Source organism: Phyllostomus hastatus, unplaced genomic scaffold (genome assembly GCF_019186645.2).
Source record: "Phyllostomus hastatus isolate PE091 unplaced genomic scaffold, TTU_PhHast_1.1 phas_scaffold_177, whole genome shotgun sequence".
Taxonomy (NCBI): domain Eukaryota; kingdom Metazoa; phylum Chordata; class Mammalia; order Chiroptera; family Phyllostomidae; genus Phyllostomus; species Phyllostomus hastatus.
The window spans coordinates 427,267-482,570 of NW_025334012.1; the positions used below are offsets into that span (position 1 = coordinate 427,267).

General features: G+C 36.1%; 6 protein-coding genes across 6 annotated transcripts in view; all 6 read right to left on the bottom strand.

Moving 5' to 3' along the window:
- Nucleotides 1–1,783: 1,783 nt before the first annotated feature.
- Nucleotides 1,784–16,516, bottom strand: LOC123831430. The gene is given in 5 exon segments (XM_045858309.1): nt 1,784–2,194; nt 2,197–2,411; nt 2,414–2,759; nt 9,001–9,231; nt 15,596–16,516. Coding segments are annotated over 5 exon segments (2,124 nt in total).
- An 8,572-nt stretch (nt 16,517–25,088) lies between these two features.
- Nucleotides 25,089–26,024, bottom strand: LOC123831461 (olfactory receptor 5M8). Its single transcript, XM_045858339.1, has one exon. The coding sequence runs from the start codon at nt 26,022–26,024 to the stop codon at nt 25,089–25,091; it is 936 nt and encodes a 311-aa protein (XP_045714295.1).
- Nucleotides 26,025–34,281: 8,257 nt separating this feature from the next.
- On the bottom strand, nt 34,282–35,223 carry LOC123831463 (olfactory receptor 5M8-like). The gene has a single exon (XM_045858342.1). It carries the CDS (start codon nt 35,218–35,220, stop codon nt 34,282–34,284), a length of 939 nt encoding a protein of 312 aa, XP_045714298.1. The 5' UTR covers nt 35,221–35,223.
- A 10,047-nt stretch (nt 35,224–45,270) lies between these two features.
- On the bottom strand, nt 45,271–46,248 carry LOC123831431 (olfactory receptor 1030). Its single transcript, XM_045858311.1, has one exon. It carries the CDS (start codon nt 46,237–46,239, stop codon nt 45,271–45,273), a length of 969 nt encoding a protein of 322 aa, XP_045714267.1. The 5' UTR covers nt 46,240–46,248.
- A 4,039-nt stretch (nt 46,249–50,287) lies between these two features.
- LOC123831450 (olfactory receptor 5M11-like) lies at nt 50,288–51,256 on the bottom strand. Its single transcript, XM_045858327.1, has one exon. It carries the CDS (start codon nt 51,254–51,256, stop codon nt 50,288–50,290), a length of 969 nt encoding a protein of 322 aa, XP_045714283.1.
- Nucleotides 51,257–55,255: 3,999 nt separating this feature from the next.
- The window catches only part of LOC123831451 (olfactory receptor 1030-like), a 1,039-nt gene continuing 990 nt past the window's right edge, over nt 55,256–55,304 (bottom strand). Inside the window, exon 2 of the mRNA XM_045858328.1 lies at nt 55,256–55,304. Coding sequence (XP_045714284.1) covers nt 55,256–55,304 — 49 coding nt within the window.

Sequence of the window (55,304 nt, forward strand, 5' to 3'; positions counted from 1 at the left end):
GTGGGTAAAGGCAGTGCCAGCTTCCCTGGGTGGGGTGTGACTACCCAAAAGTAGGTATGTATGGGGGTCTGATAGCCCGAATTCTTATCTTGCTCCAGACTACATTTATTCATCTTGTAAAACAGACATGTGACAGGAGACAGTGTTATTTCTCTCACCCCACAGTAATTCAGCTTGTGAGCCCAAAGAGCTATGTTTGTGAATTCTGTATTTAGAGGTTCAGAGAATGGGCTTCTCAGACCAGCAAGTCATCTAATTCTAGCTGCTTCTTGAATCTTGAGTTTGAATTCATTGACACTAGATAGTTTCACACAGTATGAAAATCTTGTCATGACAATTGTCCATGAAGACCACAAGTCCTCTCCTCTGACACCGATGATAATTGCATCCTTTCCTTTGTTGCTAAGACATTTTGAGGGATAATGGAAAATGACAGAGAAATTAAGTAAGCAAATTATAGCATAGCATACCCTTGTTCTTCAATGATCAAGTATTAGCAATTTTGATCATTCTTGGGCAATCTCAAAGCATTAAAGTATATTGTAATTTGGCTGAAGGCATATTAGAACCACATGTGCTGGGATGGTGAGAATAAAGGAGTGGAAGGTAGGAAGAGGACTAAGTCTCTTATTTGCCTGTGAGTCAGCCATGCTGCCCATATGGACATCTAAGCACAAGTAAAACAAACATTATGATTCATAAAAATAACTTCAGTTAAATAGCTGTTAATAAAGGCTTGTTTGTGGTTTTTAAAAATGTCCCTGAGCACATAAAAAATTAGGAAGTTTAGAAATTAGATATTGTGTGCCATCAACCTGCATTAAGGAAACAAAATCTTTTATGACATCTTGATTTCTAAAAGAGCCAAATGCATTTGAAACACATTTAAAAGCATTTTTATGATGCTGCAAGTAACAGCCCACTGATTTATAATATTGAGACTCTAGAATAAAAATGTTTATGTGGCAAAATATGTTAAGAGAGATTTCACTCAAGGACATTAGGAATGTTTGTGGAGACCTTGTCAGGTACCTAAGATCCTCACAACACTTGTGAAATAAAAGGTCATTTATTTCAAACCTTGGGAATCATTGCAAGTGGGTTAAGCAGTTATTACCTAAATGAGTAAGTAGTGAAAATGAGATATTTTTAAAAAATGGAGTGCAGATGGCTATTTGCTAATGAGGTGATGCCAGAACCCTTGTCTTTTAGCCCAATCCAGTAGCCTGCAATAAACATTTCCTAAACTCTCTCACAGGGAGGTTTGAGGATATAGTTAAGTTTGGCTGGAGAGACATGAGAAAACATGTTGTATAGTACATTTACTGTAGAACATTGAAGATCATTTGCACGTGTGGGCTGGCTTCTGAGCAGCCACTTTACATCTTAAGGTGACCTTAAAAATGTAAGGCATGCTTAGAGTAAAACAAGCTGGAACAGATTCAGAGACCAAACCTGATAAAGCTGACATACAAGTTGGAGACTGATAACCTCCAGACTTCTTTGACCTGACCATAAAACAAAACAAAGTAAATATCTAGACTTGTTTAAGCCACTATTTTTTTGTAAGAAACCACACTAGGCGATACAGGAATGTGAATGAACTGCCTCAATGTTACTTCTTTTTCTTCCCATTTTCAGCCACTTCTTTCAGGAATTTTAACCTTGTCGCTACCTAACACAAAGTTAGAATTGTATAAAGCTAGCTTCAAAACAGATGTTTGACTCTATAATATTATATCTTGTTGTGTCTAGAAATATTTTTAATGGCAGATGAGCATTTTTATTTTCTCAGTTTTTGTTTCCCTATTGCTTTTCTCAATGCCTCTTTCACATCCTTGTTCCTAAGGCCATAGATCATGGGGTTCAGCATGGGGATCACTGTGGTGTAAAACACAGCCACCATTTTTCCCTGTTCCACAGACTCCTTGGTGGGAGGTCTCAAATACATGTAGGAGAGGGTTCCATAAAAAATTGTGACCACTGTCAGGTGGGAGCCACATGTGGAAAAAGCTTTCTTTCTTCCTTCTGCAGAACGGCTTCTAACAATGGCAACAAGGATGAACATGTAGGATGTGAGAATGATCAGGAGGGACTGGACATTGCTATAGCCACCAACTATGTACATTGATAACTCTTTGCTGTAGGTGTCAGAACATGCCAGTTTGATAAGAGGAGGATCAGCACAGTAGAAAAATGATTAATTTCATTAGCCCCACAGAAAGAAAGGTTGTAGGTCCTCAAGGTCTCCATCACACTGAGGAGGAAACCATAAACATAAGGGACAATGACCAGGCGAACACAGACATGCTTGGACATCTTGCTACTGTACAGCAGTGGATGGCAGATGGCCATGTAGCGGTCATAGGCCATGACAGCCAGCATGCAGTGCTCTGTGAGGACCACAGCCTGACAATATAGCATTGCACCAAGCAACCTGCATACGAGATGGTCTTTTTCTCTGATAAGAAATTTTCCAGCATCTTGGGAGTGACATTTGTGGAGAAACACAGATCTAGAACAGACAAACTTGAGAGAAAGAAGTACATGGGAGTGTGAAGTCGAGAATCAGTTTTGATTAAAACAATCATGCCCACGTTCCCTATCACAGTGAATATGTAAACCACAAGGAACAGCACAAAGAAAGCAACTTGCAACTCTGGGCGACTTGTTAGGCCCAAGAGAATAAATTCTGTCACTTCAGTGTAGTTTCTTCTGGACATTTCTTTGTCTCATATGAGAGGCTTTGGTTGGATTATCTAAGGAGAGATAAAAAAGGATTTTTTAACCACTGAATATTGTATGAGGTTACATATTGTAAAAAGATCCAAAAGGCCTTGCTTATGTGATCTCAGTAGCATTCCCATAATGAGATATATCTTATATATCATAACCAAGGAAAATGTTGCAACAAATGATATTTATTCAGGTTACATCTGTAATCAGTGCAGTTAAGTTGCAGGCTAAAGATAAAATTACAAATTTAACTATCTCAATACTTTGGGAAATTTAAAAATCTAAATACCTTATCTGTCAAAGAAAATATTGTGATATAAATTCAGGAATACTTAGAAGTTTTGTCTGCATTCTTTCTTATACACACAAAGAAGGTTACAAAGAACTTGGAAGATAACACAGGTTATCTTGGAAGATAACACAGTTCATTCTGAGAAACACTACAACAATGAGTTCTGAGAAGACAAGATGATGGATATCAGAACTTCACCTCATGTTTCCTAGATTGATGATTTACTAGTGTATTTTATATATATATATATATATATATATATATATATATATATATATATATATATATATATCACCCAGTACAAACTTACAAATTTTCATATCATAAAATTGAAATTTAAATTGAAGCATAACTTGAAATTTGTATCTAACTATAATTTTCTTTCAGACAATTTTGACATTAGCAAATGTCATTATCGGACAACTTGTCAGAGGCTAGGTAAACTTTTAAACCCCATGAACAGACTCAGAATGTCAAAGTGAGTAGAACTTCATTTTTTACCTTCCCTAAGACTGCAAGTGAGACTAATAGATCTGGTCACTTGTGTTTGAAGGTATAACAAAGCAACAACAATAATAGCAATTGTTGAGTTCTTCTATTCCATGCACCATATGAAAGCACTTTCCATGTATTATTTGATTTGATACTACATAATACCATTTCACAGTGCAGAAATACAGATGGTTTCTTGAATCTTTGATTGCAAATCTCATCTTCTTAGCTATTAAATAGTATGAGGTCTTTCAATAATTGTACCCACCTTATTAACATTAAATTGTATAGTTCATAAAATTCTTTAAGTCACTTTATAAAATCTTGTAAGACACTTGGTTATTTATGTTTGAATGCTTATAACAAGTGATTATTGGGCATATTTCAAGTTCCAGCCATGGCGCTGCATACTGGAAGTAAGATGGTGGATAAGATAGAGGCAATAGGTTCAACAAGGTTGAGTACTCAAGTTCAGAAAATTTAACACTGTTGCCCTACCTCATAGATCAGAAATGGAACCACCAGCAAAGGAATCAGATATAGTTCTTAGTTTAGTGTTTTTCTTCTTTATTGTGCTACTTCCCAGGAGAGTTCATCACTTCCTGTCAGCTGAGTGGACTGCTTGGAGAAATATTATAACTGTTGCTAAAAATGTTAAAATTCAATTTATCTATTATTATTGCTTCTTATCCTAAACCAATGATTGCACTGTAAGCTACTAGAGAAAACAAATATGAATAAAATAGGATCGTAAAATAGGAAATAAAATAGGATCATAAAACTGGCTCTTTCTTTTGAAATATACATGATAAGGACACACCAGACATTCTAAAAAAGGTACCAGATGGAAGAATGAGGAGAACAGGTAGCCAAGGTATCAGTGCCCGAACTAAAACAGGAAGAAGTTTGTAACAAGAATCTAAGATAGTGTGTAGGTATTGTGATTCAATTGGCCAGAGGGAAGCCAAGAGCTTTTTTTCTTTAACTCTCTGCCCAGGAGCAACTTCTCCAGTTCAAGATCTACATTATAGCACTAAGTTAATATCTAAAAAGCTCTGCAATTTTGCTCAGGTCTCACTGGCTATAGACACACATCATATTTTAGTGGAAACCATCATTGTCAACCATATTTTAATTCTACAATTGTGAGACTATGGCAGAGACAATTAATATAAAGGTACAGTCCATGGGAGATCTGTCAGACTGCTGCTAAACATCATGAAATACAGCACACACTCAGACACAGTTAGCAACTCTGGTGATGAGCCAAGTGATTGCATGCAGAACCTGCCAAAACAGAGAATCCTTCTCACTAACTAATTGTGTTAAGGTCTTTCAGACCCAGTTCATTTCTCTGAGCATAATCAGACTGACTTATATTTCAAGTATCTGGATTGAAAAAAAAGGTACTCTGAAAACAAAATTCCCTTGGAATACAAACATGGGCTGTGGAGAAAAAAAAAATGGCCCTAGACAGAAAAAGGATATTGGAAAATAATTCAGAATCTTATACGTAGGAGAACAATAAAGGGCTTAGAGATCTTTTAGTCTAAACCTCATAGCTACATATACTGAAACTAATTTCTCCATGTATTTAATGCTTACAATAAAAGGCCTATTTGAACATAGACTTCATTTCTGAGAAGTCAAAAACATTTTAAACCATTAACAAACTACACGGACCTACATTTTAAAATTGTCTTTTTCTTGTGGAAATTGATGACAGTCGACACCCAGACATTAAGTAATTGGAAAACCAAAAGAATATTATTTGAAACTACTACTAGTGAAACATCTGCTGGAGATCCAAAGTACCAAATTCTACCAGCATGATTCAAAAACACTGGTAACATAAAGAGAAAGACAGAACTGAGTAAGCACCTATAGATTTTCTCTCATTAACAATGCACTGTCTGTGCAAATTTCCCATGAAACTACCTATTTCAACACATCAAAATCTAAAAGACTATGCAATTTAAATAAGTGAATACATAAATTGCTAGATTTTGAGAACTAACATGCGAACACATTTCCTCTCCTACCTACAAAAATATGAGTGTCTTCTTAGTGACCACAAAGGTCAAATTCTTGCCAGTACTATAGGATTTATATTCAACTTGATGACATCAACACTTTGTCTCAGGAGAATCCCCAACTGTTTCAAGGAGCAACTAAAACTAAAACCCCAGTTGGGAGCACTTTCATGAGGATAAACACTAATTGGTAGTACTACAACTTCTCAACTCCATATTTTATATTTCATTGAAATTTAAACCATTTGCCTGCTATGACTAGTAGTGAACTATTTTATAAAATAATGAAAGCCAAATTTGCAATCCTCAGGGGACAAAATTTCTCATGAAACTGAACTCAAGTAATTTTCTTCATCACTTCAAGTTCTCTAACTGATTTCCTATGTTGTTTGCCCTTGAACTAATTCACACAAAATATGTATTTAGCAGAAAGTTCAATGCTGTTTAGTCTTCAGAATACAAAAACAAAAAATATATTTTTCAGCTAAAGAAGTTCTCATACTAATGGGACACTTAACTAAATAGCACTAGGTGTAAATGATTAGTTTCCAGAAGAAAAACTCATGGAATATGAGAGAATGATACCCACCAGTGACTACAGCATAGACAATAATCAACAAGTGTATGCTAAATATAAGGACTGCATTTAATTTATACTTTCTATTATGACTCCAGTGTTTGTAAAACTTTCCTAAAACTGAGTACCAAACTGAATTTGGAGCATAGTTATAGTTGCCTTAAAATATAATTGAGGGAAAGGTATCTTACGAATAATATTTGATATTCACAAAATTCTAGTGAAATGCATGTCAGTAATCATTGTTTATAATTGAATAAACTGACCTCACAGGGTAGCTATTCTAAGCTAACCCAACTGAAAAGTAAATAATAAAATTGAGATTTAGAATCAGGTCTAAATAAATCAAAAATCAACCCTTTGCCCACCACATTATGATGTTATTTTTTGTTTTGTTTTGTTTCATTTTTTGTGTGTGTGTTTTTTTTTATTTCAGCAATAAGTGGTGGGAAGTGACTATTTTAACAGGTGGTATGAATCTTGACCTGGATGGAAAGGAAGAAGAATCACACAAAATTCTACATTTCTTTTGTGAGTTGACAGGGGATTCTATTCAACATCTTCTCATTCAAGAAGCTGTACTTAAGCCTTCAATCTTAAATCTTGCTTCTCACCATGGAAAGAGCAAAACACCCACTGAAGGTTTCTTTCCCCAACAATGTTTTCCTCAACTGAGAAGAGACACATATGAATTCTAATCAAGCTCATTGTTCACAAATAACCACACACTTCCACCTAAACCCAAAAGATAAGTATAAATGCTATCATGTGCACAAAGGGCAACAAAATTAAAACAACTGGTGAGCAAAATGAATAAAGGTACAAATTGTAAACTTTTGTAATAAAAATTTTACTTTTTGGGTTTGGATTTAGAAAAGTCTTTAAAGTTTTAAAAATGCAGTGTTCATGAGATTCCACACATAAGTGAAGTCATATGGTACTTGTCTTACTCTGACTGGTTTATTTCACTTAACATAATATTCTCCAGGTCTATCCATGCTGTCTCAAAAGGTATTTTTTACAGCCAAGTAATATTCCATTGTATAAATGGACCACTGCTTTTTTCATCCATTCATTTGCAGATGGGCTCTTAGGATGCTTCAAATCTTGGCCACTATAAATAGCACTGCAGTGGGCACAGGGCTGCATACATTTTTTTGGATTGGTGTTTTAGGCTTCTTTGGATATATTCCTGGAAATGGAATTGCTGGGTCATAAAAAAGTTTTATTTTCAGTGTTTTGAGTTAACTCCTGTTCTGCACAGTGGCTGCATCCCTCTGCATTCCCACCCACAGTGTACGAGGGTTTCTTTTTCTCCACATCCTCGCCAACACTTGTTTCTTGACTTACTGACAATAGCCATTCTGACAGGTATAAGGGGACATCTCATTGTGGCTTGAATTTGCATTTCTCTGATAATTAGTGACATTGAGCATCTTTTCATATGTCTATTGTTCCTCTGTATGTGCTCTTTGAAGAAATGTCTATGTAGGCACTTTGCTCATTTCTTAATTGGGTTGTTTGTTTTTTTGGTGTTGAGTTGCATAAGTTTCTGATACATTTTAGATATTAAGCCCTTATCAGATATATTGACAAATATTTCCTCCCTTTAGTGAGCTGTCCTTTCTTTTTGTTGATGATTTCCTTTGCTGTGCAAAACCTTTTTAGTTCTATATGGCCCCACTTATATGTGAAATCTAATGAACAAAATAAACTAACAAGCAAAATAGAAACAGACTCATAGATACAGCAAACAGACTGACAGTTATCAAGGGGAAATGAAATGGGGGCTGGGTGAAAAATGTGAAGGGATTAAGCCTCATGGGCACTGTCAACAGTGTGGTGATTAGAGGAGATTAAAGGGACAGGGAGAGGTAGAAGAGGATAAGGGGGGATAAATGGTGATGGAAGGAGACTTGATGTGGGGTGGTGATCACATACTATTGTACAATATACATGGGATGTAGAATTGTATCCCTGGAACTCATATAATTTTGTTAACCAATGTCACTCAAATAGGTCAATAAAAATAACATATAAATAAACAATTACAGTGTTTCCCACTGGTGTACCAAATTTCTCATTCTACCATAAATTTTGTCCTGTAATTTAGAGAAGAGGTCTTGAAAAGGCTTTGGGACCAAAAGAACAGTGATGTCTTCTAGGGAAACATATTTTTCCTTAACAGCTCTTTGGTTAATGCTTCTTTCACATCTTTGTTTCTAAGGCTATAAATCATGGGGTTCAACATGGGAATTACTGTGGTATAAAATATGCCACCCTTTTCCCCTGTTCCACAGATTCTTTCGAAGGGGGTCTAAGATACATGAAGAATAGTGTTGTATAGAATATAGTAACAGCTGTCAGGTGGGAGACACAGGTAGAGAAAGCTTGGCACCTGCATTCTGTGAAATGAATCCTCAGGATAGCAGCAAAAATATAAAGGTAAGAAACCAGGATGATAAGGAGTGAAAAGGAAAGGTTACATCCAGCCACAACAACCACTGAAGTTTCTTTGTTGGTGGTGTCAGAGCAAGCCAGCTTAATCAGGGGTGGGTCAGCACAGTAGAAGTGATTGATTTCATTGGAGCCACAGAAGACAAGGCCATAGGTCCACATGGCCTTCATCAGCCCAATGAGCGCTCCATGCACATAAGGCACCATGATGAGGGATGTGCACATGTTCTTGGACATTTTGATGCCATAAAGCAGAGGGTTGCAGATGACCATATACCTGTCAAAGGCCATCACAGCCAGGATCTAGACCTCCACATGGACCAAGGCTATAAAAAGGTAACACTGCAGCAGACAAGCAGGATAGGAAATAATTTTCCTCTCGACAAGAAAATCTCCAGCATCTTCGGAGTCACATTGGAGGAGAAGCACAGGTCCACAAAGGACAAGTGGCTCAGAAAAAAGTACATGGGCGTGTGGAGCCGGGCATTGGCCTGGATGAGGACAATCATACCCAGGTTTCCTGCCACTGTGGCCACATAAATGGCCAGAAACAGCAGGAGGAGGAGAATCTGCAGTTCCTGGCGGTCAGTCAGTCCTAGGAGAATGAACTCAGTCACCGAGGTGAGGTTTCTTCTCACAGTTTTCTTCAAAGGGAAGTGAGAACTTTAGATTAGTTCATAATTTTTTCTATGGAAAGAAACTCATATTTCCTAAAGGGTGTCCTTTTCTCTGCATTTTTCCTTTCTTTTCTATGATTATTTTTCCCCAGGAGACACTAGAATTACTTTAGTTAAAACAGAATCTAGTCAAACGTTACCAAACCCATTCGAAGTAGCTCTGGGTCTCAGTCAATAGGTAGCTTCAATTTTTATTTTTATTTTTGCTAATTGATCTCTTTTTTCTCTGTGTTTATGTATCTTTGTGGTGCCTGTCACTACATTCTTACCTGCATCTTTTCTTACTTTGCCTATTTTCAGCTTTTTACTTCAGCCTACATTAAATTTTTTTCTAGATTTTGCCACTCAGAGACAATAAACACAGAAATACTACTAATCTAAATAAATTTACCACACAACTTAATAAAAAACTTAATTAGAAATTGAAAACCTTGTACCAGAAGTCCTTTTCCTGCTACTGATTCTTTCAGGTCTTACCAGACAAAATCTCTTAGGTTTTCTGTCAGAGAGCACTAAATGACACTTTGACTTGATTCTTTGTGGAAAATGAAAACTCTGTACTTCCTATTTTAGACTGACTCAATGCCACTGGGAGGTAGACACTGAAAAAAAGAGAAACCTTTAAAAAGAATGAATAATTGTAAATCTGTTACCATGAATAGGAACCAATATAAAGTACAGGGCAACTTTCAGACATTCTTCTAACATTTTCCCAATAATTCAATAAACCTTGGAGAAGCTAATTGTTCAGCCCATCAGGCCTGAATTAGACCTCAGTAATGACTTTGTCCAGAGTATTCATCTATACTTGTGAAAACATTAAAGAGCACAGTGCTCGCACCAGCCACTGGGAAGTGAGGGGCCTGGACCTGAGCCTCCCCTGCACCCACACAAGTGCTTGTGTCTTGATTACAAAGCTAGACTCTTTAAAACAATACTTTTTTTTTAAAAAAAAGGCAAAACCGTAGTACAACAAAACAAAATAACCAAAAATGGCCTTTTTCTTTGCTTACCTTCAGACTACATTTACTACAGCAAAAGAGTATATTCCATCCAAGAGAAGGTGATGAAAGAATGATTTTGTACAACAGGCACAGTGTTTTCCAACCCTTTATACCAAAGGCTTGGCCTCCTCTCCCCTGTTCTGCTTCCTACGGCTATGATATGGGTACAGTGCTGAGTCACCCGGGATCCATGGAGGAGATGGCAGAAAAGTGAGTTAATAACTTGAAACTCCTAAAATTGTGGCAGCACTGAAATGACATATCCCCTCAGAGTTGCATGTAGATGAGAATTGAACTCTAAATTATTTAACTAGTATTTTATTTTACTGTTGCATGAATTAAAGTTATTATTCAAGTAATAACAAACCTCTAGGATCAGTACTCAAGATACTATAAGGCTGATTGCTACATAAGATATAATTATATGAGGCAATAATTGTTCTTTTGAAGAAATAATTGTTCTTTTGAATATAATTAATCCCTCATAGGTTATGCCCAAGGTCCATGCTGTGACTTAAAAATTGTTATGATAACACCTAGGTAATCCCAACTTCCACCTCTTGAGACATTTTAAAATTGTCTTAAACTTCCTATTCATTTATTCCATGCCATTTAGGAATCCAAAATCACAAATACATACACACACACATTGCAATTCTATGGAATGTAGCTGGAAGATAATGTTTGTTATTAAAGAATAAAACAATTACACTGAAATATTGGGCATATGTATTTTCTAAATTCCGCTCCTGTATCCTAACCACAGAGGATTTAAAAAAATTGTTTAAAGATTTTGTTTATGTGTTTTCAGAGAGGGGAAGGGAAGGAAAAAGAAAGGGAGCAAAACATCAATGTGAGGTTGCCTCTCCCTCACCCCCTACTGGGGACCTGGCCTGCAACCCAGGCCTGTGCCCTAGCCTGAGATTCCCTTTGGTTCACATTCCAGTGAGCCACTGAGCCACTCAATCCACTGAGCCACACCAGCCAGGGCCACAGAGGACTCTTTTCACAGGCTGATTTATAGTACTTAATCCCCAGATTCATAACATCTTTGTTTTTGTTCTTTTTTTTATTTCTCACCCATCCTTTTTCTTACCTCTACTCTTCTTTCTGAAATGACTTCAAGAACTCCCTATTCTTCTCTCTACATATAATTCTGAGCATCTAACCCTTTCTTCACTGTGTGTGCATATATTTTCTTGTGGATAGTAGGGTGTCCCACTATCTTCTCCTCTCCTACCAGAGAACACTGAAATATATCGTACCTGTGTATGTGTTCACGCCCTAGTCTGAGATCCTGCCTTCCTTAATGATGCTCTACCAAGGTATATTTGTGCTTTCCAAAATTTCAAAAAAGTATTTTGTGCTAAAATGCTTCTGGTAACCTGAATACTGGAATTCGTCTCACAGTATCAACCATAGGTTATGGAACTAAGCAGATTTGACTTAAAAAATTATGACCATGCTGCCCATTAACTTTACAATTGGAGAAAATGTAACCTTTATGAGCTTCTGTATTCTCATTTGGAAAACATAACAACGGTTTCCTCTAAGGATTTTGAAAGCTGTAATGTATGTAACTATCTCTAACCATGTGTGATGCATATAAGGCCATCATCACAAGAAATTTTTTGTTTCTACTACTCCTTTGTTAAATATTTAGAAGAAATAAAAATTCTGGAATTATGAGTACTAACATTTCCCTTGTAATCAACCCTAATTATTGCTATGCAGTTCTTTATTCTATCCATACACTTGTTCTTATCAAATAAGAAATTAATTCCAAGTATAAATAATAACACCATCGCTAATCCTTCACACAAAACAGACAATCTTACCTATAAAGTGGTGGGAAAAATCAGTGAGCCTTCAAGTATAATAAGTGAGGAAAATCAGTAGTTGTATTTGTTTATAAGGTTATTTCCCTTTCCCTATGGCATCTTGAAAACAACAGGATTAAGCAATCAATTCTGCTAATTGAAAGTTCCCTGAAGACAGCTCAGGGAAGCTTCACGTGGAAGTTAAGAATGGCATAAGCATCTCTTTTGTATTTTCTTCTGCTCTCTCGGTAGTGGCTTTGACTACTGCTTGAAAGAAGCCATGCATTTCTGGACACCCTTCTTTTTTTGCTGCCTTCATTATCCAGCAGGAAGGGCTTCATTTTAAAGAAAGTTACTCATTCATGTTACTTGGCCATCAAAGCAGCAAGAACATATTCTACCACATAGTGTCCTTGTAGGGATCATTGATTCATTTGGGAAACAATGGGGTATATCTAGCCCCCTTTTTCTTTTGCTTGTTTTATATTGTTTTGTTTTGTTTTGTTTTGTTTTGTTTGTTCTTAGAAAAGTCCAGGGACAAATGAAAGTAACTGAAGAAAGCAAAAGTATGCACATGATTCATCCTGTTTTCCTAGGCCATGACGTATTTTGTATAAATATAATTGTTGAACTTTTTAGTGGTTAAGTGTTCTTAACATATTTAATTAATAAAGTAGACATACTAACTGTATTCACAAAACATTTTTTTAAAAAAATACTTCAGTTGTTTCTCATAAGTGTTATGGTAAAATAATTGAGAATGTTTCTCCATTAATAAAAATTATCCTTGATAGGCACTGGGTATGTGTTTAATCATATTAAAAACCTACAGTACCTTGCCTTTGATAAACCTCGATAACTTTTGTGTTGAGCAGAGTTCAATTAACACATGATCACAAACATATTAAGATATTTTTATCAGCTGAGGTGTAAGGTACCTCAGCTGTTATCAGAACAGTCTTACCCAGGCAATTCAGGCTGCCTTTAGGTCCTTAACTACAGCAAGTCTTCTAATATTATCCAAATGTTGAAAATGAAAATATGCATATGGGAAGTAACTATGAGATTAAGTGTTTCTACCAGGTTTACATAGTTAGCAAGCTAAAGACCCAGAATGCAACCTTGACTTGCTCATAAACTCTAAACTGTATACTACCTCAATGTAACCTGAAAAATTATAGACATAGTTGTGCTCAAGCAGTTTTCTCCTGAATTCCTCAGTTCCCAAGTACCCAGAATTCCTGAGTTCTTCCTAATTTACTATGGAGAAAATGCGTCCAATGAACTTTTTCACACCAGTCTATTATGATATATTATGTACCCTTTCAAGAAAATGTAGCTTTGAAAAGAAGAAAGTGTGTGTGTGTTAGAGACAGAAAGAGCATGAAAGAGTGACAAGGGGAGATGTTTAAATATAACAAAGTTGATAAATGTAGGAATTACTGTAACAATAAAATCTCTCTTAAAATGTGTTTTACAGAAATATCCTGAATTTTCAGCTAATGTCAAAATTTCATTTTAAGTTCTTCCAGCTCATGGAAATTTTGAACCAGAAGAGATATTGGACATAATAGCCTGCAACCTAAAAATTAACTAGATGAATAACAGAAATTGAATACTCCAAAGTCACTCACAAATTAACTTTCCAAATTTTCAGTGACCTAATTATTTTAGCTTTCTCCTTCTCTTTTTTAAACTTGATTTTTCTTGTTGACACTACTATAGATGTCCCCATTTTCCTCCCCTTTGCCCCCTTCCATGCAGCCTCTGCCACCCCCTTCCCTCAGGCAATCACCACACTGTGTCTGTGTGTGAGGATAGGTTCTTTGGCTCATCCCTTCACCTTCTTTTGTGCTGTCCCCACCCCCCACACTGTCCACCACACACAAATTAATTTAAAATTTGGAACATGACACTCAATATTGATCTTGGGTGCCATCATTCTTCATGTAACATTAAAGTAATTCTCTCAAAAAGTCAGTTGAGAAAGCATTTAGCCTTTGAAAAACAGAAGCAACAAAGGTTATCCAAATTTACCTTCTAACAGATTATGAATATTAAAATGCTTTAAAATTATATTGTGAAGTACATTATAACATGACTTATAAAGAATTCTATAATAAATGGATTTAATTTAAAAAAAATTACTTGTAACACATTCCAAAAGTAATATTACAGAAGTTAGATCTTAAATTTTTCTGGATTTCATGTTTATAACCAGAGACACAGTAATACTACAATTAAATCTAAAATAAAGATTTGTTTAATGTGAATAGTTTTAAAGAGTTGCCCATGATATATATGTGTGTATGTGGAAATGAGTTCATGTGCATTTTGGGTTTCCCTTGGGGAAAATAAGAACAGAAACAGACAGTGAAAAATATTTTTCCTCATCTTGCAACCATATAATTTCATATTTTTATCTGTGCAGATAAATTTGTAGTTACTTAAATGTGTAGTCTAAATCTGTGAACTACATTTCTGTAGCTACACATGTCTGCATCAAAACATCAGGTTATTTGTGCAGCTACTGAGGACAAAGAGCCTTTAAGGAAGTCCCAGTTGTCAAGTTGTTGCTTCGTGCTGGTACTTCATGAAATGAGGTAAAATAGAGAACCCAACCATGTTAACATTATCCTGGCAGGACAGGTTATCAGTAATAAGAAAGAGAACATCCTAAATGTTTTATTTCTTTCAAATACAAAAATTATTTTAAAATACTTAAATAATGTATTGACACAGATGTGCATAATATTCCATATGCACATCATTTTAATGTGTTAAGTGGAATCTGGAGAGCAGTGCTTTCAAAATGGCCCATCCATCCAACAGTCACACCCACACTTCATTCAGACAGGACACCCTTGGTAGGGGCACATGACACGTGCACAGTGTGGTTGGCAACTTTGGGGATGAATTATGGAAGTCATTAGAATCTGTAAAAGAGAGACATCATGTTGTGTCTCTTAAAACCCAAAAAGTTGAATAGGAATTAAATACCATAAGATTGTTATTTTCAAAGTAGTTGTCACTAAACACACCTGCACTTCATATTCAAAAAAGCACTAACCATCACAGAATCTCACAACCTTTAGGGGGACTATTGTATGCCCTCATTCTAAAAATTTAAATAAAAGATACTATATTTTTTTCCTGATTTACTCTCTCAGTAAGCACATTGATATTTCCCAAATTCATCTAAGGCATTTTAATAAGATAAACAAAACCTGTTCATTTTAACTAAGAATTTGAACAATTTCTATTAGTGTGCTAGTGAACTTTGACTCAAACTTTCATTAGTTAATTTATGAAGTTTTAGTTATCCTCACTTCTTACATCAACAGAAATGGGTCATCTACTATTTCTCTTGTAATATGAGTCTTTTTTTCTTTTCAATGTACAGTCTCTAGCTTTTATAAAAGGTCTTTAGCTATGTACTAAGCCACAATCTGCTGACAAATATAACATAGAAGACACAATTCACTCAATTTTATTTTAATTTGTTACACATATTCTGCTCATCACTTTGTTCACGGCCCCTTTCACATCCTTGTTCCTCAGACTGTAGATCATGGGGTTCAGCATGGGGATCACTGTCGTGTAAAACACAGCCACCATTTTCCCCTGCTCCACAGACTCCTCTGTGGGGCGTCTGAGGTACATGAAGATGAGAGTCCCATAAAATATGATGACAGCTGTCAAGTGGGATGCACAGGTGGAGAAGGCCTTCCGCCTCCCTTCTGCTGAGTGCATCCGTAAAATGGCGATGAGAATGAACAGATAAGAAGTGACAACTACAGTCAGAGAGTACGTGCCATTAATGCCTCCAAGTATGATCATGGTGTACTCTTTGACAAAGGTCCCAGCACAGGCCATTTTGATGAGAGGTGGGTCTGCACAGTAGAAGTGGTTGATCTCAATTTTCCCACAGAAGTATAAGCCATAAGTCCATAATGTTGCTGCCAGACTAGTCAGAAAACCATATGTGTAAGGGAAAGAGATCAGTCGAACACAGACAACCCTGGACATTCTGCTGCCATAGAGCAGAGGCTTCCCGATTGCCATGTATCTATCAAAGGCCATCACAGCAAGGATAAAAAGTTCTACATGGACAAGGGCAATGAAGAAGAAACACTGTACCAAACAGCCATTGTAAGAAATAGTTTTTGTCTCTGATAACAAGTTTTCCAACATTTTAGGGGTAACATTGGAAGAAAAGCACACATCCACAAATGACAAATGACTGAGAAAAAAGTACATGGGGCTACTGAGCTGTGGACTGACCTTAATTAACATAATCATGCCAATATTGCCCACTAAGCTGATAATGTAGACCACAAGAAAAATGACGAAGAAGAGAATTTGCCATTCCCGACGACTGGTCAGTCCCAAAAGAATAAACTCTGTCACATCAGTGAAGTTGAGCATTTTCCTAGTTCTAGGTCAATGTTAGTTACAAATCTCTGTGATAACAAAAGTAAAATAAGTTTAAAAATCAAATTTTAATTATTTATTAATTTATACTTTTATCGAGGCCCACTTTCATTGTTTTCCTTGTACATGCCTATGACTGCTTTTTGCATTATTTTCAGCAGATCTCTGGTGGTCACTAAGGTGAATAAAGACATGGGCTCTACTATATAGCATTTACACTAAGTATTGTGATTAAAACATGCTAGTATTAAATATTGTGATTAGCCAGATTCCAAGACTACTTTTTAGACATCTCTCCTTTCCAATGCTGGCATGTTTTGGTAGTTTCACATTTTTTAGATATTTTTTGGGAGGTATACTTCTCTTTTGACTATAAGTCAAAAATAAATTTTCATACCATCTCTTTTGTATTATATATATTCTTCACGATTAAAGGAAAAGCCAATTAATCAAATAACCCATCAGCTCCAACTGCCAGATAAAAAATATTTTTAATCTAATCTCATATTTATACTCACTTAAACTGAAGAGGTACACACTAATCACAGTCATCATCAAAACCAAGTTAAAAGGGTGAAGCGCTTATTCATGATCATATGTATTCATACATTATGCATGTTCCTTGTGTACTGATCTTATGTGCATCACATGTAATTGCAATCTACTAGGTAGTATCCACTGTAGTGTCCTGGAGATTCAAAAATAAGTAACAAGGAGATTAATGTTACTACTTATAGTGGTATTAATGTAAATAAATGTTCTGAAATCATGATATACTCTTACAGAGCTATACCAAGGGAAGAAAGAAAGAAATGCTTGACTCTTCTTTTGAGATCCAGTAGAGTTATAGAAAGCTTCCTGGATGTTTTGCAAATTTATTTTCAAATACAGTTATATCGCATGCACCTTTCTCCAGAACAATATTTTACAAATTATTTTCCTAAGAAAACACTAGTTTCATTTATATTGTTAATAAGGATTATTAAGGAAAATCCACAAGTATACATTCATCAAATAATAAGAAGAAATCTTTATATCCTATCCAATCATTTAGAGACACACAATCTACCTAGTAAAATTATACCATGAGAAGTCTTATGGAAAAAAATCTATTAAACTAAGTTTAGCTTACATTGACTTATCTCAGGAAGAGAGGAGAGAGAGATTCCATCAGCCTCAGTGAACATGGAACACAGACTGTAATTCTATCCCATGAAAATCTTGAGACAGCTTTTCAATGGCACAATGGATGTGTGATAGAAAGTTGTTGTTCCCTTCAAGGTTAAATATCATTTCTAAGACACAATATTATTCCAAAAACTCTTGTTTTAACCTCCAGAATTACACTTTGTTCAATTACAATTTGATGGGACCTATTCATGGTTGTCACTGGGTAGTGACCAGGACAGACAAGAAGAGGCAACAAGATAAACCTCACTGCCACAGTGAAAATAAACAGATGTGTCCACCAAGGTAATGCACTATCACCCATTCATCTCATTTGGAAGGTAAGTTTTCTCTGGAGAAAGGAGAATGCTAACAATCAAAGTACATCAGATCAAGACTGCATAACTCCAGAGTCTCAGCCTAATTAAAGAAAAGTTGAGGCATTAACTAATGGCTAAAAAATTATCAATAATTACAGTTAAAGTTGTTTGAAATTAGATAATCTCATTTGGAATATATTTAGGCAGAAAAAAATTTGCAGAGTTGATAACTTCATCTCTAAAATCCTTTGTTTTACATGATAAAGAATACCACCTCCATCCCCAGCTCTAAGGCTCCATAACACCTCTTTGGGACTCATTCTGCCTTAGAAGAGTTTTCCAATGTTCAATGTTTTTTGGAACAATATTGCAATCTAACCCCCCCAAAAAACACTTGTTCCAATTTTGCCCATTGCTCAAATATCTTTATGGCAGGAAATACATGAAAAGAAACAGCCTTTCAGATGAGGGAATAAAGTGAGGGGTGAGAGAGAGACAGAGAGAGAGAGACAGAGAGAGAAAAGAAATGCCCATCTTACCCTTCCTCCACTGTCCTGGGCCCAGTCCAGAAGGGTGTCCTGCCTTTAGGTGCCAGGTCTCTGGACCTGAGTCTGTTTTTGTTTCCCAACACCAACATTTCCCAAAAGCTTCCAGCTGAGATTTTGTTGAAAATGGTGTTGTTTCCATTTGTTATTATTTCATTAAGAATTAATATCATTTATGTATTTCAGGCATGGTTGCCCCAGGAATGATGCTGTCTTTTCTCTATCACATCAAGGGAGACATAACATATATTTATGTCATTCTCATTTGGCTTTGAAATCTGCCAGGTCTCAGCACCATTCTTGTAATTAACAAGTATTTTCTACTTATTACTGAATGAGAATTAAGCATTACTGTGTATTTTTAGGTGAGGGTGGGAAAGAGACTGTGCTCTGGGAATACCATGTTGCTCCTCAGACTTTCAGCCACTAGGTAACAGGCAGTGATGTTCTTAGATAAATCTGTCATTACTGTGCTGGTAGTCAGGTGGAGATTCCCTAATTATATTGTTTCTTTTATATTTACCATTTGGCAATTCACTGCAGAGTTCCCCTTTCTCTTCAGTCCGTTTGTGTGTGCATGTCTGCAGGGGCTTGTTGATTGACAAAGCAGACAACCTGTCTTGTTGTATTGGAGATGTGAGGAACACTTTGCTTTTATTGGTCTTCAAATCTTTTAACTGTGTCCCATGGCCCTGCAGGTTAAAAAGGATAAGTAAGCACCCATTCACTCTGTTTAAATGTATCAAGAGATTCAATGTTCAATTTGAAAGGACCTTTTGGATTTAAGCATACACAGACATGCAGAGATAAACTGAACCTTAGAAAGTACATATGATCAACACTGAATTAAAGTGGCTCTCAATATGCTGTGCATAAAGCAGAGTTTCCTTTAAATTATTTTTAAGGCTAACTCAATAGCACTGTGTTATTGTTCAGCTTACTACTCAATAGATTGTGTATTAATAAATTGGCCAAAATTATTTATCTACCAATTTATCATTCATGTCACAAAAGTCAAACTACCTACCACCTTAAAGAAATATCTTTGTGAGTCTTTGAGAAATAAAGGATGCAATCAGACCAGAGTGGAAAGTTGTTTTGTTTCCTTTAATTAAAAAATTCCTGATTTATATACAGTAAGTGTGTGCGGCACTTATACAACTTTCGTAAAAGTAATAAATGATAACTCAAGACTAACAAAGTTGTACATCAGTTGCATTGTGACTAGCAGCTAAGTGAACACAGTGCACGGTGGGGCTGTGCTCCCTCAGTGTGAGGTGAGCTGTGCACACTGCCACTCACTCTGCAGGGGTCAGTGACCTGTGATGGCTCAGGTCTTCCTGACAATCTTTTCTCTTTACAATTTTTGTGGACCCTTTCTGACATAAACATAAGTTTAATTTTAAACTAATTTTTAAATATAGAAGTCCACTAAAATCATAAACTGGTTGCTTTGCTTTGTCTAAAGCTAAAAATTGTTCTCATTTACAGGGTGTGGCAAAAGGGGAGGTTTACAGTTGTTCACAGGGGAAATAATACAACCATTAATCAATAGTAATGCAAGAATAAACTCTGTGTTTCACGTACAAACTACAGTAAATCTACTTTTACCCTACCCTGCATTCAAGAAAAAGAAAAAGAAATTCATACTCTGCCGGAAAGCAACTCGATAAAATATTGTCCCTCCTTGTTATATATATGCTCTGAAGTGTGTTGTGTTTTCAGTTTTGGAGATGCTTCTCAAAGCTCCTAGAGGAAGAGGAATTGTGTTTGCGTGTTTGTCTGGAATGATTGAAAGGTCACTGTGAACTGCTTTTGAATGTGTGCCATCCAAAGGCATCCCGTGAGCAGGAAAAAGAGATCACAGATATATTTGCAAACTACCCAAACCATGGCACTTTATAAAAGCATTAACTTTTGAAAAGAAACAAATTTCCTAAAGAAGAAGAAATTGGATTTTTGAAGTTTGACACAGACATGAAAAATGTTTTAGACACCATCATAGATGACAGAGAAAATACAGGGATGAATACAGATTCTGTAGCCCAAAAAGAACCTGCAAACATGTCAACAGATCATACTCATATCTGAATTAACAGACTATGCCTGCGGCTGCCTGTGCTACTCAACCTTATGCATTTAGCAAAGCTTTGCGAGAGACAAATTTTTATTTAGAAAGTCAGATGTGATTGCACAGTACCACAGATGATTTGGCACACACACAAAAAAATGGCTATAAAATATGGTGGTGTTGGTATTTTACAAAAGTGGAATACAAGGAAAACTGAATGGTAGTTAGCCAACTAACAGCAGTGGTGAACTGGTGGGGAAAGTGGAAGAAGGGTTAGGTCTGATCTTAGGGGGTATGTGGTCTGCAGAATTTGGGGAATCGTAGAAGCACTTTTCTTTACCATCTAAAAGCAAAAACATACATTCAAATTCCTTATAGTGTAAAACTCTGTATTTCAAATTAACTTACCAGTAAAGGTAGATTTTTCCCCAAGACTAGGAATGAAAATAAATATTAAATATTCCAGTAGAAGAGTTCTGTTTCTATCATCTTGTTTAAATTCTCAGTCCATGATATTTTATGAACTTAGGCAAGTTTTATTCTTTTGTTTGGTTGTTTTTAGATTTTCTGTGCCTTAATGTGATGTAACAGCAATAATAGTAATCCTCTGATTGTGTGTTTATGAGCATGAAAAGAAATATTACATGTTACCACATAACAAACACAGAAGGAACAATTATTACTAAATGAACTCTTAAAAATTGTAGCTTCCATTAATAGTTAGCAATAATCAAACCTTTATAAAAAACTCTCCCTCTCTCTCTTGTAATCACTTCTCTTCTCTTTCACATATACAAACAGCACACCTACACACAGATAACATTTAAGGAATAATTAATGTTAATTAATACAAAATAACATAAAATCCAAGATGCAACCTTCATCTGACAGTTCTAGACAAATGCATTTGTATACCAACCTGAGTATGTGTAAAAATACCCCCAGTAAGGATGCAGAGTAAAAAGAGAATGGAAAACAGCTTATATATACCAGGCAGAAGACAACTACAGATCCATAAGAGACATTTCCCTTAAATCGTTGCCTTAGGAAAAAAGAAGTAATTAAGAAGCTTCCTCTAGAAATGACCCTAGGGGAACTACATCTCTAGAGGGAAAAGTAATCGTAGAATTTCTTTTTGGTGTAGGGAGGAAGGGAACCATTGGGAGTCATTTTTTAAATAATTAATTTACTATTTTTTTTAATTTTTCCATTGTTTATTCTATTATAGTAATTACAATTGACAGATTTGAACAATTTTATTATCCGCCCCCCCCCCCAAAATTCAAGTTGTTTGGATGTGTCAATTTGCTTTGGGTTTGCATCACAATAAAATTGGTAATAGTGTTACTCAGTCTGTTTAAGGGTATCTTTTGTTCTGTACTTCAGTGTGTGTCACTTGGCTTTTCCACAGAAAGAGGAAACAAGTATTATTCCTTATAATTAAATTTGTAATTTATCAAATCAGGAAAAATATGTTTGCTTTAACTTAGTTTAAAAACAAAGAACTCTAGAAACTTAATCATAGCGACAATAATGCACTCATTAAACTTAACACAAGCCAGACAATTTAATTTAATTCTCACAAATATCTCCTAAGATATTTATACTATTCTCACTTTTGCAGGCAAAAAGTCCAAGTCATAGAGAGGTCCAGTGCCTTACTCAAGGTCACACTTTCAATAAATCAAGGAATAGATTCCTGACTCCAGAACATGATCCCAGAGTTGCACTGTTAATAACCTCATTCTATTGCATGGCAACTATTAGCAGAACAGACTAAAAATTGCAATTTCTGACCAAAAAGGACTCTCATTTTCACTATATGATTGATGTTAATGTATGTTACATCATAATCTTTATACACTTGAGTGGGAAAAAAATAAATATATCTCTACTTTTCCCCAAATTTCCTAAAAATAACTTGGTTAAATATATTTATGAAAATACACTCTGAATGCCAAAACACCAACAAGATTGTTATCATCTTCTGATAGTCCTTATAAGGTGTGGCATAAATAAGCTCTTAAGTGAATATCATAGGATAGTAAGTATTGTTGCAGGAAAAACTCAATTGTTCTTGTCCACACAGGAAAGAATTACAGATAAACAAGTCTACTAGTATGCAAGCAAAGTTTGTTAGAGATATGTTTCCATGGAGGAGACCAGGCCTTGCCAAGGTGGGAGTAAAAGGCATAAGCAAAGGGCATAGGTAAAGGCAGGGGTGGCAAAAAGCATCAGGTCCTTTATCCTGAGGACTTATATAGTTAGTGGGATGGGATGAGGGAGTTACATATGATTGGTGGGTAAAGGCAGTGCCAGCTTCCCTGGATGGGGGGTAACTACCTAAAAGTAGGTATGTATGGGGGTCTGATAGCCCAAATTCTTATCTTGCTCCAGACCACATTTATTCATCTTGTAAAACAAACATGTGACAGGAGGGAGTATTATTTCTCTTACCCCATAGTAATTCAGCTTGTGAGCCCAAAGAGCTATGTTTCTGTATTCTGTATTTAGAGGTTCAGAGAATGGGCTTCTCAGACCAGCAAGTCACTTGATGCCAGCTCTTTTATGAGTCTCGAGTTTGAATTCATTGACACTAGATAGTTTCACAATGTATGAAAATCTAGTCATGACAATTGTCCGTGAAGACCACAAGTCCTCTCCTTTGACACGGATGTATAGTACATTTATTGTAGAACAATCAATCCTTTGGCCACCACATCGTGATATTATTTTTTGTTTGTTCATTTCAGCAATAAGAGGTTGAAGTGACTATTTTAACAGGTGGTATGAACCTTGAGATGGGTGGAAATGAAAAAGAATCACACAAAACTCTACATTTCTTTTGTGAGTTGATAGGTGGTGCTATTCCATGTATCCTCATTCAAGAAGCTGTACTTAAATCTTAAATCCTGCTTGTCACCATGGAGAGAGCAAAACACCCACTGAAGGTTTCTCTCACCAACAATATTTTGCTCAACTGAGAAGAGACACATATGAATTCTAATCCACTTCACTGTTCACAAGTAACCACACACTTCCACCTAAACCCAAAAGTTAAGTATAAATGCTATCATGTGCACAAAGGGCAACAAAATTAAAACAACTAGTGAACAAAATGAATAAAGGTACAAAATGTAAACTTTTGTAATAAAAATTTTACTTTTTGGGTTTGGATTTAAAAAATCTTTAACATTTTAAAAATGCAGTATTCATGAGATTCTACATATAGTGAAGTCATATGGTACTTGTCTTACTCAGACTGGTTTATTTCACTTAACATAATACTCTTCAGGTCTATCCATGCTGTCTTAAAGGTATTTTTTACAGCCAGTAATAATCCATTGTATAAACGTACCATTGCTTTTTTCATCCATTCATTTGCTGATGGGCTCTTAGGATGCTTCAAATCTTGGCCACTATAAATAGCACTGCAGTGGGCACAGGGCTGCATATATTTTTTTGGATTGGTCTTTCAGGCTTCTTTGGTTATATTCCTAGAAGTGGAATTGCTGGGTCATAAAAAAGTTTCATTTTCAGTGTTTTGAGTTATCTCCTGTTTTGCACAGTGGCTGCATCCCTCTGCATTCCTACCAACAGTGTGTGAGGGTTTCCTTTTCTCCGCATCCTCGTCAACACTAGTTTCTTGACTTATTGACAATAGCCATTCTGACAGGTATGAGGGGATATCTCATTGTGGCTTGAATTTGCATTTCTCTGATAATTAGTGACACTGAGCATCTTTTCATATGTCTATTGTTCCTCTGTATGTGCTCTTTGAAGAAATGTCTATTTAGGCACTTTGCTCATTTCTTAATTGAGTTGTTGGTCTTTTGGTGTTGAGTTGCATAAATGTCTGATACACTTTAGATATTAAGCCCTTGTCAGATATATTGACAAATATTTCCTGCTCCCCTTTAGTGAGCTGTCTTTCATGTTGTTGATGATTTCCTTTGCTGTGCAAAACCTTTTTCGTTTTATGTGGCCCCATTTATATGTGAAATCTAATGAACAAAATAAACTAACAAAATAGTATCAGACTCACAGATACAGCAAACAGACTGACAGTTATCAAGGGGAAAGGATAAGGGGGCTGGGTGAAAAATGTGAAGGGATTAAGCCTCATGGGCACTGACAACAGTGTGGTGATTAGAGGAGATTAAAGGGACAGGGAGAGGTAGAAGAGGATAGGGGGGATAAATGGTGATGGAAGGAGACTTGACGTGGGGTGGTGATCACATACTATTGTACAATATACATGGGATATAGAATTGTATGTCTGAAACCTATATAACTTTGTTAACCAATGTCACTCAAATAGGTCAATAAAAATAACATATAAATAAAGAATTGCAGTGTTTCCTACTGGTGTACCAAATTTCTCATTTTACCATAAATTTTGTCCTTTAATTTAGAGAAAAGGTCTCAAAAATACTTTGGGGCCAAAAGAACAGTGATATCTTCTAGGGAAACATATTTTTCCTTAACAGCTCTTTGGTTAATGCTTCTTTCACATCTTTGTTTCTAAGGCTATAAATCATGGGGTTCAACATGGGAATTACTGTGGTATAAAATACAGCCACCATTTTCCCCTGTTCCACAGATTCTTTCGAAGGGGGTCTAAGATACATGAAGAAGAGTGTTGTATAGAATATAGTAACAGCTGTCAGGTGGGAGCCACAGGTAGAGAAAGCTTTGTGCCTGCCTTCTGTGGAATGAATCCTCAGGATAGCAGCAAAAATATAAAGGTAAGACACCAGGATGATGAGGAGAGAAAAGGAAAGGTTACATCCAGCAACAACAAACATTGATGTTTCTTTGTTGGTGGTGTCAGAGCAAGCCAGCTTAATCAGGGGTGGGTCGGCACAGTAGAAGTGATTGATTTCATTGGAGCCACAGAAGACAAGGCCATAGGTCCACATGGTCTCCATCAGCCCAGTCAGCGCTCCATACACATAAGGCACCGTGATGAGGGATGTGCACACACTTTTGGACATTTTAATGCCATAAAGCAGAGGGTTGCAGATGGCCATGTACCTGTCAAAGGCCATCACAGCCAGGATATAGATCTCCACATGGACCAAGGCTATAAACAGGTAACACTGCACCAGACAAGCAGGATAGGAAATGGTTTTCTTCTCTGACAAGAAAATCTCCAGCATCTTCGGAGTCACGTTGGAGGAGAAGCACAGGTCCACAAAGGACAAGTGGCTCAGGAAAAAGTACATGGGCGTGTGGAGCCGGGCATTGGCCTGGATGAGGACAATCATGCCCAGGTTCCCTGCCACTGTGGCCACGTAAATGGTCAGAAATAGCAGGAAGAGGAGAATCTGCAGTTCCCGGCGGTCAGTCAGTCCAAGGAGAATGAACTCAGTCACCAAGGTGAAGTTTCTTCTCATAGTGTCCTTCTGACACAGAAGGAAACTAGGCATTTATATAAAATTAAGGCAAAATGAAAAAAATTACATACATTAATGATCTTTGTTTTCCTTCTTCTCAGGAGTTTTTTTTTTTCACCCCATTTCTTCTGATGTCAAGCTCAGTGTCATTCAGGCATTAGAAACCAAGGGTATCAGAGCAGCTCTCGTGACCTTTGTGATATTGATCTCCATCTTATTTATTTCCCTCTCTTTCTTTCTTCTTCCTTCTAATTATGCTTCTCTCCCTTTTCTCTTTCTCCATTTTCTCCTTCTCTACCTGTGGTCCTGTCTTTTGATTGATAAAAATACTTTATATCTATACCCACCCCATATGTAATCTTCAGGAATAAAGAACTCCTGTGTTCCTGATTATCATAAAAACTGAACTATTTTTAGGCAGGCATTAGTGTGGTTATTTTAAGATTTATTTATTTTCCAAGAGAGGGGAAGGGAGAGAGAAAGAGAGGAAGAAACCCATTGGTATGCCAGAGATACATCAATCAGTTGCCTCTCACATGTCCCCAACTGGGAACCCGACCCACAACCCAGGCATGTGCCCTGCCTGGGAATCGAACCAGCAACCCTTTGGTTCCCATGCAGGCCCTCAATTTACTGAGCCACACCAGCCAGGGCAAGACAACTATTTTAAAGAGAGAAAAGGACCTGGTAACGAAGTATTTCTCCAAATGACATTTTTTAAAAATAACTTTCATCTGACCAATTCCCTCCTAGAGAATACTTAGAAATTAAGTTGGGCTATTTTGATGCTTTCTCCCCTTTCAGACTCCAAAGAATTGGGATTTCAGGTGGGGCATAGGAATTTTCTTCTCCTTCTGTTTTTGGAGGGCTGTAGGGGGACTACATGCATAATTGCATTTTGGCCATTGTCTAGCCTTTAAATCCGCCAGTTATTAGTACCCCATTAAAATTATGTTGGATAGAGTTATTGGTAGTTGAAAGTGATGAAAATTCTCTCCTTGTCTTGTCCCACTTCTGGTTTCTACTATGAAATCCGAAGGAAGAGATCCCTGGTTCAGAAAGGGGTAGACACAGAAGAGATGCTTGTCCTAGTGATCTGACATAAGTCAGTAAATTCAAGGTGGGCAAAATGTTTTTGTATCAAATTGGTGGCAGTGGACCTTAAAGACTATAGTGATCCTGCCAAGTTTGGGCTACCCAGATTCCAGACCTCCCTGCAGTGTTCTCTGTTCTCTGTAGCTGGTATTCTGGCTGCACATTGACTTAGAAAAACCACATATCCTTCTAGAACAGTTTTGTGCTTGAGATAGAATTACTGCTGTTGCTTGAAAACAAAGAAAAACTCATATTATTAATATTAACTGAAACATACAGATGTATTTTTTTATCTAGAGGTCATCTATAGTCACTAAGAAAACCCTATTCAGAGCTACTTTTTGAATTTGAATTCAGAGAATTCATGAGTTCTCTTGTTAGTCATTTATGAGATGCTGCCCTACTTTTTGGAAAAGTTCATAATTCTGAATTTCAGTTTTATTATCAATTCATTGATTCAACAAACACTTAGTCGTATACTCCAAGCTTTGATCTAGGTGCTTTATAAATGTTAACTTCTTTAACCTTCAAACCAGCACTATTGTGTCCCATCTTTCATAAATATAAATACTAACACACTTCTCAAGTTCAGCACAGAAGAGATAATCTTATGGACAGTAGAGTATACAGGTGAAAACATGGGCTATGGAGTCAGTTTCACAGTCTGGCTTCAGCACTTTTGATCCCAGTAATCCAGGAAATGATTCTGAGCTCCAGTTTCCTCTGTTGATAAATGGCTTTAATAAATTGGAAGGGCTATTGAGGATTATAGAAATAAAGTAGGTGATTTTCAGAACACTATGCCTAATATACGGTCAGCCCAAAATAAATGGTAACTATCAGTCCTGTTAAGTGGAGAGTCTTAGAGAATACCACTTAATGTATTTTGATCCCTTATCATCTATCTTCATTACTCAATCACTTTTATAAGTAACAGTACCTTAAATAGTTAATGTCTGCACTTTTCTGGTAATTGGCATTCTTCTTTCCATCCAGTCATTTAAAACCATAAATCTAATTCTGGTAATGCATATGCTTTCCAAAATAACTAAAGATTCATGATCATCAGCATATGCAGAATAAAGTAACCTACTTACCTGTGGAGAAAGAACCACCTTTACAAAGAATATAAGTGGCTCTTCTGATGAATAAGGCAGGCAGAATTTATATTATTTGTATGTTAACTCTATTTCCCTAAGCAATTGCACAAATAGATGAAGGTGAAGCAATTACTTTGTTAGATCACTGTTTTCACTGAATGAGTTCTCTGGAGAAATAACTGGCACAATGCAGGTTTAACCTGGGAGCCATCCACGGTCTACTCAGTGTTTTCTCCTTTGTGTTCAATCTCAGAATTGAGGAGTCCATGCTGTAGTAACATTGACATTTGCCGTGGACTGCATTCTGTTTGCCATGTTAATTTCGGCTGAATCCAATTTTCTGGTACAGTTTCTTCACATCATTGTCACAACTCAGTGCCACAATTTTATTACTATCTCACCTTGTGTTATAGACTGAATTGTGTCCCTCCAAAACTCATGTGGAAGTTCTGACTTGCAGTACTTCAGAATATGACTAGATTGGAAATGGAATCTTGGAATAGGAAATGAAAGTGAAATGAGGTTATGAGAGTGGACTCTAATCCAAGAAGACTGGCATCCTTTTAGGAAGAGGAGATTAGGACACAGACACATACAAAAGGAAGACCATGTAAAGACGCAGGCAGACAGCTCCCCACAAGTCTCACAGACTTTTCAGAATGCAAACAATCCTAGTGATATTTTGAACTTTTAGCTTCAAGAAATGTGAGGATAATGCTCTCCAGTTCTATCTATGCTGCTGGGAAGGGTTGGAGCTCCTTTCCTTCTGCTGTGTAGTGTTCCATTGTGTAAATGTACCACAGTTTTTTGATCCACTCATTTACTAATGGGCACTTACGTTGCTTCCAGTTCTTGGCAATTGTGAATTGAGCTGCTATGAATATTGGGGTTCAAAGGTCTAATCAACAAAACAAACAAGCAAGCAAAATATAAGCAGAAACACTGAATTAAGGAACAAACTGACCCGAGGGGGGTGGGTAACTGGGGAAGAAGAGGAAGGATCATCAAGAAGCATGTATACAGGACCCATGGATAAAGCCAAAGGAGGGGGCAGGATTCAGGGTGGAAGGTAGGGGTAGGTGGGGCAGGGGAAAGTGGTGACAGGAAAATGGACACAACTATACTTGAACAAAAATAAAATAATTAAAAAAAAAGAAATGTAAGGAAATATATTTTAATTGTTTAACTCACTTACTTTTTGGTATTTTGTTTTGGCAGCCCTATCAAACTAATATATTGTGTGTATTGCAGATAAACAGAGAATGTTGTGATGTTAGATGGAAATGTTGCTTCTTGAAGAGTACTGTTGTTTTTAGCACTTTTGAGTAAACTTTAAATTTAAGTTTAATATACACATAGAAAATGTGCACAAAATTGATTCTGGATACACTTTTCATACCCTTTCTCAGTTACTGTTCTTCAAGTTAACTCTACCCTCACTTTTTTTTTATAGCCAAACCAAGATTTTTTTTTCTGATTTTTTTAAAGTTAAACTTCATTGTACATTTTTTCCACTACCATTTACTCCCCTCTCCCCAGCAATCACCACACTGTTGTCCATGTCCATGAGTCCTTTCTCGTTTTTGCTCAGTCCCTCCACACCCTAACCCCGCCCCCCCCACTGTCATCTGTTACCCTCACTTTTAACACTGTTGATTAATTGTGTCTGGTTTTGAATTTTACACAATTGAAATCACACAGTGTGTATTTTTATGTCCACTATTTGACATAAAGTATGCTGATGGCCAAACATCACATTGGTAATTGTTTTAGTTTGTTTGGGCTGTGATAACAAAAACTAACATAGGCAAGGTGGTGTATAAACAACAAATATTTATTTCCACAGTTCTGGGAGCTGGGCGTCCGAGATCAGGTTGCCAGCATGCTCAAGGGTCCTTTTCCTGGTTCATAGATGGCCATCCCTGTGCTGTGTCCTCAGGTGGAGGAAGGGGCACAGGAATCTCTCGAGTCTCTTTCATAAGGGCACTAATCCCATTCATGAGGTCTCAGCCCTGGTGACCTAATTACCTCACAAAGGTCCTGCATCCAAATGCCATCCCACTGGAAATTAGGTTTCAGCATGAATTTTAGAAGGACACAAACATTCAGTCTGCAGCACTGATTTTCATTGGCAGTGTTGAACATAATGAGTATAGCAATTATTCTTTTACTCTCCTATCTGTGTATTGTCTGTTGTATGACTATACCAAAATTTATATAACCTTCTTACTTTTGAGCTACACTTAGGGTGCTTCCAGGTATGGGTATCACAAAGACATTCTTGTGCCTTGCTCTGTGAACACATTTATGCATTTCTGCTTGTTAGAATTCGGAGCAGAACTGCTGGTTTATGGATATGCATATGTTGAGCCTAAGCTGATACTGCCCAATAGTTTTACAAACTGCTTATATCAGTTTACACTAGCACCAGTATTATATCTGTGGTGCAGTTGTTCCACTGTCTCACTAATACTGAATACATATGAGGTTTTAATTTTTAAAAATTAAATTTTGCTATTCTTGTATGTGTTTTTAGGGACAGATACCTTATCGTTGTAATTTGTGTTTCCTTAATCACCACTGAAGTTGAACACATTGAAATATATTACTTGGTTCTTTGAATGTATTTCTGTTCAGAACCTGTTCATAATTTGCTGTGCTCTTTTATGCATTTTATTAACTGATTGAGTAATATTTTAAGATACTATAATAATTTAGAGTTAGGTTGCTTTAGGATTGTAGCTTCATCACTTACTGCCTGTATAATCAGACAGAGGTCATTTAATGACCCTTTGCTTCATGTTTTCCGAAGTAGAAAACTGAGACCATTAACATCACATGTCTCAGTTGTTTGGATGACCACTGACATAATACCTGTAATATCTCTTTTATAAAAAAGGTAAAGCTTTGAATATTGGTTGGTAAATTGTCAACACTGTATGAGTATTATCTATTAAACTTCTTTCTCATGTGTTATTGCAAAATACATTCTATGTTTAGTTTTTCACTACTGACATTTGGTATTTTAATGCCCACACTAAGCTTAATAAATTGAAGTTAGGGAGTGCTTTTACTGTCCTTCTAAAAGTAAAAACAATAAAGAAACATTAGTATAACTTCTTCCTTCTTTACAACTTGTTTTCCAGTAAATTTATTATATCTTTTGAGCCTTCAATTATGTATTATTATTGCTTTATATAGTCAGAACTTCCACATATTTAGACTTGGAAGTTTGTTTTCCTCCTACCATTAAATATATTCTAATAAGAAGTTAAGAGTATCCACCTATGTTTTTTTTTCTCATTTTTCTTGAAACGGTTATGAACAAGATCTTCATCTGAGGAAGTTCCTTGCAGTCTCAGTGGTTGATATTCCCTTTCTCTTGCAAGGATTTCTGTTTGCTGGTCAAAGCCCATGAAACTTCTTCCTATCTAGGAGTACTTTCAATTCATTTCTTGCCTTGAGATCTGATAACTCACTCATGAAACTAGCATCAATCTAAAATCCAAATTGACATGAAAACTAACCCATGGTCTTGAATTATCAAATAAGATTATTTCTAACTTCTCCAAGATAAAAGCCTAGATAGACTACATTGATTTGCTGCTGCTGTTGTTGACTGGTTCTGCAGAGATTACAGCCTTTCAACAATCCTTAATTCATGAGAGGCCTCTGTTCTAACTCCTTGCTTCATGCTCACCTCATCATTAGCTTCCCATATTCCACAAATATTCTTCTTCTTAAAGCTCTAAGTACACTAACTTACACCATATACAAAAATAAATTCAAGGTGGATAAAAGACTTGAATATAAAACGTGACACCATTAAAGTCCTAGAGGAGAACGTAGGTAGGAAAATCTCATATATTTCACACAGAAACTTTTTTACTGACTTGTCCCCTAGAGCAAGGGACATACAAGAAAGAATAAACAAATGGGACCTCATCAAAATAAAAAGCTTCTGCATGGCTAAAGAAAACAGTATCAAAATTAAAAGAGAACCAACTGTATGGGAAAACATATTTGCCAATGATACCTCAGACAAGGGTTTAATCTCCAAAATATATAAATAACTTACACAACTACACTCTAAGAAGACAAGCAACCCAATTAAAAAATGGGCAAAGGACTTGAACAGACACTTCTCCAAGAAGGTCATAGAGAAAATCCAAAGACACAAGAAACAGTGTTCAATATCACTAGCTATCAGAGAGATGCAAATTAAAACCACAATGAGATACCACTTCACACCAGTCAGAATGGCCATCATAAACAAAGCAACAAACAACAAGTGTTGGAGAGCTTGTGGAGAAAAGGGGTCCCTAGTGCACTGTTGGTGGGACTGCAGACTGGTACAACCACTATGGAAAGCAATATGGAACCTCCTCAGAAAACTAAAAATGGATCTGCCTTTTGACCCTGCGATTCCACTGCTGGGACTCTATTCTAAGAATACTAAAACACCAATCCAAAAGAACCTATGCACCCCAATGTTCATAGCAGCACAATTTACAATAGCTAGATGCTGGAAGCAACCTAGATGCCCATCAGTAAATGAGTGGATCAAAAAACTATGGTACATTTACACAATGGAATTCTATGCAGCAGAAAGAAAGAAGGAGCTCCTACCCTTTGCAACAGCGTGGATGGAGCTGGAAAACATTATGCTAAGCGAAATAAGGCAGACAGTGAAAGACAAATACCATATGATCTCACCTTTAACAGGAACCTAAACAACAAAACAAAGAAACAAGCAAAATATAACCAAAGACACTAAAATAGAGGACAGGCTGACAGTGACCATAGGGGAGAGAAGAGGGAATTTCAGGGGACAGTGGGAAGGGTTCAAGGGAACAAATTTAAAGGACACATGGACAAAAACTAGGGGGAGGGTGGTAATGGGAGGGAAGTGGGAGGGTTGGGTGGGTCGGCTGTATTGGGAGTAAAAGGGAGAAAACTGTACTTGAACAATGATTAAAATAAAATTTAAAAAAAGAAAAAAAGAAGTTATTTCCTATGAAAAGTACTGCAAAAAAAAGCTCTAAGTAACTGTAGTGGAGCTGTTGGCCTCAATACTCATAAAACACACACAAACAAAATTGGAATATGTTGTGCTAATTTGGCTATTTGTGCTAACATTTTAGCAATCATTCCTTTATATTTAAAGTACAGAAAATGATATTAGACCACTGGGTTCCCAGTGAAGTCAGTATTATCTGTTCTTAATATTTTGTGGGATGCAGTGGGGACAAGGTAAAAGACTATTCAATTTACAACATGCTATGAAAATATGGGGTGATATTATTATTTGAACTATTCACACTTTATAAGTTGATAGAGTAGTTTTAGGCACACATTCAATGTATTATCAATTAACCTGGTGTGTCCTCACACAGAACTTTAGGTAATACTAAATTTCAAAACAAACTAGTCATTAAAAAAAAAAAAACAGACAAAAAGGGCAGGGATGAACTACAACAAGGTGGATGCTTCACTGTGGACAAAGTCTCTAAAGAAGGGGCCGGCACAAGCCAAGACTAGAGCTGGGCTGACAGATAAGCACACGGAGATGAGGTTGAATTGCAGCCTAGGAGAGTGAGAGTGGAGTGCTGGTTTTCACTGGCAAGGGAGGCAAGCTTATTGAGCAAAGTTTGGCAGAAAGAATATTTTTGAACAGCTTTATTATAAGCTGTATGTTGAAGTGAATAATTCTCATTAAAAGAGCATCTAAAACTATATAATCAACTGTTATCAAAAAGAAAATACTGTTCTGATTTTAATGCATTTACTCCTTAAGAAACAGATTGTGGTTTTCATTGACACCGATTCCTCAAAGTGCAGTTTCTTATTTTGGGAGTGGACAGGCAAAGCTTACTGGGGGAATTCAAAATGCCCATCAATTAAAAAGGTGCTCAGATTCCTCTTACTCAAACTTTCTCAATGGACATTCCCTTCATCCCTTCAAGAAAAAAGATAGAAACTTGGGCAAATCATTGTTGGATGAAGCCCTAAGACAAAACTCATAGAATCTATAAAATAAAAACAACTGAAATCAGCATTATTTATTTAGGAAGCAACTTCCTTATGAACAGTTCTTTGATTAAAGCCTCCTTCACATCTTTATTCCTAAGACTGTAGATCATGGGGTTCAACATGGGGATTACCGTAGTATAAAACACAGCCACCATTTTCCCCTGCTCCACGGACTCTTCTGAGGGGGGTCTGAGATACATGAAGAAAAGAGCTGTGTAGAATATGGTGACAGCTGTCAGGTGGGAGCCACAGGTAGAGAAAGCTTTGCGCCTGCCTTCTGAAGAGGGGATCTTTAACGTGGCAGGAAGTATGTAGATATAAGAAATGAGGATGACAAGGAGAGAATAGGTGAAGTTGAAACCAGCCACAACGAACATGGACAGCTCTTTGTTGGTGGTGTCAGAGCAAGCCAGCTTAATCAGGGGTGGGTCAGCACAGTAGAAGTGATTGATTTCATTGGAGCCACAGAAGACGAGGCCATAGGTCCACATGGTCTCCATCAGCCCAGTCAGCGCTCCATACACATAAGGCACCGTGATGAGGGATGTGCACACGCTTTTGGACATTTTGATGCCATAAAGCAGAGGGTTGCAGATGGCCATGTACCTATCAAAGGCCATCACAGCCAGGATATAGATCTCCACATGGACCAAGGCTATAAACAGGTAACACTGCACCAGACAAGCAGGATAGGAAATGGTTTTCTTCTCTGACAAGAAAATCTCCAGCATCTTCGGAGTCACGTTGGAGGAGAAGCACAGGTCCACAAAGGACAAGTGGCTCAGGAAAAAGTACATGGGCGTGTGGAGCCGGGCATTGGCCTGGATGAGGACAATCATGCCCAGGTTCCCTGCCACTGTGGCCACGTAAATGGTCAGAAACAGCAGGAAGAGGAGAATCTGCAGTTCCCAGCGGTCAGTCAGTCCTAGGAGAATGAACTCAGTCACCGAGGTGAAGTTTCTTCTCATTGTTTTCTTCAATGGGAAGTGAGAACTTTGGATTAGTTCAGAATTTTTTTTATGGAAAAGAATTTCATATTTTCTTAGGGGTGTCCTTTTCTCTGCATTTCTCCTTTCTTTTCTATGATTATTTTCCCCCAGGAGACACTAGAAATAGTTTAATTAAATAGAATCTAGTCAAATGTTACCAAACCCATTCAAAGTAGCTCTAGGTCTCAGTCAACAGTTTCAATTTTTATTTTTATTTTTATTTTTGCTAATTGATCTCTTATTTCTCTGTGTTTATGTATCTTTGTGGTGCCTGTCACTACATTCTTACCTGCATCCTTTCTTCCTTTGCCTATTTTCAGCTTTTTACTTCAGCCTACATTAAACTTTTATTCTAGATTTTGCCACTCAGTGGCAATAAATACACAAATATCAATAATCTAAATAAATTTACCAGACAATGTAATAAAAAACTTAATTAGAAAGTGAAACCCTTGTATCAGAAGTCCTTTTCTTGCTACTGATTCTTTCAGGTCTTACCAGACAAAATCTCTTAGGTTTTCTGTCAGAGGGCACTAAGTGACACTTTGTAGAAAATGAAAGTCTGTACTTCCTATTTTAGACTGACTCGATGTTATTTGGGGGAAGACACTGAAAAAAAAATAGAAACCTTTAAAAAGAATGAATAATTATAAATCTGTTACCATGAATAGGAATCAATATAAAATACAGGGAAACTTTCAGAAATTCTTCTAACATTTTCCCAATAATTCAATAAACCTTGGAGAAGCTAATTGTTCAGCCCATCAGGCCTGCATTAGACCTCGGCAATGGCTTAGTTGAGCATATTCATCTATACTTGTGAAAACATTAGAGAGCACAGTGCTCACACCAGCCACTGGGAAGTGAGGGGCCTGGGCCAGAGCCACCCCCACACCCACACAAGTGTTTGCTTCTTCCATCCAGAGCTAGTGTCTTTAAGACAACACTTAAAAAAAAAGGGGGGGGAGCCGTAGTAAACAAAACAAAATAACCAAAAATGGCCTTTTTCTTTAATTACTTTCAAACTACATTTACTACAACAAAAGAGTAGTTCTAGACAAGAGAAGGTGATGAAAGAGTGGTTTTGTACAACAGGCACAGTGTTTTTCATGACTTTACACCAAAGGCTTGGCCTCCTCTTCCCCTGTTCTGCTTCCTGTGGCTGTGTTTTGGATACAGTGCTGAGCCACCCTGGATCCATGGAGGAGATGGCAGAAAAGTGAGTTAATAAGTTGAAACTCCTAAAATTGTGGCAGCACTGAAATGACATATCCCCTCACAGTTGCATGTAGATGGTAATTGAACTCTAAATTGTTTACCTAGTATTTTATTTTACTGTTGCATGAATTAAAGTTATTATTCAACTAATAACAAACCTCTAAGATCAGTACTCAAGATACTATAAGGCTGATTGCTACATAAGATATAATTATACGAAGTGATAATTGTTATTTTGAATTTAATTAATCCCTCATAGGTTATGCCCAAGGACCATGCTGTGACTTAAAAATTGTTATGATAACACCTAGGTAATCCCAACATCCACCTTTTGAGACATTTTAAAATTGTCTTAAACTTCCTATTCATTTTTTCCATGCCATTTAGAAGTCCAAAATCACAAATACACACACACACTCATTGCAATTCTATGGAATGTAGCTGGAAGATAATATTTGTTGCAAAAGAATAAAATAATTACATTGAAATATTGAGCATATGTATTTTTTAAATTCCCCTCCTGTGTCTTAATCACAGAGGACTTTTAAAAATTTTTAAAGATTTTGTTTATATGTTTTTAGATAGGGGAATGGAAAAAAAAGAAAGGGAGCAAAACATCAGTGTGAGGTTACCTCTCCCACGCCCCCTGCTGGGGACCTGACCTGCAACCCAGGCCTGTGCCCTAGCCTGGGATTCCCTTTGGTTCACATTCCAGTGAGCCACTGAGCCACTCAATCCACTGAGCCACACCAGCCAGAGCCACAGAGGACATTCTTCATGGGCTGCTTTATAGTACTTAATCCCCAGCTTTATAACATCTTTGGTTTTTCTTATTCCTCCCCCATCCTTTTTCTCACCTCTACTCTTCTTTCTGAAATGACTTCAAGAACTCCTTATTCTTCTCTCTACATATCATTCTGAGCATCTGACCCTTTCTTCACTGTGTGTGCATATATTTTCATGTGGGTACTGGGGTGTCCCACTATCTTCTCCTCTCCTACCAGAGAACACTGAAATATATTGTACCAGCATGTATGTTCACCTCCTAGTCTTACATCCTACCTTACTTAATGATGCTCTACCAAGGTATATTTGTGCTTTCCAATATTAAAAATATTATTTTGCATTAAAATGCTTCTGGTAAACTGAATATTGAAATTTTTCTCACAATATCAACCATGGGTTTTGGAACTAAGCAGATTTGACTTGAAAAATTATGACCATGCTATCTATTAACTCTACAGTTGTAGAACATGTAACCTTTATGAGCCTCTGTGTTCTCATTTGGAAAATGTTGTACCAATGGTTTCCTCTAAGGATGTTAAAAGCTGTAATCATGTAACTATCTGTAACCATGTATGAAGCACATAAGGCCATCACAAGAAATGTTTTGTTTCTACTTCTCCTTTGTTTAATATTTAGAAGAAATAAAAATTCTGGAATTACAAGCATTAATATTTCCCTTATAATCAACCCTAATTATTGCTATGCAGTTCTTTATTCTAGCCATACACTTGTTCTTATCAAATAAGAAATTAATTCCAAGTGTAAATAATACCACCATCACTAGTCCTTCACACAAAATAGACAGTCCTACCTGTAAGGTGGTGGGAAAAATCAGTGAGCCTTCAAATATAATAAGTGAGGAAAATCGGTACTTGTATTTATTTATAAGATTGTTTCCTTTCCCCTATGGCATCTTGAAAACAACAAGATTAAGCAATCAATTCTGCCAATTAAAAGTTCCCTGAAGACAGCTCAGGGAATCTCCACATGGAAGTTAAGAATGGCTTAAGCATCTCCTTTGTGTTTTCTTCCTCTGCTCTCTGGGTAGTGGCTTTGCCTACTGCTTGAATGAAGCCATGCATTTCTGGACACCACTCTTTTCTGCTGCCTTCATTATCCAGCAAGAAGGGCTTCATTTTAAAGAAAGTTACTCATTCATGTTACTTGGCCATCAAAGCAGCAAGAACATATTCTGCCACATAGTGTCCTTGCAGTGATCATTGATTCATTTGGGAAACAAAGGGGTATATGTAGCTCCCTTTTTCTTTTGCTAGTTTTGTTTTGTTTTGTTTTGTTTTTAGAAAAGTCCAAGGGCAAATGAAAGCAACTGGAGAAAGCTAAAGTATGCACATGATTTATTCTGCTTTCCTAGGCCATGAGGTATTTTGTATAAATATAATTGTTGAACTTTTTAGTGGTTAAGTGTTCTTAACATATTTAATTAATAAAGTAGACATACTAACTGTATTCACAAAACAACTTTTAAAAATACTTCAGCTGTTTCTCATAAGTGTTATGGTAAAATAATTGAGACTGTTTCTCCATTAATAAACATTATTCTTGATAGGCCATGGGTATATGTTTAATCATATTAAAAACCTACAGTACCTTGCCTTTGATAAATCTCCATAACTTTGTGTTGAGCAGAGTTAAATTAACACATGATCACAAACATATTAAGATGTTTTTATCAGCTGAGGTGTAAGGTAAGAGGAAACTTGTTATCAGAACAGTCTTACCCAGGTAATTCAGCCTGCCTTCAGGTCCTTAAATACAGCAAGTCTTCTAGGAAAAATCCACTTAATTACACTATAACTTCCAACCCAAGACCATCATAATAAATAATGATTATGAATGTTATTTCAATTCTTGAATCAATGGCTACTTTTACATATATTCTGATTTTCCAAGCTTGTTCATCAAACATCACATCACTTTAAAAGTGCTCTTTACAACTCAGAAAAATTAATTTGACAATTAAATTATAGAAGATCTTTTTGTGGAATGTGAGACAGATAAAAACTGAGAAACCAGGGCTTCAGAACCAAAGATTTTAAGTAATCCAGTTACCCAGCTATTGTTCTTGACTATTCATTGTACATTTTTTGAAAATTTACTCTATAAGAGTTTATTCAATTGTTGATATAAGTAATCACCTACTTTGAAGGTGAACAATGATTTACTTATTCAATAATAAAAACAAAATACAAGTTTTATAAATTATTTACATAGTGATTCTTTATATTTATTGATAAAAATAAGTAGTAATTCAATTCTGGATTCCATCATATTTTCAAATATTGCATTCTTTTTCTTTCTATTTATTTGGCAGTTCAAAAGCAGTGTCACAAATATATAGAAGAGATACTATTTTAATGTTTGCATTGATTCTCTTGAGGAAGTACCACTACCTAGCCATACTTATGAGAGATTTTGAAAGCAAAGAGGTTTTTCTGGATTTACAAAGATTGAAAAATTTTTGGTAAATTTCGAACTTGACATTCGAACTGCGTAACCCTAAAAATATTCTAGAGTTTCAATAAGATGTGTGGTTAAAAACTAAATTTTATTTGGTCTGAGTAACTACAAAGTATGATAATGTTCCATATTGCCAGCACTGGAGAAAACAAGTGATGTTCAATTTATATAAAGCCACATGTATAGACTATGGGTGGCCATGGGAATGTAGAACACCTTATACCCAATGTTGTAACAACATGAAAAACAGATGATCGTGTGCATGCAATTGTCAGAGATAATACCAGGAACAAAATATTGAGTTAACAAGAATGTAATCATGCTATACTGGTCAAATGAATTGATCAAAGAAATAACACTATTAAATAAAAGGTTAAGGGGAATGTGTGTATTTGGCAGATTGGTAAGGAGACAGTATGAGGATGTGATCTGCAGAGTTAGGCTCAAGGTTTGCACAACAAAGAAAATATAGATAACTAGGAACAAGGCAAAGTAGACAAGCTACAACAATGGACAACTAGTCAACATCAGGAAGCTAAATTTTGACTTATTCTGAACATTTTCAAATAAATTCTTCCATTTAAGAAAATCAAAACAGACTTATTATACATGAATGAATCATACATATTTATAATTCTATCAGTGTGTTTCATATTTTGTACTTCCCATCAGCTTATAAAACTTATAATCTCCAGTGTATTAAAGTTTTCTATGTATTTACCAACCTACTCACCTACCTGCCAATCTATCTTTTTTTTTTAGTGACACACACTATGTACCAGGCTAAGCAATGAGAAATGCAAGGTATGTCTGGAAAAAGTCCATCTATTATTAAAATAATGAGAACTGTTTGCACAATATTGATTGTGCAAACCTGGCAGCCAAGAAGAGTGGATAGGAATGCACACGCATGAGTGATGACAACATCACTGTACTAATTAGTCGCAGCAGTAGGTGCTGTTGAGTGAGCACATGTCCTGTGTGACCATCACATTCGATGTGACTAAATGAGTAGAACAATGAATCTGCATTAAATTTTGCATTAAGCTTGAACATTCCTCCATGGAAACTACTTGGGTGATTCAGAAAGCCCCAGCTATGGGCAACTGGTGATTAGCAGTTTCATCGCCACAGTGTGCCTGTTCGAGCATGTCACATGCAGTCTTTTTGGCAAAATATCAAATCACCCAGGTAACTGAGCACCCCTGTAGCTCAGATTTGGTGCCCTTTGACTTCTGGGTTTTCTAAAACTAAAATTACTTTTGAAAGGGAAGAGAATGTAGACCATTGATGAAATTTAGGAAAATATGACAGGGCAACTCATGGCAACTGGGAGAACTGTGTAAAATCCCAAGGTTCCTACTTTGAAGGGGACTGAGGCATCATTGTCCTATGTGCAATGCTTCTTGTATCTTGTATCTTCTTCAATAAATGTCTCTACTTTTCATATTACATGGTTGTATACCTTCTGGACAGCCCTCACGCTTGCTTTCAAACATTTTATGTGACAATGTGACATTTACTATTATTACGGGCAACACAGGCATTAATTAAATCAACACACTTGTAAGGATATTATATCCAAAGAGTGCTAAATGTAATAACAGAAAAATATAGAAACCTATGGAAGAAAACTAAGTCTCAAATAGATGACATAATTTTCTAGTTAATAATAAAATGAGTTAACTTTTATTGAATGAAAAATAAGTATTGGGCATTGTGTTCGGTACTTTATATGTGTTAATCCATTTCTGCTACATGGCCTTCCTATCAGAAAGTCTTATATGATGATCCTATATAGGAGAAACTGAGGCAGAAAGATGTTGAGTAATTGGTTCAGTAAATCAGATTCCAGAGTTCATTCACTTAAGTATTAATGTAGCTGATAAATGATGAAGTCATGACCTAACTACAAAGCTTACTTTATTGAACAAGCTGAATTAGTCCATAAATTATAAAATAGGATGTTTTCTCATACTGGACTATGTAATTCAGTGTGCATGCAGCTGTCAAATGTATGATGAATATTTTGTAGAAGGTAGAAATAATAGGTTAGTTCATTTTATGGTGTTTTTTCAACAAAATATAGTGAAAAAAGTATGTTATTGTAGGAAAACAAAAGAAAATTTGAAGCCAGACACATTGGGACTTGCCTTTTGATTGTAGGTTAATCATTACTCTGTGAGTCTCTGTTTGCTCATCTTTAAAAAGGGGACCATGACACTAAAAGCAGCATTGGTTGTCACATTATGTGAAATAACATATAGTCAGGCAGGACCTGAATCTTGGTAATAAGCATTATTATTATCTGTTTCCCTCTCTCTCATGTATGTATGAGTGAGAGTCTAAACATTCTTCAGATATCCGCTGTTCCCAGGGAAATATATGTGAATAAAAATGTACTTATTACATTGCTACTTCCTGCAACATTTATGTTTTCTAAATATGCATGGATTAGTTTTCCTCACAAAACCACCAATTAGAGTCAAAAACTTTTAGATAAGTGAGGAGAAAAATATAAAATATCATAACAATTATTTCTTAGAGAAGTACAGTAAATATCCTCTATTTTCTCTATCACATTGCTTAATTTAATTTTATTTTTATTTTTAATAGTATATTTTATTGATTCTGTAATTACACTTGTCCCATTTCCTCCCTTTATTCCCCTCCACCCTGCACAACCCCTCCCAACCACATCCCCCCCACTTTAGTTCATGTCCATGGGTCATACATGTAAGTTCTTTGGCTTCTATATTTCCTATACTATTCTTTTTTTTAAGATTTTATTTATTTATTTTTTAGAGAGGGAAGGGAGGGAGAAAGAGAGAGAGAGAGAAACATCAATGTGTGGTTGCTGGGGTCGTGGAATGTAACCCTGGAATGTATCCTGACTGGAAATCGAACCTGCGACACTTTGGTTCGCAGCCCGAGCTCAATCCACTGAGCTACGCCAGCCAGGGCTATTTCCTATATTATCCTTAATCTCCCCCTGTCTATTTCCTACCTACCACTTATGCTAGTTATTCTCTACCTTTTTCCCCCTTCTCCCCCTCCCATCCCCTGCTGATAACCCTCTATGTGATCTCCATTTCTGTGGTTCTGTTCCTATTCTAGTTTGCTTAGTTTGTTTTTGTTTTTGTTTTAGGTGTGGTTGTTAATAATTGTGAGTTTGTTGTCATTTTACTGGTCATATTTTTTGTCTTCTTTTTCTTAGATAAATCCCTTTAACATTTCATATAATAAGGGCTTGGTGACGATGCTCAGTTTTTTAAATAAATAGAGACCCCAGCAGAATTAACTTTAAAAGGAGAACAATAATTTAAGATCCTTCATGAGAGACTGTCATTAATAAGGGAATTCCTTCAATTTTAGATAAAAATTCTGGATCTACTGGAATAATTCACTAACACAAAAAATGTTTAATTAGCACATACTATTCTATGTCCAGCACAGTGTAGCATGAAATAAAAGACAAACTGTTTTAATAGGCTGATGGTGTTGTCCCAGCCAGCCAGTCAGTTCCTGAAGGCACGTGGGATCATTCCTCCTTTATGTTTAACATGTGTGTACGTGGGCATCACTGCAGGCTTCACATTCCTAGTGTCAATCACACACGTCAGTGACATTATGGGTCACTTGTGTTTGTAAACAGTTTTGTTGCCCTATAACTCATATTTTTCCTCAGAGTCATTGATTGGTCCATTCAGAAACTTTTTTCTCATACATTTGAAAATGGAGATAATTTGTTCACTTTCAAAATGAAGATTCATTTATTGTTTTATGCTACCATTATGATTGAAGCTTTATTTGGTGCCAAGCTAGGCTATAAGGATAAAGACATGGATACTGAGAACAGAATATTTGAACTAATAAAGGGGTTGGCTTTATATAACTAAACATGTGTGTGTTTAAGTAATAATAGATCTGGGTATGTATTTAAGTAGAATCTAGCAGACTATCAATTAAATGTTAAAAGTTACAAAAATAATTATTTATATGTGTGTTTTAACAGAATTTATAGACAATCTGACTTTCAATACATAGTTATTTAAATAGCACCTAGTCATAGGAAAGCTTGAAATAATTATACATGATACTATACAATTAATGAATATTAAAATCTTACCCTGCAGGAAATATTCAGCAAAAAATAGGCTATAAGGTGAAAAAGAAACTTTGAAATACAACTAAAAAAATTGTCTCATTTGGGGGAGTGATTAATTACTGTTCTATGTAGGGCTTTTACTTCATCACTGAAAGTAACATTCACATGTGGTCTCAAAACAGTTGTAACACTTACTTTGCTCAGACCTGACTGGTCTGACATAACATTGAACTAGGAGCTATGGGTAAGTTGGAACAGGAGCACAAAGGATGAACAAGTTCTTGTCTTGCACAAAAATGAAACTAACTTTAATTTACTCAGAATAAATTGCTTCTTTCTTCTTTTGCATCAGCTCTTCCATTTTCTTATATTATAGCACTTAACAAATTACATTGATTTTTCTCTTTAAAGCTTCATAAATTCAACAAAACCCTGTAAGCTGCATATTTTTGTAAGAGCCATTCTTTGCCTGCTTCAGGGAGTTTAATCTGAATCAAGTAATTGTTGGGAGCTTGTCTCCTGTTATGACAGAAGAAAGATGTCTTATTGAAAGTAATTCTCATAAGTGAAAAGAAACAAATGGGTGTCAGGCATGCACATGGGGAAGTTATGGTAAGTCCTCTTTCTAAGAGGTGACCAGTCTCATTAGCTGTTGTGGACATATTTCTCTAAACCCCTAATGGGGTCAAAGCCCCCACATCATTAATTCTACAGAATTATAAAAATAGTAAAAATTATCTCATGACAGTCAACATGTGCATTAACAATTTTGTGTATATGTGTATATAGATATAACTACACCATACAATTGTTTGTAGATACATAGAAATTTTCTGGAAACATAGGAAACTGTTAATGGTGGTAATTTTAAGAAATGAGAATGAAAGATCAAGATAGAGGGAAAAGGAAATATTTTACTCTTTTACTTTATAGTCTTGTAGAGACTGAATATTTTATTCTGAGAGTGTGCAATTTTTATAATCTAAAAGTAGCATATAAAGTCATCAATGTAAAGATGTATAAAAGAAGAGAAAGTATGTCCCATAGATACCTTTATAACATCCACCCTTTTACGCTCACACATCATGTACTTATGTGTCTCATATATAACCACAAAGTTTCTTTACCTATATCTTTTGTAGTTTGTCATTAGATTAGAGCTTTTTATTGTCTATTGAAAATTGATTTTGCTTCCCTGGCCAGGTAGTTCAGTTGGTTAGACTATTGATCTGATACACCAAGTTTGCAGGTTCCATCTCTGGTCAGGGCACATACAAAAATCAACTAATGAATGCATACATAAGTGGAACAACATATTAATCTCTTATTATCTCTCTCAAATCAATAAATAAAATTTAAAATACATAAATAAAATAAAATTGACTTTACTATAAATGCCAGTTAAAGTCAGATCCAGTTGTTATAAATGTATTTTTTATTTAATTTGTTAAAAAAGGGACACTGTGATTTTTCTTCAAAAGTACATTTCTTCTGATCAGTTTCCCCAAAGCTTGTTTCACATCCTTGTTCCTCAGACTATAAATGATGGGGTTCAACATTGGGCTTACAAAAGTGTAGAAAACAGCAATGATTTTGGACTCTTCCACTGACTTGTCCATGGGAGGTCTAACATACATGCAGAACAATGTCCCATAAAACACAGTCACTGCCATTAGATGGGACCCACAGGTGGAAAAAGCTTTCCGCCTGCCTTCAGTAGAACGCATCTTCAGAATAGTGATGAGAATGAAGACGTAGGAGATGAGGATTATGAGGAGGGAGTTGGAAAGGTTAAATCCTGCTACCACAAACATGGATGTCTCCTTAATGAATGTGTCAGAGCAAGAGAGTCGGATGAGGGGTGGATCAGCACAATAGAAGTGATTAATGATATTGGAGCCACAGAAGGTCAAGCGGTATGTCCACATGGTTTCCATAAGGCCACTAAGGAACCCATAGATGTAGGGACCAGCAATCAGGCGAATACAGACACCATTCGACATCTTGCTGCTATAAAGCAAAGGGCTACAGATGGCCATGTACCTATCATAAGCCATCACGGCTAGCATGTAATATTCAGTAATCAGCATGGCAATGAAAAAATAACACTGGACTAAACAAGCAGCATAGGAAATGGTTTTCTTTTCTGATAAGAAGTTCACCAACATCTTAGGAGTCACATTAGTAGAATAGCACAAATCCAAGCAGGACAAACTGGCAAGAAAGAAGTACATGGGGGTGTGCAAGCGTGAATCTATCCTGATCAACACCAACATGCCAAGGTTCCCTCCAACAGTGATCAGGTAGATCACTAGGAACAGTGCAAAGAGGATGGGCTGAAGCTCTGGACGGTCTGTTAATCCTAAGAGGATAAATTCAGTCACCAAGGTGGAATTTTCTCTGAGCATTTTCTTAGGTGCCAGCGCTGCTCACTTAGATGAATTAAAATAAAGAAGTGATTGAGAAGTTTGCCATATGTTTCTTTCTCTCATTTTCCATTCACAGTCCCTCTCACACATCCCTATTATTAGACAGAGTCTGACACTGTAGGAGCTGGGACTTTAAGAAGGTCATGGCCCTTGTTACCTACATGTATAACATTCAGATGATTCTGAAAGAAAATGGCTCTTGTGATACCAACCTGTTTTGGAAAGCAGGAATTAGGACCCAAAGTCTGTCTAAAATGTATTGAACTACCACCTGCCACTTGCAGCTTACCATAAAATCATGCACTTTATCATTGAACTCAATGATGGTTCTGGACAAAATGATGATGTGCTTGGAAAATGGTTTTTTAGTCATTAATGGGGTGTGCATATTTAAAAATTCAGCCTCTGAGAACTGCACTCCCTATTGTATTAGAGAGCTCAAAATTATAGAGGTCTGAAGCAAATGTTCTAGGACCTGTTTGACTGCATTGTTCAAAAAATATAGGAGATTGTGTTATCCTATATAAATAGATCAAAGATAAGAACTCCAAATTTGGAAATAAAGTCCTATATGAATAACTGATGAAGAAATTTTCATTCTGAAAAATTTATATGAATAAAAGCAAGAAACACATAAAGATAAGTATCCAAAACTTATGTCATAGTTTCCTTTGCTTATCCATTCTTTTATTTTTTTTTATTTAACAAAAAGCATTTAAGGGATTTATAACCAACAACAGAATTTGGCAAATTTGACTTTAAGGCTTATGGTGGAACACAAATATGACTCTAAACTTTCCAATAACATATGTAAATAGTTCAGCCTTCTTTATTACAGAACTATAATGTCTAAAAGTTATAAAACAAAAACTAATGAATAGAGAATTATTCTTAGCACTAGAGTTCAGATGATGTTAATTATAATGAAAGGATTATACATTCAGATAATATTGATTATAATTATAGAATAAAATGAGAAATTATTGTGCCAGGCACCTAGGAAATATATTTTCATTATGGATTCTTAATGTTGTCATGTGTTATTTCACAAGTGTTACACTAAAGAAGGTAACGAGTCAAAACTCAAATGCCTGTGGGAGCCATATTAAACCATAAGAATGAGTAAACCGACAGTCTGGGTGAGAGTGAACTGAACTACAGAATGGTTCCCAGACTACGGCATCAGCAGCCACTCAGGCCAGTTGAATTTTTACTGTATGGTCATGTTGTCCCACATCCCAAGATCTTAAGACCTTTCAGTTTTAAAGAGTTATAAGAATTCATTATTTTTATGAGAAATCTAATCAAATACAGTATTGGCAAATAATTTTGTTTTTAAACTTATCTCAGGTGAATAGAAATTTCCCAGGATAGAACACTTGCTTTGTCTACTCTACCATCATGAACTCCAGCACCTTCTCCCTCTCTTGGTTTTCTAGCCCACAAACATAAGGGCAGGATGCATCACCTGATTACACTGTATAAACCTAAGTTGTGGATCATTTTACATTTTTCAGCTTCACACTAGTCAATCATCTACCAGTAAAAACTTATTAGAAAACAGTCTCTTTACCTTAATATAGTTGCTTTATTCTATAGACCTCAGAGCCTACTTACTCAGTATCAGACTTTGACTAAATAATTTCTGAAATTTCCATCATTTGTAACATCCTGACTCATCATTTATGTAGTTTCAAATCCTATACTCATTACTAATCATGTATTTTTAGTTAACATTAAATTTATCCCAAAATTTTCTTTCTCCAATAATTTAAAAAGAGATTTACAAAGTTCAGTGAGAATTTTGTTTTTGCTGCAATGAATATAATTATGCTTGAATTTTTCTCTCTTCAGAATTATTTGTCAAGGTTTTGTTGTTGATGAGGAAACTGTTATTTTCAATAAATAGTATTCTAAAAAATGTATTAGGTTGGCAAGTGCTTACTCCAATATGGTTATTTAATGTGCATTAAATTATTAAATAATAACTTAATGTTCATGCTATGTATAAAGTAAAATAATTAATATGAACACATAATTCCAATACAATTTTATATTTCCTAGTGATCAATCTAAATAACAAATGCTGAGAAATTACACTAATATTCACAGCTCCTTTTGTGGTCACCTGAGTCTAGCTCATGAGGATTCAAAGCTGAAACAAGAGGAGAAAGTGCAGGCATGGAAGTCAGAATTGTCATACCTACCTGACCCAGGAAAGGTTTCTCAGAGACACTAGTGGCCCAAGGAATGAGTTACTGGGAATGATTTACACCTGACTTGCAAATTGGAACTTTTATCCCTGAAGTAATTTTCAACACACCCTGAAAAAAATAATTGCAATGTTACGACAAGAGAAAACTCCAGGGAAATAATAATTCGTGTGGACTCACACTCATTAGAGTCTTGGGATGTGCAAACTGTGATTGCCTCAATTTGTAATCATTTTGAGCTGATTCCTGTGGGTGATCAGGAGTTTATTCTCATAAAATTTGTGTATTAAGGATCACATATATTCCAATCAGATCAGTAAAAATTAATAAAGATTTAAAATAATGACATGATTCATGGACTTTGCTGTTTCTGTGATGTTTACCAATCTGAATTGTTTTGTACAGCCCCTTCCATAAAATTACTACTGTTTGCTGAAATGATTTTCATGTATAGAATAAAGTGGTTAAATTTCAAAACCCAATGAGTAAAATGATTTGAACAAGATATCGTAATGAGTTGTAATGCAGGCGTTGGGTCTAGCAGTTTGAAACTAATATATTATGAAAAACCGAGTGAGCATGTAATTTATCAATATAAGATTTGTTCATACATGAAAAAAGAGTAAATGTGAAAATAGTATATCTATCTTTTCTTCCCATTACCAAGTATCCAATTATCTACTACAACAAAAAAAAATTGTAGTTATGTGAGATAATAGATGTGTTAACTAACCTTGTTGTAATAATAATTTTCAAATATATACCTTTGTAAGCTAAAGCAAGGTTATGTGTCAATAATATCTCAATAAAGCTGGAAAAATATTGGTCAATAAATTTTCGAGAATAAAATCATAAGGCTAGTTCTTTGATAAGAGTACTAAATTACAAATATATAACAATGAAATATCTTTTAGAGTCCCAGTGTATGGTCATTAACCACCTTCTGCTAAATAACCTGTAGATTAAAGAAAAAGTCACCAGGAAAACAAGAAAATATTATAAACTGGATATAAAAATAAGTAGCTTTTAGCTAAAACAATGTTTAGGTGAACTGTATAAACATTTATATGACAAAAAAGTAAGATTGGACATAATAATCCAAACATTCATGTAAAAAACTAGAAAACTCCAGTAAACAAGAAATTATTCTTTTCCAAGACCTGAGCTTATGGATCCAGTATTGCGATTCAAAGGAAAGAAGTAGAATCCTACAACTCAGAGGCCACAAACTAGATCCACAAATTCATGTCTAAGAAAGAATGCTCATTCTGGTCCACTGCCTACTAGCCACTACTGACTATTCCAAAGCACATCAACAGGAAACCATTATTATGACCTACAGTGTGTATGCTTTTACTTAGTAAGTTGGGGTAGAAGGTGTGTTTCTTAAAGAAGATGGTCATAAGAACAGAATAAATTCAAGGAACTAGGCTAACAGCATGTCCCTTCTGTCTACTATTGTAAATAACAAGACCACGCCAGTGTTCCAGGTTGTGACAGCAGAGAAGTTCCACTTAGAAAACTGCCCCTAGATTTGACCTGTCTGCAAATCATCTAGGATGTGGTTAAACCACAGATTTGGATGTTGTAGATCTGAGGTACAGAATGTGATGTCACATTTTTAAAAACCTTTGTGAGAGTCCTGTTGCTGCTAGCCCGAGGACCACACATTGAGGGGCAAGGGAGGAGACTATCAAATGCAGCTCGTTTTTACCCCAAACCTGAAGCTTGTACATGAGCTACGTGAAATACACCCACAAAGAACACCAAACTCGTCATCAAGATGCAAAGACATTTGAGCCAACAGTTTAGAGTTATGGTTTATTAGAAAGTGGAGGCATTGCCATCTTAGTGACCATATTTTGTCTGAGGACATTCTTCAATGCCCGCTTTACATCTTTGTTCTGCAAACTATAGATCAATGGATTAAGCACTGGACTTACAAAGGTGTAGAAGATGGCTATTATATTGGATTCCTCAACAGTCTTGTCTGTTGGTGGTCTCACATACATACAGAAGAGTGTCCCATAAAATAGGGTGACAGCCATCATGTGGGAAGCACAGGTGGAGAATGCTTTGTGCCTTCCCTCTGCTGATTTGATCCTGAGGATGGCAGCAATGATGAAGGCATAGGACACCAGGATGATGGTGAGGGAGCTGGAGAGATTGAAGCCAGCTGATATGAGCATGGTGTGCTCTTTGATGTAAGTGTCAGAGCAGAAAAGTTTGATGAGTGGTGGGTCAGCACAGTAGAAGTGGTTGATGATGTTGGATCTACAGAAGGTCAAGCAGAAGATCAAGATGGCCTGTAACAGGCCACCTGAGAAGCCATACACATAAGGAAATGTGGCCAAGCAGATGCACACCCGCCTGGACATTTTCACACTGTAGCGCAGAGGGTTGCATATGGCCACATAGCGGTCATAGGCCATGGCCGCCAGCATGTAAAACTCAGTGAGGAGGAACGCAATGAAAATGTAACACTGTGTAAAGCAGCCAGCAAAGGTGATGGTCTTCTTCTCTGAGAGGAAATTAGTCAGCATCTGTGGGGTGGCATTGGAGGTATAGCACAAGACAGCAAAGTCTAAGTTAGTGAGAAAGGAGTACATGGGCATGTGAAGGCGAGAGTCCAGTCTGATCAACACTATCATGCCCAAGTTGCCCAAGAGAGTGACCAGGTACACCACCAGGAACAGCACAAAGAGGAGAGGCTGGAGTTCAGGGTGACCTGTGAGCCCCAGGAGAACGAATTCTGTTATTTCACTGTCATTAGTGATGGGCATTTTCTGAGAGTCAGTGCCTGAACTTGAAACAAATGGAAATGGGGCAGACAGGAAGGCAGAGATCAGGTTACTGGTTATTGAAATTATTTTTCTCCAAAATTCATGTCATTTAAAAGGAATACTACCATAAACCAAATTTGTATTTTCACTGTCATTATTTTAATGTGCCTATATATGAATTACCATTATATTTCTATCTCTTATTTATACTTACACCAACAAGTATACCTATAGATAATATATTTATACCCATACTTTTGTCTGTATACCATGTAAAGGCATACATTAAAACCTACCAAAAGACACAGTATGCCAGGGGCTTATAGGTCACTTGGCTCAAACTCCAAAAACTCTTATATTAGGGTAAGCTCCATCTCAAACCTTGAAATGTCCTTACATTTGTGTGAGAAGACAATGTTGGCCTTTGTTGCTTCAGCTGAACCAGGGACAGGTCTATAAAATATTGTCCAGGGAGATCAACAGAACTTTTAATAAACCTAGCCAGGGAAATCAGTTAAAGTTCAAACTCTCCTACTGAAAAGAGAAAGGATTACAGGTACATATTTGTGGATGTGGGCTGGCGGGGGGGATAATTTGGTAAGCCTCAGTTTAAAATTTTAACACAATTTTTTATTCACTGAAAGAAAATAAAAATACCAAAACTTACTTCTGATTCTGATAAGCACTGTTTTCTCAACCTCCGAATAGGGAACTTTCTTGATGCCTCTCGAAGCTGTAAAAGGTAGTCCCATTTATATCCAGCTGTGGGAGGTAGGGACCTGCTCTTAATGCAAATCTCAGGAGGACTTAAAAGTATCAGCAATGACTGTTACATTGGGAATCACCCCTCCTAGGTTTAATTGGAACACTCTGGGATCAGAAAGCTAATTATATGCATCAGTCATAGGTTCCAATTTATTTTCAAATTGAAGTTTACATTCAGTATGACTCTGTATTAATTTCAGATGTACAGCAAAGTGGTTAGACAATCATGTACTTTACAGAGTGGTCCCTCAGATGCTTCAAGTACCCACCTAGCCCCATATGTAGTCATCTCCATATTATTGACTATGGCCCCTGTGCTGTAATCTACATCTCTGTGAATATTCTGCAACTACCAATTTTTACTTCTCAATGCCTTCACCTTTTTCACCCAGTCCCCCAAACCTTGTCCCCTCTGCCAGCTGTCAGCCTGTTCTATGTATCTGGGAGTATGTTTCTGTTTGTTTATTTTGTTCACTAGACTCCGTACAGGAGTGAAATCCTGAGGTATTTGTCTTTCTCTAATTGGCTTACTTCATTTAGCCTAATATCCTCTAGATCAAGGGTGTCAAACTTATTTTCACTGGAGGCCGCATCAACCTTGCAGTTGCCTTCAAAGCGCTAAATGTAATTTTTGGACTATGTAAATGTAACTATTCCTTAACAGTTAAGCCAGAGCTCAACACTGCCCCTGGGTAAAAAAAAAAAAAAAGGTGCCAGCCAGGATAAAACAAGGTGGAGGGCCAGATTCGTCCACAGGCCTTGTGTTTGCCACCTATGCTCTAGATCCATCCTTGCTGCCACAAAAGTTAAGATTTCTATAGTTTTCATAATTTCAAATTTACTATTTGCCCTAAGAGCTCTGCAGAAGGCACACAAACAGATATCATCTTGAAATTTTATGATGATATGATTTTTATCTTTTCTATTTCATTTATACTAAAAGTATCTAACCTCCTAAAATCCAGACCTCTTAACAAAATCCTTTATGCTGAACATCAAGTCTTGGAAAAAATCTGCCATGAGAAAGATTGAGCAACTCAGGGTCATTGGCAAACATATCAGTGAGCATTTCACATGTGCGGACACTTTTATGTAGGTAGTTTGACTGATTTCCTAATTTAATCCTAAGAAGTAGGATCTTCATCCTGAACTTTCAACTAAAGAAACAGATGCAAAACTAAAAGAACAGTGATGGATTAATTTAATCAGTGCCACAGAGCCAGTAAGTGACAGGATAGGATTTGAAGTCCTGTTTTCATAAACCAGGTTGACTATATTTTCAGTTATAGGCAGATGTCATTTCTCAGCCTGCAGTCACAGTTTGTCCCTCCCTTTCTCACCACTGTTTAAACATTCTCTTAGTTCGCCTCTAATCATAGCTTTCCTTTTTCTCGTCAGATTCAAGTGGGTCCTGGTAACCAGAAAAGGCTCAAATTGAAGGGAAGCATTCTTTAGACAAGATATTCAAAGCACAACCATAAAGAAAAGATTCATAAATTTGAACTGTGTTAAAATGAAAAATTCTGTGCCACCAAACATATCATCCACAAAAATAAAATTCAAACCACAAACAGGTTAAAGATATTTGCATTGTATGTATTATTAAAAGATTAGTTCCTGGTACAGAATACATAAGAAGCTATTACAAATGTAGGAAATAAAGATGAAATAATTCAGCTGGAAATTGGGCAAAGAATAGGGACATACAACAAAAAAAGACACATCTTCAACTTTCATCAAAAGCATTTGAAAATACTTAGCTGTACTTGTAATGACAACCCAAAAAGTTATACAAGAAATGGAATCCATTTTGCACCATAATACTAGAAAACATTTTAATAATCTGACAACAATAGGGTATGGCTAAAGTAGATTTACACTTGTTTATATGGAAAAATAATACAATAATTAACGAATAGTAATCCAAGAATAAACTGTTTCACATACTCAAACTGTAAACCTACTTTTGTCCCACCCTATACTGTATTGACAAGAATGTGGAGAAAAGGGCAGTCTCACACACATTGCTGGCTGACAATAAATTGGTAAAGCAATTTGGCTATATCTTGTAAATTTAATGATGTGAGTATCATATAACCCAGAAATCACCATCCTCATTACACACATCAGGGGAACTCTTGAACTGGTACATATTCAGAATTCTTATTGCCACAAGAAAATTTATTGCCGACTTTCATAAAATAAGGAACTGGAAAAATCTAATTGCCCATCAATAGTAGAATGGATAAATATATGATAACATATTTATATATTGACATAGACATTATTAGTGAAAAATACTGCTACATGACTCAGCATGCATAAATCTAAGAATATTTAATGTGAACTAAAATAATTTCAGAAAGACACATATCCTGATTTCATTTACATCAAGTTTTAAATCTAGTAAAACATTATTATATAATTCTGTGGATACATAAACACCTAGAAAATGTTAAAAGTCTACATAGGGAAAATAAACATTAAATTACATTAGAGTTCAATACAGGAACTGGGAAGAAGAACAAAATCAACCAGGGAGGACTTGATTTTAGAATATCTGAGTATGTGAAATATCAGAAACAAAAGTAGCATGGTGTGAGGACTTAATAATGATCACTTATGTTTACACAGTGGTCTTTCTACTATTCTGTTTCTGATTATATGTTAAAAATGGTACATAATTTGGAGATGTATATCGGTTTAAAAAATACTAAAAGACATTTAGTGTTTCATGAAAGACCGTACAAATGAAGATTCCACTGGACCAATACTATCATTCTAAATTTTTTTCTTAGAGTAATAACCTAAAATACCCAGGAATCTTTACTGCTATATGACTTGTTAAAGGCAAAAAATTCACTTCCTATGGTTGAGAAGTTTCTGAGTATAGCCTGGAAATCATTAAGCACTATAAAACTCTAACAAACTTTTATTATTCTAGCACCATCTGATAGTTCTGCCTTTTACAACTTTTTAAGAGTAAGAGTATTATAGATGGGAACATCCAGTTTTAGTTGACTTTAAGGATCAATAGCAATACCTCCTAGTATTGTCTTTGAATTTCTACGCATTACTTTTTTTTCACTCATTGACATGATAACTAAGATTATTCCAAGTTCAATATGTGAATTACAAAACACAACACTCAATAACAAATAGTGATTTATTCAAGTGCTTATTAATTGGTCAGACAATAAGATGTATTGCACACCTAAGACCAGAATGTTTAATTTACTTAACAAACAATTTATTTTGGATAACTTTTCTGAATGCTTCTTTA

Excerpts from the sequence above, each read along its gene's own strand:
- LOC123831461 (XM_045858339.1), bottom strand. The coding sequence starts at position 26,024 with ATGAGAAGAAACTTCACCTTGGTGACTGAGTTCATTCTCCTTGGACTG.
- LOC123831463 (XM_045858342.1), bottom strand. The coding sequence starts at position 35,220 with ATGAGAAGAAACTTCACCTCGGTGACTGAGTTCATTCTCCTAGGACTG.
- LOC123831431 (XM_045858311.1), bottom strand. The coding sequence starts at position 46,239 with ATGCTCAGAGAAAATTCCACCTTGGTGACTGAATTTATCCTCTTAGGA.
- LOC123831450 (XM_045858327.1), bottom strand. The coding sequence starts at position 51,256 with ATGCCCATCACTAATGACAGTGAAATAACAGAATTCGTTCTCCTGGGG.